The following is a 60,948-nucleotide window of genomic DNA, read 5'->3' as shown; positions in this document are numbered from 1 at the left end:
TTTAATTCCATTGCTTAATGTCCAAGTCTAAGGGATCCCTAAACTTTTTTTTCACAGGAATAAAGCAATTTTTATTTCTTCAAAATTGCATGATCACTGATGAATATATTTGGACTGGAGAGTTAGCCCTGGGGTTTTTCTGAGAGGACAACTTGCTGATGCAGAATGACGCAGCTGCCTTGCTGATGCGGAATGACGCAGCTGCCATCACAAAAACCTTTAGGGAATTCTTTCCAGTTGTGTGGAACCCAATTCAACAACACACTTTTACTATGTGCCTACTGCATGCCAGACACCAGGTCAGGTTCTGGTGGTATGAAGAAGGTAAGCCATGTGCAGCTGTTCAGGTTGTATACTCTACAACCCTAAGGGGCATAGAATTGTGTATCCATTAAGTCTTGTTTCTGCAGATGGCAGGAGGGTGACTTGAACAAGATGGGCTGTATAGGCTAGCTGTGATGTCAGTTAGACACAATTTCTACCCTCAAGGAGCTCACTGTCCAGCAGACAGCAGGGCTCTAAGACACTAGGTGATCATAGGCTAGAAGCTGGAAGAGCTTTTCTCTCTTCCCCTTTTAACACATTATTGACCGGGGGATTTTTGCAGAAACTAATGCCTGTGGCCAGCAATTTGTTATGTAAGTGAATATTGAAACACTCCGGTCAACAACGTTTGGGTAACAAAAGACGTATTAATATGTCTCTGGTCAGTAAGTTGTTAAGAACAGGCTACATATAGTTAGATAATGATGGAAAACAAATTTGGTGCACTCTGGTCTTTTTGTTATTGTTGCTAGTTAAGGACAGAAAGTCCATTCCTTTACCATTACCACCTCCCACCCACTCCCAGGACCCGTGTCTTCCCCCTTCAAGAGCACATCTTCTCTAACCTAAATAGGAAAAGAATTTGAAGAAGAATAGATACATGTGTATGTATAACTGAATCACTTTGCTGTACACCTGGAACTAACACAACATTGTTAATCAACTATGCTCCAATATAAAATAAAAATTAAAAACAAAAGAGCATCTACTCTTGCCCTTATACTCCATTACCCCCAGTCAGGACAAGGCTGTTAGTACTCATTATTCTTAGGAGGAAAAGAGCAAAAAACAAACAAACAAACAAAAAACCAAGCTGGCTCTGAAAGACAATGTTTCTTCCCAATCTCTCCAGGGGCTACCCTGAGGCAAAGCTAGCTGTGCCCAGCTTAGACATGGGGTATCTAACTATGGGATTTATTGTTTCAGGACCCCAGCCCCAGCCCCCATTCCTAACCCCCCATACCTTTCCTCCCACATCTGAGATAACTGCCCTGCTGCACAATAATTCACCCCATGCTCCAAGCAGTGCCAATATCACATATATTACTTTATTATTTGGTCATTGGCTTTCCAATGCAAGTGAAAAAATAATTTAAACTAATTATATGTACAGAGGCTTGGTTAGTTTTCCCAAGAACTTCCAGAAAGATCCCCAGCCCCTTAGATAGCAAAGAAGGGTTACCGTTAACATCTATACAAAACTCCACCTATAAAAGTCGCATGTGTAGAAAGGTTTCTTTATTATAAGCATCACGTTTGGGGAACAGGAAGGGTTGGGGGTGGGGGGTGGAGGAACGTGTGCAGGGGGGTGGTCCACACACACCTGCCCTGACTAGTCCTGTGTAGGAGACTGTGGCTGGTGAGGCTCAGGTGATCTGCAGTGGGGTCTCCAACATCTCCATTAGGAAGGTGTCAATGGGTGTGTCCCCGATGAGCTTGAAGAAGAAGAGGTGCTCCAGGCATTTCAAGCCGATGGAGCGCAAGGCTGGGAGGCGCAGCAGCAGCTTGGCAAACCTGTGGAGAAGCAAGGAGACATTAAGAACTGGGGAACCAGCATGCACGGGGCAGCTGCTGGCATGAGGCAGCTCATTTGGTCTTCTTGACCAATCTGTGATTAGAAGAAAGAGCCTGGTTGGGGAGACTAAGGCAGTTGGAGAATCTGTAATCCTGGAGAGCTTCAGAAATAGGCTAGAGGTCTTGTTATGCTTCTTAGAGGTGGAAGTTGGATCCTGTGACCTCTTGAGAATCTCTTGAATTATGTGGCCACATCCCAGAATTGCCCTCAGCACCCCCATTCGTGGTGGGCGAGAGGAAGAGCTAGCCTACTGATGCTGACTCACATGTCCAACCCTAACCAGCTGGTGTTCCTTACATTCTCTGTGCCTGGGGATTCCTGGGAAGATTGGCCAAAGCATTTAGAACAGCACAGCACAGCAGATGTGCAGAATCCACAGGGGCTCTCACCACTGGCTGAACGTGTTTGTGTACAAACCACGCACCAGGCAGTGAGATAGGTTCTGGTATCCAGGAAGAGCCCCCCACTCTCCGGACCAGCAGTTCTCATCTCCTCGCCAGACTATGCTTTTCCTCATACCACACTTACTTTAAGCAATGCAACCTCAATGTGCCTCAGTTACCACATTTCTGTTACCCATTTATAACCACTATGTACATCAGCTTCGTAGTCTGTGCTCACTTTTATTTTGTTTTGTTTATTTTTTTTAATTTTTTTGTCTAAGTGACTTTCTTTTCTAAATTTTTTGAAACTTTTTATTGAAATATAGTTGATTTACAATGTTGTGTTAGTTTCAGGTGTACAGCAAAGTGACTCCATTATATATATATATATATACATATATATATATATATATACATATATATATTCTTTTTTAGATTCTTTTCCATTATAGGTTATTACAAGATATTGAATATAGTTCCCTGTGCTATATAGTGGTCCTTGTTGGTTGTCTATTTTATATATAGTAGTGTGTATATTTGAATCCCAAACTCCTAATTTATCCCTCCGCCCCCTTTCACCTTTGGTAACCATAATTTCTTTTCTATGTCTGTGAGTCTATTTCTGTTTTGTAAATAAGTTCATTTATATCAATTTTTTAGATCCCACATATAATCAGTGTCATATATTTGTCTTTCTCTGTCTGCTTTACTTCACTTAGTATGATGATCTCTAGCCACTACAGAGAATAGTATGCAGGTTCCTTAAAAAACTAAAAATAGAGCTACCATACGATCCAGCAATCCCACTCCTGGGCATATATCCGGAGAAAATTCTAATTCAAAAAGATTCATGCACCCCAATGTTCACTGCAGCACTGTTTACAATAGCCAGGTCATGGAAGCAACCTAAATGTCCATCAGCAGACGAATGGATAAAAAAGATGCAGGGTGTGTGTGTGTATACACACACACACACACACACACACAATGGAATATTACCCAACCATAAAAAATAATGAAATAATGCCATTTGCAGCAACATGGATGTGCTTACCTTTCAGTTAGGAAGAGAGAGAGACAGAAAATAGTAGCCTTCACCCCTGAGGGGCCCACAGTCTGGAGAGATAATACCCACACCCATGCATACACACACACTCACATATGCCTCCCACACATGTGCACACACACACCCTCACCACTCTCACACATACACACAAGTGTGCACACACATTCACTCGCACTCTTATACACCCTCACACACATGAGCTTGCACATATTCACATGTGTAAAAGTATACACACACATTCTCCTCCATTCTCACCTGCCCTCACACACTGGTACACCCACACACACAAATGCATGTGTACACACACACACACACACACACTCTTCTATAATTAAGGACCTTAGTTGTAAGGCTTACCAAAGGGAAAGAGACTAGTGTGTGAAGGAATTAGCCTCACACATACAGAGTCCTTTTCAGGCTCCTCAATCTCCCACATTTCCAACATGCTTCTGTGGTCCTTCTTCATCTCTCAAAATCCTTTTTGCCAGTGAAGCTTATTTTTAATGTTATTACTGATAATGACTGGAAATCAAATCACTCTAATCACAATTTCCAATAAAAAGTACAGGAATCGAAATCTTGTTAGTCATGGTGGCCTTAAATCAGCAACTTCCGGTTGGGCCGGATCTTCACTGGCCGTCACAACATTATTTCACAAGAAGTTTTCAAATTGGAGTTTTAATACTCCTCGAAAATGCATATAGGTCTATATTCATGCCAAAAGAAGTTTTAAGGAAATGTGACAATATAAGAAGAACAGAGTGGCACCATCTAAAAAGGTAAGAATTACCTCCCTACATGGAAAAATTAAAGGTCTATACCAAGGCCAACACACACCTTCAAAACGTTTGATTAGAAAGCCTCTAAGTGGGACTTCCCTGGCTGTCCAGTGGTTAGGGTTGTGTATTTCCACTGCAGGGAGCACAGGTTTGATCCCTGGTCAGGGAACTAAGATACCACAGGCCTCTCGATGTGGAAAAAAAAAAAGGAAGCCTCTGAGTGCATCTGAATGGTATCACCATTAGATAAGAACAAGGAAGCTGAGCTCCTGGTCAAGGCTCTGCCACGAAAGAGGTTTCTGTAATTAGGCAAAGAAAACGGCTTCTTTATAAAATGTGAAGTTAGGCTGACATTAGCTCTGAAAATGTATTTTTTTACTCTAAAAATGCCAAAGTTTTACAATGTGTAAAATGCTAACCATTCTAGATGCAAACTATTATATATAGAATGGATAAACAGCAAGGGCCTACTGTATAGCACAGGGAACTATATTCAACACCCTGTGATAAACTATAATAAAAAGAATATGAAAAAGAATGTATATATATATGTATATATATATATATATATATAACAATCACTGTGCTACACAGCAGAAATTAACACATTGTAGATCAACTATACTTCAATAAAATAATTTGTAAAAATGCTAACCACAAGACTGCTGTCTTTGCTGTCTGTCCCAGGTTTGGGAGCTAATATCAGGATGTAGAAATAAACACACCCGCTAATAGCCATAGCCACAGGGCGGCCGTCGCCTTCCTCGCTCACATGTTTGGCAACAAGGGGGACTCACAGCCTCTGAAGGCACCTGCTGTGTGAGAGAGAGAAGGTTCCTGCAAGCTCTGCCCCCTCCTGAGTTTTGATCTCTGCTTCTGGCTAGAGGAAGCAGAACTAGCCCCTGTGAGGTGTACTTCTGAAAAATCTCCACGGAGTGGCAGCCCTCCACCACCAAGAAAACGGCCTTGACAGGGCTGTGTGCCACCAGGAACCCCCTCAACCACTTTCTGCAAACCAGAGGTGACCAGCCTTCGGCACACTTGCCCACCTGGTTGAGCCAAGTGACATCCCTGATGGACCTGCTCAGCTTCAGGGTGGTCACCCGCTGTCCAGGCTGTACTGGATGCACCCAAGGGACATGCAGGGGCCCAGTCCCTGCACTCCCTCCCTGAACTCCCAGGCCCTGCCCTGGGCCAGGCAACAAGTGTTGGCATCTCTGCCTAGTGCCTGGGGGCTGCCCAGGCCCCTGGCAGTCCCCTTCTTGGGAAAACAGGCAAGTTCCAAAGTTTTTAAAGTGTTATTCATTAGAAACAATCTAAATGTCAACCACAGAGTGATGACTAGATACATTAGGCTACAGCCATCCTGTGAAATATTACAAAATCATTGAAAATAAGAATTTTGTACTTTTCAATATCTGATAAAATGCCTAAAATAGCTAATGAAGCAAAATAATACACCAAACCATATGATTTCAGATCTGTAAATATACATTTCTACGTATGCATACATTGATACACAAAGCTGCTAGAAAGAAATATACCTCCCGAATTTACAATCAGTTTATATTACCCTATTTATTTAAAAACATTTTCCTTATTTCCTACCAAAGCATGCTTGGCTTTTATAATAAGATAAAAAAGAGTTCTGTAACGAAACTGAGTTATTTTTAATGAGGTGGATAGACCTAGAGTCTGTCATACAGAGTGAAGTCAGTCAGAAAGAGAAAGACAAATACCGTATGCTAACACATATATATGGAATTTAAGAAAAAAAAAAGATGTCATGAAGAACCTAGGGATAAAACAGGAATAAAGACACAGACCTACTAGAGAATGGACTTGAGGATATGGGGAGGGGGAAGGGTAAGCTGTGACAAAGCGAGAGAGAGGCATGGACATATATACACTACCAAACATAAGGTAGATAGCTAGTGGGAAGCAGCTGCATAGCACAGGGAGATCAGCTTGGTGCTTTGCGACCGCCTGGAGGGGTGGGATAGGGAGGGTGGGAGGGAGGGAGACACAAGAGGGAAGGGATATGGGAACATATGTATATGTATAACTGATTCACTTTGTTATACAGCAGAAACTAACACACCATTGTGAAGCAATTATACTCCAGTAAAGCTGTAAAAAAAAAAAATGAGTTCTATGTTTTTTGTTTGTTTGTTTGTTTGTTTGTTTTGTGATACGCGGGCCTCTCACTGTTGTGGCCTCTCCCACTGTGGAGCACAGTGTCCGGACGCGCAGGCTCAGCGTCCATGGCTCACGGGCCCAGCTGCTTTGCGGCATGTGGGATCTTCCCGGACCGGGGTATGAACCTGTGTCCCCTGCATCAGCAGGCGGACTCTCAACCACTGCACCACCAGGGAAGCCCAAGAGTTCTGTTTTTTAAAGAGGTAAACAGCACTACCTAGAGCCAAGTCCAGGAAAAGGATGAATATGAGCCTTCCTAGTTCTAATGCCCTGCACACAATATGTGCACACAGACACACACACACAAACACACACACACACACACAAACATGAGTAATGCTGCCTTACAGCTGGGAGATTCGGTGGATGTCATCCAGCACAGGGCTTTCAGTCAGCTCTCATTGGCCAGAAGCTGAGCTGATGCTGGCAGCCAGGCCTTGCTTGTTGGGTAGGGCTCTTTCAATCTCACCCATTTCAGATGTAGGAGAGACTGCCAGGTGCCTATCAAAATCCATTCTCCCCTTCTTCCTTGGCATCCAGCTGCACACATTCTCCAATCTCCTTGGCTAGCTGGTCCATGTGACCAAGTTTTAGCCAATGGAAGTGAGTAAAGGGAGGGGGTACCCTTTCCACGTCAATGTGTTGCCCATATAGCCTCACCTGTGTGCTCCCTCTCCTCTTTCCCTTCCACCATCAGCATACAAAACACAATGAGAGGGCTTCCCTGGTGACGCAGTGGTTGAGAGTCCACCTGCTGATGCAGGGGACATGGGTACGTGCCCTGGTCTGGGAGGATCCCACATGCCGCGGAGCGGCTAGGCCCATGAGCCATGGACGCTGAGCCTGCGCATCCGGAGCCTGTGCTCTGCAATGGGAGAGGCCGCAATAGTGAGAGGCCCGCGTACCGCAAAAAAAACCAAAAAACAAAAAACAATGAGACTCGGCAACATGGTGTAACCCCAGGAAGGAAGGAGCCTGGGTCCCTAAGCGATGGTGTGGAAGAAAGTCACCGCACTAGACTGATTACCCATCCAGGACTGATTTGTGAGGAAGAAGTAAACTTGTGTTCAACTATTGATATTTGGGAAGTCTGTTGTCACAGCTTAGTCTCCATAACACACAAGGCCTACACACATTGTATCAACTGGCTGGACCCCACTCACACAGATGCATTCATTGCCTGTGATGAAAAATGAGCTCAGCCTCTTCTGGACAACTGAGAGATAGTGGCTCATGATCCAGGAAAAATGGGCTAATGGAAATTAGACTCCACAGAGGAATAAAAGTCATCAGTGAGAATTGGGAGCATAGGTAATTAATCCTAAAAACAAACTCATGCCTTTAAAGAAGTTTTTTTTCAAGTTTCATTTTCCATTTTCTGTGAGGTTTGAGGATCATATTCTCTCTTTTTAACTAGAGTTAGTGGAGGAGGAAAACTTTTATTCAGCTGTATTTGGGGGAAACATTTGGCAAAAGGATTTTTTAACCACTCAGGAATACTGGTAGATGGCCTCAGAGATCCTCTGACCCATGTCTTCCTTTTCAAACAAGAAGCCCAGACCCAGGACCTTGCCAGGGGCTACAGATGGCACCCTCGGGGCCAGTGGTCACCTCTCTTGGGTACCAAAGCCTGTACCTTTTACTGCAGGGGGGCTTCCATGAGGGCAAAGCAGAAAGCAATGCAGTCACACTGAAAAGCACAAGCTCTTCGAAATCAGACAAACTTGGGTTCACAACCTGCCCCACCATGCACCAGCTCTGTGACCCTGGGCAAGGTTCCTTTCTCAGCCTTGGGGCCTCTTTAGAAATTGGAGCTAAGGATTCCCAACATCGTTCGTTCACTGGGGTGTTCATTCAACATTTAAAGATGAATACTAATTGTTAAGCTCTGATGCCAAAGTGGTGAACAGTGGGTGAACAAGACGGACAAGACCTCCAGTTTCATGGAGCCAGTGTCTGAGTAGCTTTGAGACGGTTGTGACAAAATCTAGACAGTGCCTGCTGCATGTCGCCATTCATTAATGGCAGATCAGAAGAGTTGCTGCGGTTGTTACCGTTCTTCCAGGACTCCCTCACCTGCCTGGTTGTTCCGGGTACTTCTGCTTGGTGTAGGCCTCGAGGGTGGCATAAACCTTCTCTCGCAGAGTCTCCACCTCAGAGGGGTTGGATAGACCCTTGGCATCTGAAAAAGACAGCTGATTCAACCTCTCCTTACACATCTCTGCGGGACACCCTTCTACAGAGTCTGTCCCCATTCACACAGGCCACCTCCCGCAGAGTTACGAGAGACACGCTGGATGGGGGACATTGTGAAATACACAAAGCCAGCCCTTTGTGCCCTCACACCTCCTTCCTGTGCCCAATCTACCCAATAAACTCTTGGAGCAAAGGTACGCACGGCTGACTCCAAGGAGGAGAGTTTTCTTTTATCCGGGCCATTCTAGAAATACTACCTTCACACATTTATTGAGTGCTTACTATGTGCTAAGCATGGACTGAATAAAGAGATGGGGTACAAAAACCCGACAGATCCACATCCTGCATCAATTAACAGACCACCTAATTCAGGAGATGAAGCATATGCCTCAATTACTATGTAATTCTGAATACTCATCTTTCTTGACCCACAGCAGCATCTGAAGAAGCTGATCACTTCCTCCTTCTTGAAACGCTTTTCCTCCCTGGGCCCCCCAGGACACTACTCTTTGGTTCGTCCCTGTCTGACTCACTGCCCCCTCTCAGGCTTCTTTGCTGGCTCTTCCTTTTCTCTGCAACCTCTAAATATCACCATGCCCCAGGGCTTAGCCCTCAGCCCTCTGCTCTGCAATGCCGCTACTTTACTCCTGGCCTCAGAGCCTTGCATGCCAGGTCTAGGCTGATAGCTCTCAAATGCACATCTCTGGTTCTGCCTCTTCTCTGAAATCCAGACTCACATAAACAATTGCTTCCGGGAGAGCCACTCTTGGACGCTTACTATCCATCTCAGATTCTCATGTCCAAAGTCCTGATTCCTAGCCACCCACCCTTTGAACTGCCATTTCAGTAAATGAAATCTCTGTTTTTCCGAGTGTTCAAGAAAACAAAATGAAAAATTCTAAGAATTATATTTAATACCTCTCTTTCTTTCACACCCTATCAACAAATCCCATTGGCTCTGCCTAAAAATATATGTAGAACCTGACCACTTTTTACCGCCTTCTTTGCTACTACTCTAGCCCTCTGGCATCTCTCGTCCCCCCCACTTACCCCCAAACATGCACACTCCACGCCCATTTGAGACCCTTTTCAAGATGGCTCGAGGAGCAGAGGCCATGAAGAGTTGACTCTTTGTCCTCCCGAGGATAGGTCTCCTGGTCCTCCCTTATCTGCCTCTGCTGAGCTAGAGGACTAGAGAACATCAGAGCACTGGGGGCCGACCATGGAGGAGAGCTAAGCACGACATACTCACCTGGGTTAAATAGCACGATGGCTCGTAGGCACCCCAGCTCCGACTTATCCATCTGCATGTCTTTCATTTTGGAGACCAGCTCAGTCAGAACTCTGTTCACAGCAAACAATGGCAGGTGATGAGAAAATCATGAATACCAGGCCAAGGGCTGATAAAATGAATGCAACAAATATTTATTGTGTACCCACCCCATTTTCCAGTAGATGCGCCAGGTACTAGGGGCACAGAGATGAATAAGATACAGTCCCTGATCTCAAAGAGCTCACAGTTTAATTAAAGAAACAGACACAGAAGCAATACGTAGCAGCAACACAAAGCCAATAACTGCCATGATCAAAGTCCCAGGGAGCACCAAGGATGAGGCAGTGAACACAGAGAGGGAGCTGGAAAGGCAGCCTAGAGGATTTGGGAATTGGCAGAAATGCAACGGGCAAAGCAGGGTGAGGGCATCACATGTCTGGAAGAACACCGCAAAGGACGGCGTTCCGTGACAGGGCAGAAATTTCTAGACACCATCAAGAGGTGTCAACTGAAGACCATGATGGTCTCCATGTGGAACATGTTGTGGGAAAAGGCAGGGAAGGAGTAGGGACATCTTAGATGGACATGCACATGGCCCTGGAAGACCATTTATGATGGGGTTGGGAAGGGACCACAGGGCCCTGGCATTGGACAGAGAGACTATTTTCAATCTTACTCTTCCTTTCCCAGTTCTCTATCCTTTCACCCACCCATTCGTCTCTCATCTCTTTAAATCACCTGGCTTAATTTTCCTTTAGAACCATTTAAGGCACAGAATCCCAGACTGAGGCTATCGCTCTTATAGCAGGATTCCTCCAGAGACCCTGGTGCAGAGACCAGCAAAAACCTCAGCTCATCTTTCCCAGGTTCCTAAAGTCAGATCCTAAACCCTCATTCCCATCCAGGCCCCCTTGGATAAGCAGTTCAAACTCCCCACTCCCACCTTACTAGGTAATGTCAATAATACAGTCTCTTCCCTGGAAACCTTTAGGGACAATAGGGTCTTTCATCTGCCAGCAACTCTGTTGGCCTCTGACTGACTCCATCTCCTTGGATTATCATTTCTTTTAATCCCTTTCTCATTCCCCAGGTTTATGTTTTCATGTGCTGAAGGGTCTCTGCTTCCAGCCAGTACAGCTGATTGGGCTGTCCATACTACATCCCAGCACTACCCACAAGTACACACACACATGCACACATGTATACACAAACACATACAAGCGCCGGAAGCAGAATAGAGCCACCTGTCAAAGATGGAGCCAACCCCAGCACTGTGGGCACTGCTCCGGTGGACGTGTAAACCCGTGGCCAGAAGGATGCCATCCTGCACAGAAACCGAGCGGTGGGAAAAGGAGGCGATCAGCAATTCATTCCACCCTGCAAGAATAAGAAGGAGGCCTTGAGGGAAACCTGACCACACTCTTGCTTCATTGATAATCATCCAAGACATGTATTATTATCCTTTGGAATAAAAGCAGAACCAGAAATCCAGGGAGGTCAAAAACTAGTTCCAGACGACATCACTAATTAGTGAGGGAACAAAGGGTAAGACTGGGGTCCCCTGACTCATGGGTATGCTCCTCCCCCACAGTCTCCCCAATGCAGCCCAGGATGGCAGCTTGAGGACAAGAACTCTTTTTTTCCCTCCAGTCCATCAACAAATATGGATTGAACACTTAATGGGTAATGGTCACTATGTTATCTGCCATGGTAGATAAAGCCAGTATACCCCGCAGTGTCTGCCCCCAGGACCTCACAACCTAGTTTTACTTCTTAGGCGTTGTTTAGTAGCACCCAGCACGGCATGTAGCTTTCCATTGACACTCAGGGATCGCCTATTATCTAATAGGGATGAAATAAGTGGACTGGCTCCCCAGGCTCAGCGAATCTTCATGAAATTTCCCTGCTGGCTCCATGACAAAGAGGAGATTTGGCATATGTCAACTGCATAGTGTCCCAGAAATGGGAGGCTAGAGAGATTACAGCATGTAGAATCTTAAAATAGGAAGGGACCCTGGAATCCATCTAGTAAAAGCCTGAGCAAAAATCTTTGGCTTCCCCTATTTCACCTGTGAAATGGGAATATCTCTATTTTCCAATTTCATAACAGTAATGAGGCACAGCTTCAGATTGTCTCGAATAACAATTGTTTAACTGTCTTTGAAAATTAAATGCAAATTATAATGGCTGCATAAAATTTGCATGGAAAAAGAGCCTTTCTTGGTCACTAAAAGGATTCTAGGAAGCAGTTTAAGAGACCAATGGACAGAAAAATCTCATTAAATAGAAAATTCTCACCTTCTTGTAAACATGCCTTGTTTTTTAAATTATGTGCGCGTTTAAAAACTTATTTTTCTCTGATAATAAAATGCCTGTAGAAACTAATAAAAATTTTGTTAAGTATAAAAGAGAACATTTAAATATTAAAAAAAAGAAAAAGAGTCTTACTCCTCCATTAACAGTGTTTCATTTGGAAATGAAAGTTTTGGGGGAGGGCCATCCAAATTTCAGAGCTTACCAATAATATAAAAAAGAACAACCTCGCATAGGGTTATCCTGTCTCAACAAGGTGCACAGCTTGGATGGGTTACAGCTCCATCAGGTCACTTGTTTTAGGATCCCAAGGGTAATTTCAAAATGGCAACCCAAGAAGAAAGGAGCCCTGGTATCCCTTACCTGCCCGGAGCAGAATGACCTGGTCCTCCAAGGTGAGATCAGAGAAGTGGGGAATACGCTTGGCCCATTCAACGAGAGTAAAGAGCTGCTTGTCAGCAGCATGGCATATGTTGGTGACAGGGTCATTTGTCTAAAAAAGGAACAAAGTACTCTGAACGGACAGGTTCTAGGACTCAAACATACTCCTTCCCCATCTCCAGCCCCCTCCAAGAAATGGGAGATGGATGGAGATCTAAGACCACCTACCGAATTCTCCATGTTCATGTCACCGTAGGATTCTGTCTTTGGTTCAACAGCAAGTTCAGCCTCCAGAATCCTCTCCACGGGCATATCTTCATGGCCACTACTGGCACATTCTGCCTCACTCTCAGCCCGCTCCCGGCTTCTCTGCCTTTCTTCTTGCACAGCTGGCAGGGACAAGGACGTGCAGACGTTACCATATGCCCAGGACAACTGTGGGAAAGTTAATTACATCCCTAAGCCTCATTTTCCTCCTCTGTAAAATGGGCATCATGGTGGTAATGAATCAGAGATGCTGTCATGTTAACAGATGAAACCAAGAAAGCAGAGCTGAGCTGTTTTCTTATGCCTGTGCCAAACTATGGGTTTTTTCAGTCCATAGTTTTTCCAGTTCATTATGGTGACCACTCTAAGAAATGTGCCTTTTAAGCTTTGATAACCTCCAATTCTGCCCTTTCTTTTAATGAACCACTGTCTCCTTGCATGCTCTCTCCCCTATCCTTCCTCCACCTGCTACCTCTAATAAACCGTGAGCATGCAATAGTTAAGTAACAAGCACATTACTCTAAAAACTCCCTCTCATCCTTGGCATTCACGTCCCATTAGGTCTGCCCCTAGTGCACCGGCCTGAACACAGCATCACCTGATCTGACTTGTCAGGGAAGATCTTCAGGGAGCCATGTGGGTATTTAGTAAGCGAAAGGGTGGAATAATGTCACCTAGATGACATTTCAGAATCAGCAGCTGAGTTGGGGGGTGGGGAAGGGCACACAGGCAAAGGTGGAGGCTGGAATTTTCTCAGGGTCCCCAAGTTTAGGGTTTTCATCAAAGAACCCTCTGGGTCTGTACATTAGAATGTCAGGCAGACCCCTTTCCCAATTCTGTGCTCTTCACTGGGAGAACAGTCTCTATGGGGTTAGTTTCCATCCTCTGAAAGCTTCAGTTTCCATCTTTTTATTCCCAGTAGCAATAAGCAGAATTCAGTATTGGCACACATTTTCTAAATCCCAAGAATCAAGAAAATTATACTCTAAGCAGTGGCCAAGAGGGACCTCAGTGACAGCTATTCCATGAGCAACCTCTACGTCTCATCTCCTCTCCTTTCCTCCCCTTTGTCCACTTTCCAAGGCACCTCCTACTCTCTGAGCCACAAGGCTGCGGAATGAACTGGGACTGAATGCTGGACATCTAGTTTGTCACGCAAGTGATATGATCGATCTCTCAAAGTAGCTCAGAGAAGGGCCTGACAGCCCAAATGCAGCTGATACATCACCGTCTTTAATAGAGACACCAAGAAACTTCAAGATGAGAATGATATTCAGGGGTTGAGAGGGAGGGAGGGTAGGAAGGAAGGAGTAAAGGAAGAAAGGAAAGAGAGATTAAAGCGGGAGAGTAGGAAAAAGAAGAAATGGGTGAGAAAGAGGGCAGAGAGGACAAAATAGGAGGAGAGCAAAAATCATGCACCTTGGAGTCAAAGAAATCTTTTTTTTTTTTTTTTTTTTTTTTTTTTTGCCGTATGCGGGCCTCTCACTGTTGTGGCCTCTCCCGTTGCAGAGCACAGGCTCTGGACGCGCAGGCTCAGCGGCCATGGCTCACGGGCCCAGCCGCTCCACAGCATGTGGGATCTTCCCGGACCGGGGCACGAACCCGCGTCCCCTGCATTGGCAGGCGGACTCTCAACCACTGCGCCACCAGGGAAGCCCCCAAAGAAATCTTTTTCAAAATGGGCCGGACCACTTCCTAGCTGGTAACGTCGGACATGGTACTCAGTTTACAAAGCCTCAGTTTCCTTATATGTACAGTGGGGATTATAGTACTTACCTGAGATTGTTTTATGAAGATTAAACGAAACAATTATTTAAAAGTTTTTTGAAAAGTAGCATTTCCCCTCCCCTTGGCCTCTCTTTACACTCTTGGGCTCTTCTCTGGTTTTCTCTCTCTATCCCCGCTCTTGACCTCTTCCTCCCTCTCCCTGTTTCTCTTTTCCCCTCATCCTTTCTTTCTGTCCATTCTGTTAGCCTTCATTCACTGACAACATACAGAAACTCTCATATGTGTTTTTATCATCAGTTGGATTTGCTGGTTAAAGTTGAATGCTTCTTGTATTCATTTTTTTTAAAGGTAGGTTAATGGGCTTCTATTTGTCTTGATTTGAAAAGATAGGGGAAAGCAAACCAAGTTCCTCTTGTGGCCCTCAACTGATTTCTTCTACAGATTTGTAACACTCAAGGAAAATAACCTTTAAGCTCCAAAGAAAATAACCTTGGCTTCAGGCAATTAGACTCTAATTCCAATTTTGCAATTAACTGAGTGATCCTTTGCTATTCAGATCTCCTTTTTGTGACGTAAATCTTACTGTCATCAATGAGGAGTCACGTATCTGTTGTTGAAGGAAATCTTCTATGGCGCATTTTGAGCTACTGCTACTCAGTACATCAGGGTACATTGAGGGGCCAGTGGGACCTAAAACAGGATTTTCCATTAGTCCAACATACATTTATTGAGATGTATTAAAATAGCCAAAATTTATGGAGCCCTTTGTCTGTGTCAGAATTATGCTCAACACTTTTCATAATTATATTTCATTTAACCCCCACGAGAACGCTCTGAAATGCTATGGGCCACAGAGAAGTTAGGTAACCTGCCTGAGGTCACAGAGCTAGAAAGTGGTGAAGCCAGCATGTAGACCCAGGCTGGCTGCCTCCTGAGCTTACCCCTGACTCCAAGGCTCTGGGCTGGGTGGATTAATAGACCCACAGGAATGTCAAGTGCTGACCACAAATTGCCTCAAAAATAATCCATTCTCTTACTACCCAAACCACATTATATGACCCAAAATTATGGAAATAGACTCCCCCAGAACCCCTGAGGATCGTTTGGTGGCCTGGAAGTCAGAGGGTCCCAGTCCTACACCCACTCTGCCATTAGCTTGCCATGTAAGCTTAGGCAAGACCCCTAGCCTCTCAGAACCTCTGCTTGTTCTTTCAGGAAATGAATGTGTTACCTCAGACAATAGCAAATGTCCACTCCAGCTTCACCATTATGTACCCTGGCTTTAGGCAGGTGAGTTCTGAGCCCACCCCAATTTCATCTCTTTCTGTCTGTCCAACTCTCCAGGAATGTAAATTCCATAGTATCACTCACTTATCTGTTCCAGGATTTTATTAGTCTTGTCCTCAAGAAAGTGTCTGAACTGAGCCCCAAATTCTGTAAATGAAGGCCAGAAATGATAGTGGTGAAGGAAAGGCTGTCCAGTAACTTTTTAAAATTGACCCTCCATATAGTGAGATGAGGAACTGATTCACTTCTTTGTAAAGCTGAATAGTATCAATTCCTTTAGCAATTTCTCAGAGAGCCCCTTTCCCCCTCCTAATCTTTATTACTCAGCTTTTCATCACTCCTGTTGCTCCACATTATTATTTTTTTTAATACAGGAACCAAAACTGGACCCTATTTGCTATGAAAGAATCATAATACTAGGTTTAAAAGAAGGACTGCCCAGGCCCTTACAATCCACATGTCCCTGTTTGACTTAAAATAAAGAACCATGCTTCCCATTATTTACTCTGTGAACCACTCTGACCCTAATTGAGCCAGAAATATTCAGGTTGAGATTTTGTGTGTGTGTGTGTGTGTGTGTGGTACTCGGGCCTCTCACTGCTGTGGCCTCTCCTGTTGCGGAGCACAAGCTCCGGACGCGCAGGCTCAGCGGCCATGGGTCATGGGCCCAGCCGTTCCGCGGCATGTGGGATCTTCCCGGACCGGGGCACGAACCCGTGTCCCCTGCATCGGCAGGTGGACTCTCAACCACTGCGCCACCAGGGAAGCCCTCAGGTTGAGTTTTGAGAGTCAGAATTAGACTGTGAGGCAGGAGAATCGAGTATAGGTGATTTGCAATCTGTAGCAATCCTGCTCTATGCTGATGAGAGACACACTTCGGGGGCATTAATCTTATGCTTTGACTATCACAGTGGTGGAAGCTACAAAGAGTATCGATTCTCTCTCCACCAGCTGATTTTTCACATCACATGCTCCAGTCTAGAAAATTGTTGACCCCTCTACAGCAAGTATGACACAAGCATGAAGTAGTCACTCAAGTCGTACTTGATAAATGAATGACTGAGTGAATGAATAATTTTTAGAAGCTCCTGCATTACTAAAACTTATGATTCCTATATTTAGTTTAAATCACTCATCCATTCTCTCAACAATTTTTTCTTAAATGTCTACTATGTGCTAGTCACTGGTGATATAGCAGTGGGGGGAAAAAAGGCAGGAAAAATATCCCTGCGTTCTTGGAGACAGACAGCAGATAAAATTTTAAAGTACGTTAGCTAGTGGTAAGTGCTGTGGGAAAGAGACTGGGAAGTATCAGGGTGTTTGGGGCAATCTGACACAGTGTAGTCAGGCAAAGCTTTATCAAGAAGTTGACAATCAAGTAAAGGTATGAAGGAGGAGAAGTGAGTCATGCAGGTACCTGGGAAGAGGACAGTCCAAGCAGACAGAACAGTAAGTGCAAAGGCCCTAAAGTGAGAGCACCCCTGACGGCCCAGCAAAGAGACTAGGAAGGCTGGAGCAGAGAGACATGGGGCAGCCAAACTATGTATGACCTTGAAGTCATGACCAGAAGTTTGCCTTTTTTTTCTGAGTAAGAAGGGAAGGCATCAGAGGGTTTTGGTGAAGGAAAGGCTTCACCTGACCCACTTGTTCAAAGCCTTACTCAGGTTGCTTTGATAAGGAGAGACCGAAGGAAGATAAAGGTGGAAGCAGAGAAACTTCTTAGGAGGCTATTTGTATTATTACAAAAAAGAATGGTGGCTTGGTGATAACAGTAAAAATAGTGAGACATGGAAAGATTCTGAACATCTTTTGAGAAAGAGACAAGATTTCCTCACCCATTGAATGTGGTGTATGAAAGAAAAAGAGGTGTCCAATGGCTTTTGGTCTGAGCAACTGAAAAATGGCTATTTCCTATAATGGGGAGGACCGTGAGATGAACGGGTTAGGAGGGCAGATTTGCGGGTCTGTCAACTTGAGATTCTGACCTGGGAGTAAGAGGTCCTAGTCTCTGTTCATCACCTACCTTGGGGACCTTGGAAAACTTACTCCATCAGTCCAAGCCTGTTTCCTTGGCTGAAGAATGGTTAGGGTTATTAAGTTATTCTCAAGGGCCACCTCCATCTCAAACATGCTAGGAGTATCTTTTTTTTTCCTTCTTGGTAGCATTCTCTCTTAGAAGGGGCTCAAACTTTTTCTTCATTGGTCCTTTCAGTCAGCCTCCCCCCTCCTCACAGAAAAGAAGTTCTTCAAGAATAAGAAGCCACCTGGGAGTGACTAAACGCCTTGTTCCCATTTCCTAGAGAGAGAAGCAGGACCTCCTCACTCTGAAATCTATTAAGATTCACCATTTACACCCTGTACTTGCTTGAGTTCACTAGCTAATTAACTGCCCAATTCAGGTTATTTGTATTACTTAACAGAAAGACTTTTTGATCTGTACATAAACAGCACTTTCAGATTTTTTTTTCTCTACAACAACCCAGCTAACCCACACTGTAAGTTTGAAAGATGTAACATTTAAAAACACATGATGATGATCTCTCTGAATGAGAAGGTGAAGTCTGATTATTGGTAATGCCAATAATCCCCAAAGACTTTGGAATGCACCAATCTCAGAGGATTTGTAGCAGACCAAGGTTATAAAAGCCCAGAGAGATTAATCATACCAGCAGGCTTCCCCAGAGTGAGGATTAGAGGGGAGAAGTCAGCTCTGCCCAGAAGGTCAGTCTGATGTTCCATTACAGGGCAGCACACAACGACCCCGAGAGCTCAGTTCTGATGCTGCCTGACTATTGGAAGAGCAAGGGAGAGGGTCCAGTTTGGACCATCATCTGAGGTCCAGGAGAGGATAGGTGAACATGGAGGAGGAAGATGCTCTTGCTCTCTTTGCTCAGGGGTACACACTTACCAGGGCAGGAAGCATTCAACTGAAATACTCGAGAAATCATTGTACCCAAAGTCATTCCCCCCTCTGCTTCAAACTTCTTCCACATAGTCCAGCCTAGCAGGACTCTTTCCTATGTCCTGCACTTGTTTCCATTATTTATATGCAAACTGCTCTCCCCTGAGTGGAGGGAGGGGTAGTGGGGAACCTCACCTTCCCTCTTCATGCCCATGACAAGGCACTTCTGATAGCGACAGTACTGGCAGCGGTTGCGCTGACGCTTGTCAATGAGGCAGTCTTTATTATCCCGACACGTGTAGATGAGGTCTTTCCTTATGGTTCTCTTGAAGAACCCTTTGCAGCCTTCACAACTGTACACACCGTAGTGCTTTCCTGGTCACAAGAGAAGGACATTCCATAAGTTATTCTTGTGTTTATTTGGGTCTTTCATGCAAAGGAACGCCTTGGCTCTTGCCTAGGGAAACTGGCACATCACCTAGGCAATGGGACAGAAAGCAAAGCAGGGAATGCAGGCTTGATGACAGGAACCAAACCAAAGCAGAGTAAATATGTCCTTCCTCATGTCTACCCTCTGGAAGTGATTCTCTGGAATCACTAATTCCAGAGAACATTATTAGAAAAGTCCTGACCTAAGATTTTGCTTACATTTATTTAATAGGGCAACTCTTATGTTTAGTTAAGCAAAATGTTCTGCCTTCATTTAAGACATGAGTATACATAAGAAATAAAAATATTTATGCTGGTTACGTGTTATCTAGCAGGAAAAGAACCTCAGCTTCACATATATTTCCCCATAATTGAAGCCCAAGGACTTAGGAATCTCACTTAAAAGTATTATCCTCTATCATAAACTATGAACAAGAACCTGAGTTATAAATTTTTAAAATACTCCTGCCTATTGGAGGAATAAATTGGCATAGGATCTTTATGGCATAATATGACATATAATCTTGAGGTGTGACATAAAGATCTGATGGAAGGTAGTTTTGCTTGATCCAGAATAACCTGTTACATGTTTCATTGCCCTTATTACCTGTTCCACACATCCAGTTTTCCAGGACTCCAGCCAGAGATGGCTAATTTGGTCAGGAGAGCCACCATACCCATGCCCACATAGGCATCAAGAATCAATCACCATACTCTTTCTAAGTAGAAGTCTTCCCAATACTACACACCATGCAGCTATGCTCAATGGACTGGAATCGTGGGACTTGAAAAATATAATGAAAGAGATCATTCAAAACATAGTTATGTCTGATTCTTGAGTATGACGTGTGATACTGTTTAGTTATAGACCTGACATGACTTTCTAATTTGGTTGTATTTAGGCTGATATCAAAGTGAACTTGAAGTCCCTGAGAACTAGCCAATGTAAATATCTGCATCCCAGGAGCTTACATTTCAGAGGAAGCCGCTCTAAGATGCAATGGTGGCTAGAGATAGCCTGCTTGATGAAGTTAGCCTGTGCCTAATCAGTTGACTATACTAATTTCCTGAACTCATAGCAATAATAAATACGGGATTTTATCTTGAGCTCAGCTCTGAAGTATTTGTCTTTAAGAAACATGGGACCAGTTTGTCATTCCTGTGGTTCTTCCATATACAAAAGAACTGCCCGACTTTCAATTAAACGATAGCAGAAAAAACTCTCTATCAGGGTGGCTGGAATTCCGTTGCTATGGCAATGGTCAAGTCTGCATGGTTTGGAAACAACTTTTTGAGAACAAGCAAACATCAGCTGTGTAGCTAAGTTCCAGGCACCTGGAACTTTCAGTGGAGTCACATTTTGCAGTGACTTTGGTGACAATAAAAAGATGAGAAAATATTGTCAGCCATCATAGACAACTATAGAAAAGAATCTTCCTCATTCATCAAATCAGAGATTCAAATGTCATCAAAATTGTTGAGATGGGGAGTGGGGAGGCAGGAATGATGGAGAGGTAGGGAAACAAGTCAGGAAAGAAATAATTTGGGCAAAAATGGAAGAGGATCAAAGAAGGTAAAATCAGTGAAAACACACTTATTTCCACCTATGGAAACATGTTAAAAACCTAGAATGTTGTAGAAGGAAATTCGCTAAAATATCAAAGGGTTTATTTTGTTAAGAACACTATAGATAACTCTTTGTTTTCACTGGTACTTTTCTAGTTCTCCCACATTTCCTATGTTGGGATATTAATTTTAGAATTATAAAAAATATTTTTTAAAAAATTAAAGAGACTCTAGCTTGAGATACTTACTCATTACAACAGCTTCTCTATCCCAGATACACACGCAACACAGTAACTCCAGGGAAGGGCTTCTGAAATGTTTTCTATAAATCTAATCTCACCACATGAAATTATGCTTTAAATTCATTAAGGCTGTGGTGACAGAAATTTTCAGTCTGGGCCCCAAACTGGACCATCCTCAAAGACCCTTTTTCTCTCGTTGGGTACAAAGGAGTCAAGAGGGCAATGGAAGAGGTGTCTTCTCTGGTATCCCCATTGCATGGGGCACTTGGGAGGAGTGTCTGCTTCTGTACATACCTGAGGATCTGTCCCCACAGATGGCACAGATGTGTTTAACCAGAGATCCAGGGCTAGTGGATGGGTAGTTCATGTTTCCAATGCCAGGAAGCCCTGGTAAGGGTTTGATGTCCTCTGAAATGCTGACACTGTTGACCACATTTAGCTGCAAGAGAAAAAAAATACAATAAAACACAGAGCCAGGGTAAACCCAGTCCCTGAGGCAGAAAGCAATAAGTCCATCCTTGAGGGAAAAAAAGTGGGTTCTATTTCGAGAAGTAGTTTCCAAGTACAGAGTATCTAAAATTGCCTATGAGGGATGTGAATTTAAGGGAGAAAAAGAGTAGCATAGAGGAGCTAAGTCATTTCCAAATGCCAAAACCTAAACCGAAAATCACAACACATCTACATCAGGGCTCTGAACTTTTACTCATTTTACTCATGTTTTATTTGAGCTAGAAATCCACGCTGAACAGCACACTTAGGGCAAGTCCTCTGTGTATTTTTTAATTTTTTATTAACTACATCCTGCCTATTCAGCAGTATTCCAAGGGGAGCTATGGCCCTCAGGCAAAAGACTTAGACTAGGAGAGAACCAAGCAAAATATGCAAATCTATCCGTTTAGTGAATCAACAGTCATTCACAAGCACTCACCATGTCAGGCACTGTGCCAGGCTCTGGGATACAAAGGTAAATAAAATGCACACTCTTAAGACGTTCACAGTAAAATGGAAGAGACGATACGTGTAGTGGTCATCTCAACAAGTCTACTGAGGATGGTAAGCCAAATGCCCAAATCATTGCAATAGCACCAAAAATTAGGTTAAAAGTCCCAGATCATGTTTTTGAACTTGTCTCTAAGGAACAAATATCTTCCCATGAAAATATAAAATCTTTAGAGCCAGAGACCATCTGCCTTGTCTTCTGGGTGCCTGACGTGAACCCAGCATGTGGTAGGGAGTTGGTAGAACTGAATGGCTGAATAAACGAACGTGTGTGTATCCCTTTCTTCACCCCTTATCACAAGTTAACATTAACTCCTCACCGCCACCCCCTCCTTGTCTCCCGGTGCTCTTAGGGAGATGACTGAGAAGCTGCCTCTACGTGTTTTGTATTCATCAAAGAAAAGTTAAATAAATACAAGCCAGTCATCCAATCATCAATGTTTCTGTACCCATGGGTATAGGTCAACATTCTAGGCACTGTGAAGGGAGATATGAAACGGAGGTCTGTGTTTCATTCCTCAAAAATGATGGGCTTCCCTGGTGGCGCAGTGGTTGAGAGTCCGCCTGCCGATGCAGGGGACACGGGTTCGTGCCCCGGTCCGGGAAAAATCCCACATGCCGCGGAACGGCTGGGCCCGTGAGCCGTGGCCACTGAGCCTGTGCTCCGCAACGGGAGAGGCCACAAAAGTGAGAGGCCCGCGTACCGCAAAAAAAACAAAATAAAATAACATGATGACAATCTCCCTGAGGAGTCAGAACGTGCCCCAAAACAAAGAACGCTTCCAAGTAAGTTCAAACAAAGGTGGTGCTGAGTAAGTGTGAGTTAAGTGCCCGGTAGAGGCACCTGGTGAATATCTGGGGGTTTAAGGGAAGGTCCACTGACTTCTGCATGGTCTATGTGACTTTTGCCTAACTGAAGTGACTGTAATTCCCAAACTGAACCAAAGGTAGGGTTTTCTTCTCTATTCAAGGCCTTTGGGACAGAAGGAATGATCAATAAAACCTAAAATACAACAGAGCCTGAGTTAGGTTCCTTCTAAATTTACTAGCTTTTCAATTCACTAAGCAAATATTTATTGAGCATAGGAGGTGGGCAAAGGCTCTGGGTTAAATGCTGCAGGGGATGCAAAAAAAGAAGAGACAGCTTTCAGGGCCTTACTTTGAAATCAAAGTCACCAGGAATTTTAAAAAATTCATTCATATGAGGGATGAAAACACATCCATGGTGGGAGAATTCTCCCTCCTCTTCCTCTTTCTCCTCCCCCCTCCCCCTGCTCCCTCCTTTTCATACAAGGCTAAAGCAAGACATCTAGGTCTTATATTCAGTATTTTGTTTTGTTTTGGTGTAATACGGTGGTACTCAACCCTAGATGTACACTGGGAGTTTTGGAAAAAATTAATTCCAGAGCCCCACATCCCAAAGTGGCCTGAGGGCCACTATGGGCTAGGAATTCCGAGCGCCTCGAGGAAATAGTTATTAGCACTTAGTTCCACCCCATGAAAGAGATGACCCCCCAAAAAAGAGCCCTCTAGCTAACCATGACTTTGTCTGCAAATCCTCAGATGGATAAGAAACGTCATGGGAATAAGGAGGAGGACACCATCACCTCGGTCTCAGGAGGCCCTCACTCACCTTCCTCTCTCACTCCCATCTCCAACAGGACCAGATCCACCACCTCCAGCCCACAACAATCACAGAACAGTAATGATTGTTCTTGCTACTGTTAGTGCTACCGTCCAAGGAAAGTTTGCTCAGCGCTAATTAACTATTTTAATCCTGACGACAACCTTAGGAGGTTTTCCTATTTTTCAGATGAGGAAATTGAGCTGTAAAGTGGTTTATTCTTAAGTTCATTCAGAAATCCTGGGATACAAAAAGGAAGAAGACACAGGCACTAACCCAAGAAACTGACCATCTGTGAGATTAAAAGCCGGTTGGGATAATTTAAGAAAGCAAGTGAGACTAGGGAAGATGTCCTGGAGGAAGGAGCATTTGATCTGGGACTTGACAGCTTCAAAAAACGGGGAGCACAGGGAGATCAGCTCGGTGCTTTGTGACCACCTAGCAGGGTGGGACGGGGAGGGAGGGAGGGAGAGGCAAGAGGGAGGGGATGAGGGGATATGGGGATATGTATAACTGATTCACTTTGTTATACAGCAGAAACTAACACACCCTTGTAAAGCAATTATACTCCAATAAAGATGTTAAAAAAGTTAAAAAACGGGTAAGATTTGGATGGGCCGGTGATGGACAAAAGGTTTTGACAACAAAGGCCTGAAGGGAAGCCCAGGTATTTGTGTCCAGTGGATGGATGGGAGACAAGGCTGGAAGGTGGGCTGTGACAGAGCCCGAAACTTGATTTCCTGGCTAAAGAGAGTGGGTTTAATCTGAGAGGCAATGAGGAGCCATGACGTTTCCAGCAGAGAAAAAAGGTCCTCAAAGTATGAGGCCGCAGCATGGGGAAAGACTGAAGGAGAGAGACACCAAGACTATTACACCTGCCCAAGTACCATGTTAAGTGCCTTCCCAGATCTAACAGGTGGGAGCTGGAACCCCGGGCTCCTGGATCTCAGGTCATCATTCCTCCTTCTACACATTGTCTGTCTTGTGTGGCAGGAGCTCCCCAGACCGCCCCTGCCCTGACTGCTTCCTGCCCCACCTCATTGGCAATGAGCACCCAGAGAAACCAACTTGTTTCTGGCCACTCTCTCCTGGAAGCCTCTCTCCAACACCCCTCCTCTTCCTGAGTTGGGCTGGCATTAGGGGGCAGTGGTTGGGACAGGTGGGTTGATGCCCTCGTCTCCATCAGCCTCTTTGCTGGCTTGGGGTTTGTGTGGGATCAGAGCAATGGTAGATGAGATCGAAGGTGGCCACCAGACCTCAAACCCATTAGCTGCATGGTCCCCAGTGCCACGGCCCCAGCTGTCTTGTTCCATTAGAAGCAGCTCTGCTGAAGTGAGCACTTTAGAGCCTGGATTTACCAGGTGTCCGGCTGCTCCTGAGAGAAACACACTTGGCTGGCCTGTCTTCCATTTTCAGTCCTCTCAGCCAAGGCCTGAATGCATCCTAGATGCCCTGGAGCCATCACAGAACATTGGGAGCCACATTTCTGAGTGGCTTTCAGCCCAAATTATTCCACTCAAGGCAGATACGTGGCCAGCCAGGCAGGCTGCAGGCAGGCGCGCCTCTTCCAATGAATGGTCTCCTTAGAGTGGCATTTCTTTAATCGAGTGAGGGTCTTTGCCAAAAAAAGTACAAAGCCTGGACCTGCCACTTCCTTGCTGTGTGATCTTGACTGGATGACTTCATTTAGAGAAGCTGTTTCCTCATCCACAGACTAGAGCAGTGGTTTTTGAGCTCAGAGAGTGTGTATGGCAGGGGGTGGCGAGGTTGAGTAAGAAAGCTTCACATCTCCCACCTCTAGTTCACCAGACCTGTTTTTATTTGACATGTAATGGCTTCCAAACATACTTTCACTTGAAGGAAAGACTTTATGGCTTTTTTTTTTTTTTTTTTTTTTTTTTTTTTTGCGGTACGCAGGCCTCTCACTGCTGTGGCCTCTCCCATTGCGGAGCACAGGCTCCGGATGCGCAGGCTCAGCCGCCATGGCTCATGGGCCCAGCCGCTCCATGGCATGTGGGATCTTCCCAGACCGGGACACGAACCCGTGTCCCCTGCATCGGCAGGCGGACTCTCAACCACTGCGCCACCAGGGAAGCCCGACTTTATGGCTTTCTAAAAAATCATTAAACAAGATGATCTTTAAGGTCTGTTCTAGCTCTAACATTTGCAATTTTTATTATCAAAGTATTCTCTGTAAAAATGCAAGCATCTGAAAGGTTAATAATTTGGTTATCAAGCACTACCTGGGCAGGAATTATCAGGGACAGAACCCAGGTCAGGCAGCTGGGTCAGGAGAGGAGAAAGAGGCAGGAGCCTTCCAAAGGTAGGGCCTTCGGGGTCGAGCCAACAGATATCATACTTAACAAAAATGCAGCATTAAACACACACACACACACACTCAGAAAAACGTGATCTAGATCATTCTGTCTGAAAGCTGCATAAATATCTTCTCAATTATATATTTGGTGTTTTGGGAAATTGTTCACTCCACTTAGATACTCCCCAGGGAAGGGACTGAGCCTTAAACATTTTTTAAATCTCCAGTGCTTAGTGCAATGAATGATTGTTGAAATGAACTTCTCTAGAACCTTTCAACAACAAAGTACACACACCTGAACCAATGATCACATAGTTGCATAATATACATCACCTAGGTGTATGATATAGCACCTAGGTATAATAATAATAATATTAATAATACCACCTTATCGCCATAGAGTATCATAAGTGCTTAAGCAGTGATTTTTCAAATCCACATCTCCTTTGATATTCATGAAAAATCCCTGTAGGGTAATCAGGGCAAAATGTGTTACCCCACAATAGAGGAAAGGGAACTGAGATAAATATAAGTTAAAGTGGTTTGCAAAAGTTTACCCAGTCCCTGCCTCCAGAGTATCAGTTCATTTCTCTTTATTCCTCAAGACTGAAAATCCAACAAGAGTAAAAAAAAAAAAGAAGCTCAAACACCGGGAAGACAGAGCACAGAACGGGACACCCCCCCTGCTGCTCCCACACTGAGCACTTCCCTTCACCCTCAAATTACACTTACCCTAGACCCAGGTCACACAAGGCGCATGTTTCCCGGACAAGTCCCACTCAGCCTCAATCCTGGACAAGAAAGGCAGGGTGCATAGGAATCGTCTATCCAGAGTGTTCAGAGTCCAGCTCACTGTGGCTAACACTAAGAGCACTAGATATCATGTGTTATCTAGTTAATTGGGCAAAGTGTCACTGCCGTGTGCCTCCAGAACCCAAGCCCCAAACGCTGCTCAGCTTCACCAGTGCTGGCAAGCTTAATATAGCTCCCAAAGCCAAACTTGGCCTTGGCCTCTGCACACAGCCCAGTTGGCCAGGACCAAAGCTTTCAGCTGACCTTTCAACCCCAATCCCTCTGTACAGACATATGGTCCAGGAATAGCGGCCCTGCCACTCACATGGCTGTGAAGCTGAATTTATTGGCCAGGTTTGGCTCAATTAGACTGGAGTGTGGTGGCTAAAAGCAGGCTTGGAGGGCCAGTGCCCTGCCCCTTCCCCACCCACAAGCCCTGTCACTGGTCATTACCTCATCCTGTCTTATTTCTTCCTGATACAATGATTGCCATTTGAAACTACCTGGTTTAGTCATTTCATTTTTGTCTGTCTTGCCTACTACAGTGTAATTGCCGTGAAAGTACAGGCTTATTTAGTGCTTGTCCCCAGAACCTAGGACAGTATCAAATAGTGCCTGGTACAGAGTAGATCCTGCTAAATAGTTATTTGAATGAATGTGAATGTCCTTTGCAAAATTTCACTTTTGTCCCAGAACTTCCACCTCTCTTTCTGTCTCTAACCTATTGACTTTGACCTGCCTTCCTGGCATCTGTTCACATGAATGAAAATGAATAAACCAATCTCTTCAAGTCCCACATTCTAAAGGGTATGGTATCACCAGCTCTGCCGATGACAGTGGGTGAGGGTGGCATAAACCCATGTCCCTCCCCACCACTGTCTGCTCCCCACTGATCCGAGTGGTTGACATCTGGAACACACCACCGGAAGTTCACAGGACCCTTTTCTAGGCTCCCTTCGGTTCTGCCACTACACCTTCGACAGCACGTACAACATTGCAACTTATCTGCATGATGTGGCACATCCCCCACAAGACTCCTTGGGAGCACCAATTATTCATCTTTTAATCCTTGGCAGCCAACAGGAAGATCCTGGGGTCACTGGTTAAGTCAGAATACACCACAGCAGTGGGTAAACGCAGCATCATAAAGATTGAGTGGGGATGTGGAGACTTGGGGTCTAACCCTGGCTCTGCTGTGACTGGTTGTGTGAGGTTGGACACATCACCTGAGCCCACTGAGCCTATGTGGGCTGAAGGACTTAGACAGAACTAGTGGTTCTCAGCTGGGCAGGGGTGGGGCATTTAGAGTCCTCTGCGGGATTTTTACAACCCACACAAGGGCCAAAATATGGGATAAGGGAGAAATGTGTACGCTGAAAAATATCCTACAGGTGAGAGCCATTAGATTATAAATTGGGTTTCAAAGGGCTGGCCAAATGGGACCCACAGAAGTACTCTGCTTGGCCCGTGGAGTACTTAAAGTCTTTGAATTTGAACGGCTTCAGGGGACGAGGGTAGCTTTGTACAGACCGCACCAGGCTCATTCACCTACCTGTGTTAACTGCATGGCCCCTGGCTCCTGCAATCCCTACACTAGATGATGGCTAAGGTCTTCTCCAGATTCTCTAATCCACAGATGAAAAAATTACTGAAGTCCTCACCGGCTATAAAATTCTGTGACTCCACATGGCTTTGCTTTCAGACTCTGAGCACATGAAATGTCTTGGAAGGGACTCTAGGGATAGTCTCTGAAGTTCTCTTTGTAGCAGTAAGAAATGTTAACACAATGGGAGTCCTGCCTCTTCTTAAAACTATAAATTCAAAGGAGGCTACAGGACCTACTAATTCTGATGCTAGATGTCTTGAGGGACCCTGGCCCAATAGTGAGATACCAGAACAGTAAGAGAGGAGAGTCTGGTAGATGGGATCATTGTTCCTAATTCTTCATATCCTTTGCATTGTGTCTTTGTAGTTCCTCCCAATGAACCAGGCACAAACTATTCCCCTGTCCCACCAGTGTTGGGGTTGGTCACACAATTTTCTTAGGCCAATGGGATATTAACGGACATGATGTGAGCAGAGACTTCACCGTATTTTCCTGATTTGGTTTAGACTTTCGCATTCCTGGGAGATACCTTGAGAAAAGCATGCCCCAAGAAGCTGACGCTTCTTTAGTCTGGGACATGAGGAGCTGACCTGCACCCAGGCTGCAGCCTAGCCCAGCTCTCCCACCATCTGAAACAGAACCTTCCTAGCCAACACATAAACTTGTGAGTGAGAAAAAAAAAATGTGTGTTTTGTAAACCATGGCAATATGGGAATTGTTTTTCATGCAGCATCATTACAGCAATAGCTGACCAGTACAAGAAGGGAAGGTTGATAATCTCAGTGTGACATTGCTAGAAGGAAGTACACAGCATCTGGCCACCCTGTAGCTTCCTCAGAGCAACAATGTAGTATCTATCATGGATATACATCCTCGGCTCTGTTGTAGCAAAAGGCACTAGGAATTAAAGTGAGGGTTGTTTTTTTTTCCCCGAGTCTCCATAATCTTTACCTCTATCTCAGAGATAGCATGTAGGTAACACAGTCTGCCTTGCTCTAGATTTATCCGTGTGCCACACCTGCCTATTTCCCCTCTCAACTGTAAGCTCCTGGAGAGCAAAGACCACATCCTGATCGTTTCGGTATCCCCTATAGCAGGGGTCCTCAACCGGTGGGGTCCCAGACTGTTATAGGTCCACTGCCTGTTAGGAACCTGGTCGCACAGCAGGAGGTGAGCGGCGGGCGAGTGAGTGAAGCTTCATCTGCCGCTCCCCACTGCTCGCATTACCGCTGAACCATCCCCCCGATCCCCAGCCCTCCCACCCCCCCCATCCGTGTAAAAATTGTCTTCCACGAAACCTGTCCCTAGTGCCAAAAAGGTTGGGGACTGCTGCCCTATAGCATTTCATAGAGCACTGGGCACTTCACTGACTCGAAAAATACCCAGTATTGAGAAGAATCAAGGGGGCCCACCCCTTGGAAGACAAACAGGCCTGAGAGACTGAAATCACAGCCAGGGCTGAACCGTTGAAACCACAGGGGTGGCTCCCTTTCAGCCACGGTTTCCTGGACCATGAGGCATCATCAGTTCTCTGGGGCTGCTCTGCCTGAGGGCACACTCAATGAAGGCCCTGCAGGAGAGAAGTCTGCAGAGACAACCCAATCCCTTTGCAAGCATGCATTAAGCACCTGCTGCGTGCTGCCTCTGTGCCAGGATGAAACTATTTAGGATGTCTGGAAAGACGTTGGAGAGGACAGACAGACACCTACCTGAGAGCTGGGCGGGGCAACCAAATTGATTCCTGGAGGGGCTGCAAGAGCTCCTGAGGGTGGGCCCATGGCAGAAGTGATGACTCGATATGGAGAGCCCAGGGCATTGAGGGGGGTCCCCACTGCACTCAGAGTCCGTGGGGCACTCACTGGGGTGTCAGTGTAGCTGGGGTGGCTGTCCATGGGCTTCCCTGTGGACAAGGCTGCCGACGGGCTCATGGACGTGGAGCCAGAGTGGCCAGGGGAACCTGTAAGGAGAAGATCAAAGGCGATGAGAGGCTAGGGGAACACAGGGATGGCACGCTAGGACAGAGCCCCCTCCTTTTGTTTCCTATATCCTTCCATCCACATCTGCATACCTGTGAACTCCCGCAGCTGGTGGAATAAAGGCAAGCAAAGACCAGAGAGGGGAAGGGGCTGCTGACATACTCATTGATGTGCCGCCAGTTCTCTGGTGCACCACACGACATTCACCTTGAATTGTGTCAGATCGACAGCCAGGGCCACAGGGGCATAGCCCACATGTCCCCAGGCCTGGGTGACTGTGACCTGAGCCAGCCAGACAGGGAAGGTGAGTCAATACCAAGCCCCCATTTGGGGGATGGAGTGAGCAGGTGTCCAGGCTGCTCCAGAAATCCCTGCCTCAAATTCATATTTCTCTGAGAACTGGGGCAGGGATGAAACTATAAAGTGAGGAGAAATTCATTCGTTCATATGTAACGAACATCTATTAAGGTGCAGGAACTACATCAGGTGCTAGAGATTCAGAACCGAAGGGAACACAGGTCCTGCTATCAGGAACACATTCCATAATGACCATGGGGAAGGCAGAGGCTGTTATCATGCCCTTGACTGCCAGTAGCTTTTGAAGCTTTATGCCCATAACATTCTTGTCCTGCCAATCTCTTGGAAGGTTAATCAGCGCTCAGGGAAGAAGACTCAGGATGGTTGGCCATGGCTCAATGGCCACAGAGGCCCAGGAAGGCAAGCACAGCCAGGCCTGCCCAGAGTGTTTCTGCCTCCGGGGATAGGGAGCTGCGGCCACAGGTGTCTGTGAAATGGGCTCTGGGCAGATGGCACCTGGTACCATTTTCCCCAGATAAATTGAGCCCAAGTTTAGCTGCAACTCAAGATGAAAGAAAAGAAGGGTGCCCCACTGCCATCTCAGGAGCTTGGCATGGAACATTCTCTCCAGAAGAGAGGAGCTGTGAGCCTGAGCATCTGCAACAACAGAGGAGAGACTGGGAAAATAACAGAGAAGCCCACCCTAAATCACAGTGCCACTGCCCTGTGTGGCTGGCATGCAAGAAGAGATTCAAAGAAACCATGTGTTAGGCTCCACCATGGCACCCATGCTGTCCTCGTGGGTGAGACATGAGAGGATTAAGGGGAGAGGTGGTCAGTAAGCATGGTTTGCTGGAGAAACCATCCAATTCTCTCCACTTCCTACTGGAGCCCAACACCACGCCACGCAGATAGGATGCTGAGGGGAGTAAGTCACGTGCCTGACCATAGGTGGTTCACTGTTGGTTCAAGGAATATCTCTTGAGTGCCTTCTACATGCACTTCATGTCTTAAGCCTTTCGGAGACCTCAGTAGCACTGAGCATAGTATTAGGAACAGAATTTAGGGAGGGAGGTGCTCTCTTCACATTCTGGAGGGGAGCGTGGAGCATCAGAGGTATAACTGTGCAGCTATTCTTAAACATAAACGTCCCACTAGAAAAATGTCAACCTGGAGTTACCCTTGGAGCATCTACTAACTTAGTTAAGGTCTACTTATGGAGAGAACAGTCACGCCCATGTCTGAGGAGTCTGTGCCCTTCTAGTGATTCTATCTAGGAGTTTCAGTCTATCAGGTGTCTTGTCTCATAAACAGATGAATCCCAATCATGATCTTTTAAGTACCACAAGTGAGGTGAACCAAATGCTCTGGGTCCACAGAGGAGTGGTAAAGGGGTTTAAATGAACAAGTGAGACACTTCTTATGTGTCCTGAATAGGCAATTTCCATACATTAACTCATTTTATACTGATAATAGGCCTGTGAGGATCATCTCAGCCTTTTACAGATGAGACCACTTAGGCTCAGTCTCACCCCCATGCTGCTCCCAGTTCCGGGATGACTTACCCCCACCTCCTTTGTCTAGCAAGTTCCGATTCATCTTTCAAGGTCTAACTCAAGTATCACCTCCTCCAGGAAGTCTTCCCTGGTATTCCTACTCTGGTTTAATGCCCTTGTCTGTTTTGTAAGTAACAGCTTGTGTATTTCCTTGCATTTTTCACTAAATTGAGAGGGGAAAAAAGTGTCTGTTTATGTATCCTCACCACTAGCACTGTACCGGCTTTAGCTGGGAAGTAAGCAGCAGAGCCTAGATTCAAACTGTCAATCTGAAGCCCATGCTCTCTCCTGTGTGCTCTGTCAAGGATAGCAGAGATGATTCGGAGAGCCATCACACCACAAAGTACAAGATAACTCAATTATGAAATGATCTCATGCTGAAAGTTCATCTGAAGAAGAGAGAAGAGGGCACCTTCCAAGAACTCAAGACAGAAAAAACAAAAATCTTCCCAGATGGTCACTGATTAGAAAGAACAATTTTAGACTCTTCGGAGGCGCTGGAAGTCTGTGACATTTAAAGAGGCCAATGTACACCTTGAGCCTGTTACTAAGATAACATGTGACAGGTGAGTTAGGAGCCAGCCCGACTTGATGGGCAAGGAGCTGTGAACTCGGCTGGGATGACAGCTGTCCTTCCCCGCAGCCAAGCCATCTGAGGGAAACCAACTTTCCCTTCCAGCGTCGGCTTTCCAAAAATGGACCAAAGGGCCCTGCATATTCTGTTTTAATTGGATCTCAGAGACTATGCCTTTCATTTCTATATTCCCAAGGTAAAGCCCAGTGCCTGACACCAGGCTCAGAGCTATGGGACAGACAGGAACAAGATTTTCCTTCACACATTCATCAACCTGAGAGTTCCCAAGGTATGGAAACTGCAACAACAGTGGTAAGGGACATTTTAGGTGGTATTTTAAGTGGTATGTAGTCAAACTTTTTGAAAATATTAATAGTTTTATATTCATTTTCACTGTCTCCTATTTACAGCAAGTGACTCTGCTTCCATTTTTTATATAAAATGATGTTCCTGAAAATTGTTATTTAAGTTTTCAAAAGAAAAGTAAATTGACCTCAGAACACTTCTAAGTACAAGAGCACATGTTCAATATCATGAAAATAGTATGCAAAGGTATGATGTTTAAGAAACATGAACTGTGCAAAATATAAAAATATGGACTTGGGGAAATTCACAAATTGTTTCCAGAATAAAATGGTATGTGAGAGAGATTTGAAATTTAAAAGTACATCATTTTTATTATATTTAATAATAATATAAATTAAGACAATCAGAATATGCCTTGACTACTCAGTGATGACAATGGTACATTGCTGAGATAGAATTAAACACAGTTAAAGTTTGATTTACAATGGCCTTTAAAATGTGGTTTGTTTCTGTTGAGTCAATGACCCAGAAGAGATGGGCTACTTTATAACCGTATTTTTTTAAGTAAAATTCCAAAAGACAAATACATCTTACACAAATGCATTTTGGTTCTTTGCCTCTCACAATGACCCAGCATTTCTTAGAAATAAACAGCCTTGCTTTTAGAAAAGGTGGAAAACAATGCCTATAATGACAAAAGTGTTTCTCAATGGAAAATTAATCCATTCTCCCAAATAGACTCTAAAGCATACATGCCCATGACATTTTTATCAGCCTCTTTCGCTCTCACTCCTTTTTTTTTCATAGCCATGTGGGAACTACAGCTAGCACAAGTTTTCCAGAAACCTGGGTTCCAAATCCGAAGTCAAGTTTTTCTCTAATGCTTCTCCCTGGCTCCTCTGCAGAGGCTGGGAGCCCAATTCTCCAGCCTCTGTAGTCCATCAGCCTTGCTCGCTCCCTGACCACACACCCTCTTGACCCCCGTCAGCCCCTCACACCGTGCCCACTGTCAGATGCCTGGGAAATACACAAAACCCGTACTCTGCAGAGTTCATTCTTTTAGCATAGCCATGATTTTTATAGAAATTAACTTATCTGATGGGAGAGGACATTCTCAGGAGCTTCTCTTCTCTCCTGGCGACATACGTATTCCCGGGCCTTATTCTCCCCAGTAAGGAGCCAGCACCCAATGGCTTCTAAGATCCCTTCCAATGCCGTTCCATGAACATTGAGGTAGGTAGCATATGGCTCACTGGCATCTAAAAGAAGTGCAGGTGGTGGTCTGGAATGGTCTGAGTCTGGACCACTTGCTGAGGGGCCCCTGTCATCATCAGCTGGACCATGTTAGCCCTTCAGCCTGTTTTGGATTCCAGATTGCACTTTGAAATGCTTGCTGATAGTGTCACCAGGAAGCAAAGCTCTTTGGAAATCTGCAGGGTGCATACACTTTATTGATTTCTGAAGCCTTTGTGTGCATTGTATGGGCATTAGGGGTGCAGTTTATGTGGAATACAAGCCTCTGAAGCCTAAATGTCCTAGGTTGGATTGAGGTTGTACCACTTTCCAGTCACATAAACTTGAGCCAGGAACTGGACCTCTCTCATCCACTTTCCTCAGCCATAAATGGAGATATGCATACCTATCTCAGGGGTGCTAAGAGCATCTGAGATGACTGGCCCAGTGGTAGCAGCTGCAATTACTTACCATACTGTAAAAGTGGTGAGGGAGACCTGAGTCTGGCTTGAATACCATTGTAGAAGATTATGTAAGTAAAGGGTTTAACCCAAGCCATGCCAATAGTAAGTGCTCTGTTAAGGACTGTCACTACTATACACTAGTACATACATACCAGTTGTTTATAATATTAGTCACTCCTCTGAGCCCAGAGTGCCCCTCCATTATCCCAGCCACCCCAACCCTTCCCCTAGGACCCCCCAGATCTCCCCAGAATCCATCCCAGCACAAAGATATCCTCCATGCTAACTTCCATTCTGAGTACCTGGTGACCTACTGGCTGTCACATATTTTAAATTTCACCACGATTATCATTGTGGTATTTAGCACTGTGCCTAGAACATGCTAGATGCTCAAAAAATATTTGTTGCCTAATCAATGAATGGAATAGTATTTTTGGTTAATTAATGTATACAACTATATATAGAGTTCATCAATAGAAATTATTTGCGTAAGAAATCTATGTCCCTGGTGTCTACCAAATCCAAAATCTCTGCAATCTCTAGACAACAAATTGCATGTGTGTGTTGAGCGGGTACTTATTGAGAAAGAGAAGCCCAGGTACTTAGAACTACAGAATTCTTACCAAGGCAAGGAAGTTGCTTAGCAACCTTATCCTCGGCCAATAAACGTAAAATGTTAAGCATGAGTCTTTCTAATTGGCTAGACAAGGGAACAAATGGCTTGGTGTTTCCACCCCTTTACTGCTGTACCTGGGTAGAGAATTCACTGTCCCAGCTTCAGGATGGAATGGAAACTTATGATGAATCATTGAGAACGGTTAATACCCACCCACAGGGAAGAGGACAGAGGCAAAAACTTGCTATTTCTAAGAGTCAGAACTCTCCATTTGAAGTCAAGGGAACATCACAGGGCCCTACCCCACTCTACTCTCTGTCACGGCGGGCACAATCTCACACCCAATCTGCCTCCTTTTCTCCAATGGAGGGATGTAGTACATAAGCCTAAGAATCATAGAATATTCAGAAACCTGGCCTGTTCTTCCTAGTTGAAGGGAAACTTGCTCACACACCCTTTCCCAGCTTGGCTTGTAATACACAGACAGGCAGCAAGAGAGGTAGGCCAGGGTCTGCCGTATGAAGACACTTAACTGACACTTAAATTTTATCTCCTCTACTAAGCAACAACAACAGATAATATTTATTAAGCAATTGTCATGAGCCAGACATGGTTCTAAACACTTTACAGATATTGACTCATTTCATCCCTACAAATCCCTTTGAGGTTACCAACTCTCTATTGTACAAATGCAAAAACCGGGGGACAGAGAAATTAAATAACTCGCGCAAGAGAACATGGCTAGTAAATTATACAAGTGGCATTTGATTCTAGGGGAAAAGCAGCAGACCTGGATTTTAATCCCAGCCCCACCATATACTATACTAGCTGTGCATCTACTTATAGCAGTTACTCAGGACCACTCTTCCAACAAGCCTCTCTGGGCCCAATTTCTGTCCCCAAATCTGCCCTTCCTAACCCGATTCATGACGTCTCTCAGGACTTTGACCTGGCACTTTCTTTTTTTTTTTAATTTTTATTGGAGTATAGTTGACTTACAATGTTGTGTTAGTTTCAGGTGTATAGCAAAGTGAATCAGTTGTTACATATACATGTATCCCCTCTTTTTTAGATTCTTTTCCCATATAGGTCATTACAGAGTATTGACTAGAGTTCCCTGTGCTATACAGTAGGTCCTTATTAGTTATCTATTTTATATATAGTAGTGTGTATATGACCTGGCACTTTCTGACTAGAACACTTCCCATCTGCCTCCAGCCTCTCACATCAAACACAAGCTCTGGTTTCCTTCATCAGGGGTCCCAGCTCAGCCCAGCCTTTTCCTCCCTCTTTCTTCCGCAGAAGGGGTACTCAGATGCCAGGGGCTGTCTAATATGCATTTCTTATATTTAAACTGCTGTGGCATTTTCAAAACCCTTTCACACACACATCAGAGCTGCACGGCCACCTTGAGACCAGATGGGAAGGTATTTTACAGGCACTGAGATCCACATTTTAATAGATGTGGACACTAAGATATTAGTTCTCAGGGAGTGAGAAGAAGTAGAGGCTGCATCTCTTAACAGGAAGCTTTCTCTGCTACCAGTGTCCTTTCTGGCTTTCTTGATGGGGAATATGAAGAAACGTGATGGAAGTGGCTAGTGAGCTGTGGGAGAAGAGACACTCCTTCTGCCCTGAGGCTCAGCCCCCTTGGCCTCTCAGCAGGAATAAGAGAACACAGCAGCTGATAGGCTGACACCGCTGTGTGCGGCCCTGGCCAACCGGCCAGCCTTTCTGGGCTCACACAGGGTAGCTCTGCCTGATTCCTGCAGTCCCCAAAGGAGAGCTGGCTGGCTGTTCAGGGTAGGGGCTGGAGGTTGCTTCTTCTAGTGCCTGGCGAAGGGGGAGGGGGAGATTGGCATCCTCCACTCCCCCCTCCATCCCTCCGTTCTCCCTCCACCTCCACCCCCTCCCCTAAAACCTGTAATGATGGAGGTAGTGAAAAGCAGGCAAAGATTGATAATCAGCCTCATTATTACCAGCATTATATATAATTAGAGCAAAACCTCACTCATTTGGATCAACTGAGAGAAAAATCAGTCTAAATTCATGACAAGTTGGCAGATTACTTTTAAATTACGATTTTATTACTTCTAAGTAACACACGTGAAGGGTTTGTGCTTCAAGTACCACAAGCTAATGGTTATTAAGTGGAATTTTATAAAATCTGCTTTAAAAGACTCTTGTAATTAACACTCCGTTAATATGCTAATGAGGTTCCTACTACGCTTGCTTTTTAAATTGCTCGAAAACGATGTAACTTAAAGAGGCTCAACACTTCTACAATCTTAGTTGCTTAAGAAACCTTTTTTGTTATTTTTTCATGAATGAGCAAATACAAACTAGCTCCTGCCATGATCAGTTTAATCACCATTCCAAATAGATTCTGTCATAAATTAATAAGGCCATGTTGTTTTGGGGTAGAAACCAGACTTTCAGGACTTGAAGAACCACTTTATTTTACAGAAGAGAAACTAATCCCAGAGAAGTTGCATGACTAGGTCGAGGCCACACAGGACAAAAACACTGGGTCTTCTGTTCCCAGGTCCAAGTTATTCCATCCACTACATACCGCCTTACATTCATAAAACTCTTTATAGTTATCTGCTGTGTATTTCCATATCAATTATTGGTTCTGTCAGTCAAAAATATTTGTTGAGTGCCTACTGTGTGCCAGGCTCCGTGCTAGGCACTACGGATATAGCAGTCCCTTGGAGGCCACTGTCTCTTCCATTCAAGCTTCAAACTGACTCAGAAGAGTTGGAAGGGCAGAAATTATCCCCATTAGGCAGATTAGAAAACTGAGGTTCAGAATGATAAAATGACATTTTCAAGTGCTTATTGTGAATCATTAGAGACCTAGAATCTGAGTCTAGCATTATTTCTGTCAACCTTCCTACATGTAATTAATGGCATTTGGCCTGCAAACCAGCTTTCCCACCCAGGACCAAATTTGAGCTTCTCTGGTACAGATGGATATTGTGCCATCCCTAACACATTCGAGGCACCAGGGGGTACTGGAGCAGGGTCTCCACCAACCAGGACAGGCTGTCTGTCCCTTTAAACACGTTCCATGCACTGATACACCATGTACCAGCCCATCCACCAAGACAAACGCCAGGAAGTGTTCCAAGCATTTGCTGAGGGTGCCCCCCCTCTCACCCCTTGCTCCTGAAGTCCTTGAACACCAATTCTGCCCACACCCAGCTCTTGAATCCATGACCTCAATCCCTTTCTCTGTCTATATAGGCTTCTTGTAAATATATGCTCTCCCTAGCCTCTCAATATGGACTGTCTTCTAAAGACTGCAGATGTCTTAAAATACAACAAACCATATCCCTAGTGCAATGTTACCATTGGGTAATGGACATGATATTATTTGTTCTCAGGTTCCAGGTACCTAAATTCCTTGAATCTATTCACTTAACTTCAGCCCCAAGAAACGTTTCCAGGAATAATTCATCTCTAACTGTTCTGCAGACTTCAGAGCTTGTAACTGGTTTATATACTCCTTCAGGGCAGAGGATGGTTCTCAGTGTCCCACACAACTCTTGCACAAGCCAGACGCTGAGCCAAGGTGTGCTAAATGAATGATTGACAGGCATTCCTGGAGCAGTCTGGATATACTTTCCCTCCTGAAGATCTCTAACCTTTGTTCTGCTCCCCATGTCACTGGGGCTGAGAAAACATAGGTAACGTGAGCCCCAAGCCTTCCAAGAGACTGCTTCCTCATGACACTAGTGACCAGCTGGAGGAGGGACAAAAGAGATGCTGAGTCACAGAAATGAAACCCAGGCAACCAGCCGAGAAGAAACAGCCCAACGTATTTATTAAGCACTTTCTTTGCCGCTCCTCTTTTTGTAAATGCTTTTTTAATCAAAGATCACAAGCTTTTCCATTTTTTAAGTTCAGGTGCTGAATTCTGAAATCCCATCAGGAATTTGAGTTTGGTCTTGAACCTAGAAACTCTTGCTCTCTCCCTCACCCCTTTCTCCGTTACAGTATCTGATAAAGGGAACCAAGGGCCCCAGGTTATGCAAATTGAAATTGAGGAAACTCAGGGGGACATGACTCATTAAGGACACTGGCCTGGGGCAAAGGTATCCTGAAGATTATAGGGATGGGAGGTCCCAGGTCACTGTTCTGTTTCTGCCCGATCTCATGAGTGTCTGCCCTGGAATAACTCGTTAAAATACAATTTTCTGTAACTGGCACAGAGTCGATGTCTTCTTTACTTCATTTTATCAGCCTCTCCTACTGCACAGTCTGACACTTTAAGAACAGGCATACCTCCTCTAAGAAAAACCTACATACAAAATTTTAGCTGAACTTACTACCGTAGTCTCCAACTTTTCTGAAGTAGGAAAGAGAAACAAACTTTTATCGTGTGTTTACAATTATCCAGGCTTTATTTTATTGAATCTCTATACTGTGGAAAGTTAACCCTGACCCTGTGTAGTTGGTAATACTGTTATTTTACCAACGTGTTGGGGGAGGGCTCTCTGTGGCTTAGCCTCCCTCTACTCTTCTTTCTGCCACCGTCTGTAACTGAGGGGTCAAAACGGATGAGTAGCAAGTCCTTTTTCTAGCTTTAAAGATTCAGCTCTTGCAGGGAAGGGAAGGGGTGCAGGGGAGTTATTTAGAGGTAGTGCTGTTAATCACGCTGACTGGGGGACAATCAGAAACAGTAATAAAACGTCTCTGGAATGATCCCCTAGGGGTTGGCAAACATACTCAACAGGGCACATCCCTGTGCATTAGCTTATGCATTTGACCACAGCTGCTTCCCCAACACAACAGAAGATCTGAGCAGTTGTGGAAGAGATTATAGCCAGCCAAGACTAAAATGTTTACTATCTGGCCCTGTAGAGGAGAAGTTTGCCAACCTCCACCCTAGAATACAAAATCAAGTTCCATGTATTAAAATCAAGTGAGGCGGGCCTCCCTGGTGGCGCAGTGGTTGAGAGTCCGCCTGCCGATGCAGGGGATACGGGTTCGTGCCCCGGTCTGGGAGGATCCCATATGCCGCGGAGCGGCTGGGCCCGTGAGCCATGGCCGCTGGGCCTGCGCATCCGGAGCCTGTGCTCCGCAACGGGAGAGGCCACAACAGTGAGAGGCCCGCATACCGCAAAAAGAAAAAAAAAAAAAAAAAAATCAAGTGAGGCTCTCTTGGAAATTTTTTTGACCTTTGTCTTATTAGCACCTTTGAGGGCTCAGTCCCCTGCCCCCCACCCCTGTCATTTTATTCATTTGTTGCAAGTATGCATATTCAAGGAAAAGCATTATGATCCCTAAATAAGTTGTGAAGAGCACAGAGTAAGAACTGAATATGTTAATTGTTGTTCTTATACATAATTCACCCATTTGGGGTGGATCTGGGACTCCACACACCCACCCCCCTCCACCTCCTCTCCACCCTTCCCACCCCCTCTGCCTTCCCCAGCAAGCTGCAAGAGGTATGCACAGTGTAGGATTAAGCACACCACTCCTGACATCTGCCTGAATTTGGATCCTGGGTCCACTCCTTACCAGCTGGGTGATCTTGGGCAGGTTACCCAACTTCCTTGTGGCTCAGACATTTCTGTCAGTAAAAATGGGGACAGGGATAACAATGGTACCTTACCTCCTAGGGTCCTTGAGAATATTAAATGAGATGGTGCATATAACGCCCTTGGAAGAGGGCTTGGCACATGGAAGATGTCTAATAAACGTCAGCTATTATTTTCACTCTTTTGAGAAAATCACCGAACCAAGACCTGGGTAAATCTCATGAAAGCCACCCAAACCCAGGCATTCTAGAACATTCACTTCTTAGATTCCCTGGGCCTCTGTGTTTTCTACTTTCAAATAAGAGGAGAAAATAGCAGTTTCTTCTGGGAGCCCTGGCTTCCCAGCCACCCAACTCTGGTGGCTAAATTCTCTGCAGATACAGAATCTACATAATGAAGGGAAGGAAGAGGTGGAGAAGTTTGATTACCCTTTGCATAATTTCTTCCCCCAGTTGCTATTCAGCTCTCTATCTCTTGGTAAGATTGTAAATGTTTCAGAAAATAGTTTATACTGAATATGTTCCTTCTTAAATCTCGTAAACAGTTATTCCTTCCTACATAAACCCTAACCACTTACATCCATGGTAGGTCCCTATTAACCACCCACACATTTGTTGGAGGGGAAAAATATGTTCTGGCACTCGCACACACACACCCCCTCCTCCCACATCCTCATGTTGCCCTCCACACACACACACACACACACGCACACACACGCACGCACACACACACGCACCTCCAACTCAACCCCTCCTCTATGGCTATTCTTAGGTGAGAAGGGTAGTATTCTACACAAATGGTCAGAGTCTGTAGGGCAGGACTCTTGCAAATCAGTAGGCGCCCAGAAGAAGCCAGCAGTTAATTGTCCAGAGGCCACCATTGCTCCTGAGTGACTGCTATCCTATCCTGCGCTTTATTCCTCAATGCCAGGCTACTGTGTCTGCAACCATTGGGCAGTGCCGTGGCTGGCTTAGGGCTCTTCACCCCCTCAAGGCGGGTGTTGCTCCTTTACCTTCCTGCAGCAAGTCTGTGGTCCACAGAAGCCGTGAGAGGCAACTCAGCATGTCCTGGACTCTGCAGCCAGACTCCCTGGGTTCAAAGCCTTGGCTGTGCCATTTTCCAGCTATGGGACCTTAAAAGAAGTTACTGCACCCTGCAATGCCTCAGTTTCCTCGCTGATAAAAGGAATGTGATAATATTGGTAATAGTACCTACTCACTGAGTTGTCATGAGGATTAAATAAGATAATACTACTGAAGTGTTTACAATGGTAGCTGGCACTTAGTAAGCGCTACTGCGTGCTTGTTAAATGAAACAAGAGAAGTCCCCTCTCCCCTGATCTCCTTCTCACCCTGAGGATTACCGCACAATTGGACGGGGGGATTACAGGCTTTGTTTGCCATCTTCTTAGAGGCAGCAACTGTCTCATCCAGGCAAACAAATCTCTTACTGGGCAGCTGGCAAAGCCAGGACTTGGCAGAAAAGGAGAAGAAAAGGGCTCTCACCTCATCACACTGCAGGGCCCAGAGTTGGGAGAGTGGGCACGCTGGTGGGGCTGCTGCAACCCAACTAGTCTCCACTCTGTGGCCACTTTGACCAGTGTCTTGTTCACGGATGGAGGGGAAGTCCTGATATCTGGTAAGCACAGCCCAGATGCAAATCTCAGGTGTTGTTTCCCAAGGGTGGCATTGCTTCCCTAGAGATCCTCACAAATCCCAGGAGCCATCTGTGGTTCCATTTGCTAATATGTAAAAGGGCAGGGGTTATACACTAAATCATTTAATATATGTGGTACAACTTGCTGCATTTGGGCAAAGGTGGTGAGAGGCTGCAGGTAATGTCTGCTCCCATCCTCAGGTTTCCCCAGTGCCTATGGGTGGGTCCTCCTCCTCCCTTCCCTCCCTCCCTCACCGCTGCAAATTCTCATGAAGACCGCCGTTTTCAAGGGGTCCCTGTCCTTTGCTCGGTGTTTCTGCCTCTTAGCTGGAGAAAGCAAACAAAATGGAAAACATCAGCAGAACTATACATAATAATTGTTCTCCTCCCTCAGGAATGGGGAGGAAAAGAAGCATTAGGGAGAGATGTTTCAACAGCCTAGATTATCCTTTCTCCTCCCACCCTTCATGTTATATCAGCTTACTTCTTCCATGGTCCAGCCAATTGTGTTTCCTTTTATCTAAAACCTAATTACACTAAATACCAGAGCTCTCACAATTATGAAAATTTAAACCAGCAACGTATGTGGGTCTTCATGGATTTAATTTTATTTCCCCAGATTCCTAATTCATTATTCTACAGTAATGTTTGATTTTTAGATTAATTTGCATTTTAGTACTTGAACAAAATGGAGGGGATGAAAAATATTAACTTTTACTAAATACCACATATACAGACAACACTCTATAGCTGCTTTTTCAAGCATTTGCACGTTTAATGCTCACAACCATGATCTGAGGATGGCATGTTAAACTCCATTTTAGAGACGAGGCTTAGAGAGGTTCAATAACTTGCCTAAGGTCACGCAGCTAGTAAGTGAAAACCTAGAAACCAAACTCAGTTCTCTCTCTCTCTCTCTCTCTCTCTCTCTCTCTCTTTGTGTGTGTGTGTGTGTGTGTGTGTCTTTCATGCTCTTTTCACTCCATCAGATTGAAGGAACACTATTAGAAGTTCGGCTCAGGGACTTTTCCAGAAGGGCTCTCCCCCTCAACTCCACATAACCTTAAACTATTCCTGCCTTTATTGACGCCTCAGTTTACATATCTATAATATAAGAGGGCTAAGATGTTCTTTGAGGTGCCTTAGGAGGCTACCGTCCCAAGATTCCAGCCAGCAGCCCCCAGCGAATTCTCGACTAGATCTTCTTTCTCCAGACTTTCTCTCCCTACGTCTGTCCACCTTCAATCCTTTTATTCACCCCAACTGTTGCAGAGGGTCTCCTAGGCAGTCATGAAGCCATAACCTCACAGACCTCAGGGGTCCCAAGAATCTCATGGATAAGTGTGTTCTTCAGACAACTGAACTCAGAGGGAAAAGGAAAAAGTACTTCTCGGCTGTGAATGGGACCAAGATGGGAGCTGAAAAGGCTTTTCACACCCAGGACCCAACTGTAAACTGGAGATCAGATGTCCAAGTCACAGCCTTGGCCACCACTCTCACCGGGTCATGTCACAAGACTGGGCCCAAGAACTTCAGCATTACCACCTCCAGGATGTGTGTTCATGGCCCCCCACCTGCTGTGTCCAAGTGGCAACCTCCTCCTGCAACAGATAGGGCACATGCCATGCAGTATTACAATGTGTCTGGGTAATAACAAGCTTGCCCGGTCCAAATAGTAGAGACTACATCTCATGCACATCTATATTACCAGTGCCTAACTCCATGCTTGGCCCACAAAACCACCCAATGTATCCCAAATGAATCAGCAAACCCCCTGGCTTAATGACTCCAGGACAGGGACCCCATCCACTGGCCATGTCCCACCACACCTTATAGAGGGGACTGCCCAGAGGGGTAGGCAAGCTTTGCCCCCAAGCCTTCAGATGAATGGCCTATCTGTCCCCACAGGAGGTGGGGAGAGCAGGGACTTTTCAGTTCTCAAGACCTGACAAGAGTTTCTGCTTTGTCTTGCCTGCCAGCATCCGCGGGGCAAAAGCTCTCCCCTTTGGCTCCCAAGAACCTGAACTATACGCCACCAGATGCCAAGTGAGAGGCCAGTTGGTCAGCTGTTGGTTCCATGTATCCAAAGCTGGGTGACAGTGCTGCTTCTGTCACTGAATGGACGGAGCCTTGGGACCAAAGTGCCTGGGTGTGAAGGCAGCCCCTGGGAAGTGCCGCCCAGCTGCGCTGCCTGGCTTGGCAACTTGGAGCTCCAGCTCGCCTGTTTTCTGCTATGAGAACCTGGACCACCCAGCCCCTCCACCAACTCCCAGATTCCAACCAGATGGCAGCGACCCTGGAAATGGAATTGGGGGCAGCAGCAGTGGAGGGAACAAGAGGCTATTAGCAAATCAAAAGGGGAGAAAACAGAGGAAGGAAAACAGGGTGGCAAATTAAAGTGCTATGTTTTCTTTAAAAAAAAATCCAATTCTAAGGAAATCTGCTTTTAAATAAAGCAATCAGTCCCTTGTTATGAAGTATCCCAGGGACCCTTAATATAGGCAAAACCTTTTTAGTCACATTTTTTTTTCTGCGTGGCAAGTTGGATAATAGGTACCTCCTAGTAATTTCCCCTACCTTTTCCACCCTTCACACCCACGCAAACACACCGGGTTATAACAATGCACTTAGTCTACCTTTGCCTCAGGCATATTCCCAAGCATGTGGGTTGAGGCTCTCCTTAGAATATCCCCATATCCTCCCATCTGTTCACTCATTCTGATGTACAAACAGATCCTCACCTACGGACCATTCTCTCCCCCTCTCTCGCTCCCTCCCTCTCCCGGTCCCTGTCCCTCTCTCATGCACACACACACACACACACACACACACTCACACACTCACACGGAAACACACTATATGTGCCTATAAACATATATGCTCTCCTAATTCAATCCTAATCCAGTTATCCGGATCTCCCCGTCTCCGCTCCGTCTCTCCAGACGGTCCCCACGGTGAAGCCATGTGAAATACTCACCTCCGAAGCCTGTGGGAAACTTCATGAAGTGAGAATAATTTCCATACATGTTGACTCTTCAGTTCATAGTCCTCCCGGGCGCGTCTGCTCAGTCGCTCGGCCTCTCCCGGCTCCCGAGCGCAGCCGGGCTCCCTTCAACTTGGGCTAGCAAGAGTGGTCATTGCTTCCTACCAGCCCGGGCAGCTCGGGCTGGGCCAGCCCTCTGGGATTAGTCAGGAATCTGCCTCTCGATCTGAGAGTCCACATCGTGCGTTGAGCCGGCGGTGGCGGCAGCAGCTGGTGCCTGTCAGTAATCACGCATAATGCCGCCGCCGCTGCCGCCACTGCCACACTGCCACCGCCGCGCTGCCGCTGGAGATCCTGTTGCTAGTTTGATTAAGTCGGGGCTGGGCTGCTGCGTGCGACTCTTCCACCTTCCGGCTGGTCCCCAGAGGTCCCCACCGGTGGTGGCACAATCTATTATCTGGGAAGCCAATCGATGTGTGACCGCCCCAGAATAGGTCAGGACAGAGGAGGGGGAAGTGGCCGGGTGGGGGAGTGGGGGGGGTGGGACTCTTTAGGTGCCTTTTCTTTACTTGCAGCCCCCCAAATCAGTGGGGTTTTATTAAAATGCATTTTCTCACTGCGGCTTCTATCTGTCCAATGCACTTGGTATTTGATCTGGGAAAGGCGGTGGGGATAGGGGCCAAGAGAGAACAGAGCCCTTTCATAAACACAAGATTGGCCAAGTGTGAGAGGTCATCCCCAGCTTTGGAAAACTAAGCCAGAGTGGCCCTTAGATCTGGGGTGGGCCCCTCCTGTTCTGGTGGCCGGAAGCATTTGTCTGTGCTCTAAAGGTAGAAGCTTGACAAGGGCAGTTAGAAGCCAGAGCTCGCTGACACAGAAAACATACAGGTAGGGAAGACAAATGGGGTGGTCCTTCTCTGATATTTCACTAGAGGGATGCATTTACCTTACATACCACTGTCATCAGGCCACCTGTTCAAAAAGCACCACTGAGTCCTCAGTGGCACAGAGACACTTGGGTGCAACCAACCCACAGATGAAAAAGCCTAAGCATCGCTTTGATGTTTGGATCTACTATACAGCTTTCCTGACAAGCCACTGCTCCACCTATACTTGATTACCTCCAATAATGGTGAGCTCACTACCATTTCATTCTATTCCATTTCTGGACAGCTCTTACCATGAGAAAGTTTTTTGTTAAGCTGAAATCTGTCTCCTCCCTGCCGCTTCTGCCCACAGGTTCTAGGCTACTCCCTGGAGCCACGCAGAGAAACCTGTGGGGTCTTTCACAGTAGGATCTTCTGCAAAGTTGGAGATAAATCTCCCAAGCCCATAGTCTACCTTCTCTGGGCATTCTGGCCTCTTTTATTCATTCCACATATCACCAACTGTTCAAGACTATTCACAGCCTATCCTTTTTCTATGAATATACTTCAATTTACAGAGATTCCCTTATGGTAGGGAAGCGGGTAGGCCAGATTTGGATACAATACTCCAGATATGGTTCAACTCTTGTTGTGCTGCATGTATTGGCAGGGCAATGGGAGTGCTATCAGCACACCCTCCAGGGGTCAGAGTCATGGACTGGGCTCTGAGAGGCTGAAACAAAGATGAGAGGTTTTCTCCTGATGCAGCATGGCTGATAGTCAGAGAGGCAGTCAAATCAGGGCCCCATGGGGAAAAAAAACCCAAGGTTCACACGCTAGGAGGACCCAGAACAAAAACTGAGAATAAAGGGCAAGAGGCAGGAACAAAGTCAGGAGGACAATGGGGGAAGAGGCCAAGATGGACGTCAGAGCAAAAGCGGGTCAGGAAGGAGGAAGAAAGATCAGGTCATCACCGTGAAAAGTCTTGGTGACTGGAGCTCCCCTGGCTAGTCACTGGTCTCATAGCATCAGCTGAGATCCAGCGTGGACGTGACCAGTGCAAAATACACACAGAATGTCATTTGCTTCCTTGCATTAGCTTCTGATCAGCCCCACATGCTTATTCATGTTGAAATTGATAAATCCCACACCCCAAGTTGTATTCCCTTTATGCATATTCTCCACCCCATTCTTGGGCAATTGGTTTGGGAGTCAACACACAATATCTTCCTATATTCCTCTGAAATGAAAACGTTTCGATTCATTCATCAGCCCAGATTTTTTGAGATCCTGCTTCTTTTGTCCAGTGTATTTTTTATTCCTCTCCCCATATCATGACTTCTGCAGATCTGATGAACTGCTTTCCATATTTTATCCAACTTGTGGGTAAAAATGTTGAAAAGGACATAGCAAGGACGTCTTATAGCGTACCACCAGAAAGTCCATTCATTAGTACCAGTGACACTTTGTTCTCCCACTTTCTAGTTTTATGTCCTGGAGAGGGTGTACCTAAAGAGAAAGTCCCAACTCAGAAGCCAGCCTTGCTGGCAAATCCCAGGCCCCGTTGCTTATAACCTCGTGATATTGGCAAGTTACTGAATCTCCCTGGGCCTCTGTTACCACATAGGTCTGTTGTGAGGATTAAAGAAGCCAATACATATTAATCACTTAGAATGTGCCAGATACATAGTAAGTGTTCAATATGTGTAAGCTATTTTGATGATGACGATGATGATGATGATATAACTTAAAGCGAGTCAATTTACCCCTTGTTTCCTTTTTCTCATTTTTAAAAGGACGGAGTAGGTTAGATGAGTTCTAAAATCCCCTTCACCTTTAAAATTCACTGCAAATTACAACATATACACGCTACTATACATAAAATAGATAACCAAAAAGGACCTACTGTATAGCACAGGGAACTATACTCCATATCTTGTAATAACCTATAATAGAAAAGAATCTAAAAAAGAATAAATGTATATATGTATATTTATATGTATACAAATATACACATATATATACATATATATATAACTGACTTACTTTACTGTACACCTGAACCTAACACAAAATTGTAGATCAACTATACTCCAATAAAAGAATAATAAATCAAAAAAATTAAAAGAAATAAAGTGGAAAAAAATTCAATGTAAATTAATCCACCACCCATCCTGTAATTGCCCATCTTCTCCAGAGTGGTATCTGAAACAAGTGTCTTACTGAAGTACAAACTAAATTTTCTATGGTACTCCTGTCAGAGGAGAAAATAAGTTGCTCCAACATAATTGGCTTTTCGGTGAACCAGTGCTGGCAAGGGTTCTTCCAAGCACTCAAAAACCATCCTTTAGAGAGCTCTCTGTAGAGCCTTGTCCAAGGTCCATGTCAAGATGACCTGCTGGTGGTTTGTGGTGAACTCTGCTTTCTTCCCCTTGTACTAAATTAGGTGTACTGTCTACTTATTTTCCTCACAGAATAAAGACCAAATTCCTTAGCCTGGCGTGGAAAGGCTTCACCATCACATCTCATCCTATCTTTTGAGCCCTACAGAGGAAAGTGCTCTGGGAGAGTAATGCGAGGCGTCTCCTCCCCACCACCCCACCCCCATCCCCCACCCCCACTGTCCAGCTGTGTGCCCTTGGGCAAGCTCATTTACTCTCTGGGGCAAACACCCATATCCCCGACCTCACTGAGGTTTCTGAATTTGGTTTTTGTTTTGTGGATCAAATGTGATGAGAATTGTGCATACGTTTTGGTTTGGTTTGGGGTTATGTCTGTTTGTTTGTTTTATATTATAAAGTTCTATACAATCAAGGAAGTAATATTTTCTTGCTTTTCTTTCTTCCCTTTCTCCAATGGTCCCTTCTGCTCTTGCTAATTTGCTCATTCACTGTGGGAGCACAGTATGTTCATTCCAACTTCTGGTTTGTTGTTCATGCCTGTTTACCTTCTCCCAACTGTTTCCCCACATAAAATTTTCTCACATAAACGTTAGAACACACAGTAGATGCTCAATAAATAGCTTTGCATTAAAAAATGCTTGATATGATTAGACCCAAAATATCCCAGCCTGCTGTCCTTGTGAGATACCTTCCATATGGTTTAACATTCCATAACAAGCCATAAAGTACTAAGCCTAAAGTACAAAAAACACGAATGTGGCTTTTCTTTCTAATCCACATTTTTTGCTTGGCACCACTGTGCCTTGTTTAAGACCACTGTTGATATAACAACTTTATCCTAACTTAAGCCCTTCCCAGACAACCCTGTGTCTCAGTCCCTCCAGTGTCTCCAGCTGGTCCTCAGTTTTCATTAGGATGTAAAATTAAAAACCAAATACTCAGTATCCATAGTGGGAATTGGTTAATTCATTCATGAGAATCCTGAGCTTACTTCTTGTCAAGGCTAATTATTTATTCCCCTTAAATGATACATTCTGCTTTTATGAAAGCCATTAGTGTCTTTGAGTAAATGTAAAGGGCATGTGTTTTCACTAGTATGTTCAACACAGACTCAACATAATATCTCATAGTCACTCTGGTAATGAAAGGATATAGCTTTACCACTGGTCTTATTTTTTTTTTTTTTTTTTTTTTTACTTTTGACCAATGGTGATAGAAAATAATTTTTGCAGCAAACATGAATGAAAAACTGAAGTCACTTATTTGTGAATTGCCAATAGACATTAGATATACAATTTAGACGCAAATATCTCCACACTGATGCTATGGATTAATATTTTTATATTTGTGTGGTACTTTACTTACATGACAGTATATTAAGTTCAAGTGTTTTTTCCAATACTGAAGATAAATAGGGCAGGCTGTATTATCACAATTTTATAAATGAGGAATTTGAGACCAAGGCTGTGACCGCAGAGAAGGAAAAATAGCTACTCTAACAAATTGCATTTTGGATGTGGTCTCACAGTTAGGTAGTGGCAGAAATGAGTATAAACACCAGGCCCCCAACTCTGACTCCTAGCCAATGTATCTTGCACCAGACCATGATCCTTCTCTTATTAATGACATGTTTCTGTTTTATGTATGTGTGTATGTAAGAGGGGGTTTCTATTTATATTGTTTTTTCTCTTTGCTGTCACTCATTCATTCACTTATCATTTAGCCAACACTTCTCGAGACCTTTTTTCCTGTCAGTTACTGGGGATACACTAAGGGACAAGATAGATAAAGTCCCTGACCTCATGGAGCTTATGCAGTCGGATGGAAGAGATGGATATCAAACAAATGGTCACAGACATAAATAGATCATTATAACCCACGTTAAGTACAAGGAAGGAAAATAATTAGATGAGATGAAAGACTATAGCAGGGGAATCTAATTTCAATTGAAAGGCCAGGGCAGACTTCTCTGAGAAAATGACAGTTATACTCAGATCTGAAGGATGAGTAGGATTCAGCCGAGGGGAGAAAAGAGAAGGTGGGGGGAAGGTGTACCAGACAGAGGGAACAGAGAATCTAAGAGCCCTGAGGAGGAAGTGAGCTTAGTGCATTCAAGAAGATGAGGAATAAAAATGTTCAGGTCTCCCCTTTAGAAGAGTTCCGTCGTTCCACTTTCTCACCCACAATTCGATGTCAACTCTGTACTGCTGACAACCCTCCTTCCTGGCTTTGTCTCTCCTTCACATGCTGGTCAAATTCAGATGACTTGCCATTTTCGCATGGCACCACCCCAGTAATCCATCTTCGTTCTGCTCCTCTGCCCAGAATAGCCTTCCCCTCTTTCTGCTCTCTGTCCAAATAACACCCATTCCCCAAGGCTATTCTCATAAGGCCTTTTATGTGGCTCTCTGTTTGAACCACTCTCTCTCCTAGACTCCCATAGTCTATGGTTGGGACCACTCTTGTGTCACTCGACATTATTATTAACTCCTGTGTTATTATAATCATGAATGCAACTGAAACCCTGTCTTACTAGACAGCAGAGCTTAAATAACTGTCAACTTGGTCTGAGTCATTTCTGTAGCCCCAGCTGTCTTTACAACAGAGTCTAACACATAATAGAAATCTGGTAAATGTATGATTAGCAAATGACTAAGTTCATTGATTAGGCTGAGATCGCCTGATGTCAACTCCAGGGCACTGGACAAGAGGAGATGAGTGGTCCTAAGTCCCAACAGTCTTGACAGCCTAAATTTCATTTTCATGAGCTCTTTTTTTCTGGAATCACAGACTCACATGTGGACAGGCTCCATGCTGGCATTAGTGCAGTACATCAGTCTTGGTGACTGAGATCCTCTGAGGACAGAAATGAAGTACCTAATTCAGAAAGAGTGCTGATTAGCTTTAAATTAGAACCGTCTCAGTTATCATAAAAAATTGGGACATTTCCATAATGTGTCCAAAAGCATGTGCTATATCTACAAGGTGTCATCCATGGCTTTGCAACCAGTCATGTTTGTATTGTAGCTAACTGCCCCAGTCACTGGCAAAACCAGATGACTGAGTTAAGTGTGCCTTAAGGAAGGGATTTCCAAACTTTTCTGTGCATTAGAATCAGCCAGGAAGCTTAAAAAAATTAAATATACTTTTGTCTACCTCCAGGATTATTCACTTGGTCTGGGGCTGTGGTCTGTGTTTTGGAACCGTTCAAAGAGTCCCAGGAGATTCTAACACGCAGATGAGTTTGGGAACTATTGACCTAAGGAAAGAGAAGCTTTCTACAACAAGAGGCTAAGAAGGACCCATCAGCAGAAAATGAGAAAGCACTTCCCAAGATAGTTCCAAGGAACCAATAAGATCCACTTTGCCCATCTGCTAGTATATCCAACTGGGGCTTATGAACCCAAGAAGCTCTTGCTTAGCAGGAGATGTGGTGGCTGAGGCCATCTGCTGCATAGACTTGCATATACTGACTTGAGGTTTGCTGGCACTGCGTTCTCAGCATGACATGCTCACACCCCACCCCGTCTGCTGTCAAAATCGTACTCGTTAAAGACACTATCTAAAGGCCGTTTCCTCTGTCAATCTTCCTTTACAGATAGTACTTCCATTGCTTTCCCAAAAAAACTTGCTTAAATATTTATTACAGCACTAGTTGAATTTCTCTTTGTATCACAACTAGTTGTTAAACTGGAATCTTCTTCCTCAGTATAGGGAGACCCTCTTATTCATCTTTATATTATCAAAGAATCTAGCATTTTGCTTTGTACACATTAAGGGCTCAATAAATGCTCATTGAATGGATGTTGAGATTGCAGCTATGAACAGAACAGGCTTTGTCTCTGCTCTCATGGAGCTATGAGCCGAGAGTTTAAGGGTAATTTATAACGACCCTTAACTCCAAACTAAATAACATTGTCATAAAAATTTCAAGGTAGAAGGAACATTTATAGAGATGCCTCCATCTCTTGGTTCCCAGTCAAATGACGATCATAAAACCCTCCCTGTCATAAACAACTCAACCACAGCTGCAAAGCACATGGGAGCTCTCAGGATACAGAACAACTGTGATCATGCTGAGAGAAGAATAGGGCTGAGACCAGAGGGAAACATCTGGTCCCTTCCAGAGAGAGGCCAGCCGTGCGAATATGGGACACTCTAATCCAGACTGGGTCCAGATCCAAGGAGTCCCAGCCAAAGAGGTGGATGTCAGCCCTAGACCTCAGAAAGGCCTGTTCAAGTCCCTGCGAGGGAGGAAAAGTACAGAGGCAGAGCCCAGCCCCCAAGGCCACTGTCACTTGAATTCTATTGAACCTATGTGGATTGAGCTGGCTATGGCCTACATGTATTCAGGTGTAGAGCTGGAGGCTGCAACCCAATCACACACAGGCCAAGCAGTCTATTTTCAGATCCCACTTACTCTTGGGGAAGAGGCTCTAAATATACCATCCAGTGACTGCTTGAGGCAGACGATCATTGCTGGCAGCTGAGCAGGGCGGGGCAGCCAGGGATGTTAGGAAGCTCACCATTAACCTCAGCACAGCTCAAAGGCCCCACCACTTGTAGAGCTATATTTACAGAAGGGCAAGTGTCTGTTATATTTGACTGGGTTTTCAGTTAGGAGTGCTTGGGCATATGCTTTATATGGCAGTAAAAACCACTATTTTGCCCTCTCCAAAGATCCACTGAGCAAAGCATGTAGACGCAGCAAAGGAGGATTTAGGCAAAACTGACCTTGTTCTGATCTCAGGCATTTGTATCATAGCAAGATCTTGCAATTATATAAGCAATAGTACTGAAATTTCCCTTGTGTATAACACCTGAGAGTCTACAACATGCTTTTATAGCTTATTTATAAACAGGCACGAAATACCGTTAAAAGCAAACCCCAGGAGGGTTGCAGTTAGAAAGAATGTTGGATATTAAGACATGAGAATGTATCTTGCTGTAATGATTTTCTCCATAATGGGGAAGGCCTTTTGAGTTAGTGTCCAGCCGAGACATAGTCCTCTAACTGCCAAAAGCCAAACACTGTATAACCACCTCCATTTCCAGGCAGCTGTTCCCAAAAATCCAAAAGGAATTTAGTTTCAGAAGGAATTGTGTGAGAGCTGCATTAACCACCAGCATTCAGGTAACTGTGTCCAGTAGCAAGAGTGAATAGAAATAGCTGAAGACAGAGAGATAGTTGATTGGGGGTGGGAGGCAGGGGGGATACTGGGGTGTGGCACAAGGAAGGTCTTGAAAGTCAGAATGTTTAGCAATATCAGACAGAGTTTGAGTAATTGGTGTATTCAGTGTATCATATTAGCCTTAGAGGAGATAGTAGTGCCAAGTTTTGCTAGTATAAACCGTGGAACACCCAAGAAGCTGGGGTCTGAGACATTCCACCTGCAGCAGTGTTGCTCAGAGGGTCCAGGCGCATCTGCATCAGACTCATGTAGGGGGCCTGTTAAACACTGAGACTTCTGGGCCCTGGCTGGATCCTCTGAATCAGAATCTTTGTGGCCTGGACATGTGTCTCTTTAACAAGATCCACAGGTGAGTCCTATGAGCAGTGAAATTTGAGAATCACAGCCTTACAGAGTGGTGTCTAAAGAAGGCCAAAATTTAACTGGGTATGTATGCCACTTTTCAGTATTTGGGATTATTCATTGGCCCCTCCTGGTTATCCTGCAGGCCAGCATGGATGCCTTGTCACAACCTAACTGACTGCCTAAAGGCACAGTTATTAAGTAGTGGAATCAAGCTCTGAAACCAATTCTTTTGACTCTAAATTTTGTGCTTTTTCCACTACATCTCACTTCACCTTGGAGATGCAATCCTTGAACTGTCCAAACTTCTATCCCTGGCAAACAGCAAGCCCAGCCTCTCGTCAGGTGAAGGTTCTGAAAAACGGGTTGAGTATGGGGGTCAGGTGGGAATGAGGTGGTGCTGGCCTGCAGCCACAAGTTTTTTTGTTCTTTGTTTATTTTTATTTATTTATTTTGCGGTACGCAGGCCCCCCACTGCCGCGGCCCCTCCCGCCGCGGAGCACAGGCTCCGGATGCGCAGGCCCAGCGGCCACGGCCCACGGGCCCAGCCGCTCCGCGGCATGTGGGATCCTCCCGGACCGGGGCACGAACCCGCGTCCCCCGCATCAGCAGGCGGACTCCCAACCACTGCGCCACCAGGCAAGCCCCAGCCACAAGTTTTGAAAAGACTTAGTTGGGAGAAATAAGCCTGAGAGACAAGAAATAGCTCGAAGCGTTTAGTATACAGAGGGCCAAGTAAAGAGGCACCGCCTGGCAAGAACGATCCCGGAAGATCTGTTAGACAGACTGACCTAGAGGAAATGAAGGGTTGGCAGGGATTGGGGGCAGATCTAGAAGCAGTTTGCCGATGCAGAGCCATGCCGAGAGGAAGGCTTTGCTGGCCCCCTATGACTTCACCCATGAGCAGCTGTTAAGGATGCAACGCTATTTCTGAAATCGCCCAAACATCAGTGACTCTTAAGGTGGAATTTCAGACACACCAGCAGGCTGGGGCACAGATATTTAGGGACTGGAGCCTTTCTGACGCCGAGTCAAGAACCATGTGTGAGCTGCTATCAACCCCCTCCCCCCTTGGCCTGTGGTGATGCACTGGGCCTAGCCCTTTGCTGGCCTCAGCCAGCCAAGATTGGGAAGATTGTGAAATCAGAGATGGAGAAGGCAGCGGCAGCAGAGAGGACTTCCCCTTAACATCCTGGCAGGTAAAAATAGCTCCCGAGGACTTCAGGCCACCACAAGTGAAATCAAAAAGGGAGGAAATTCAATAAATCCAACAAGTAGTTCTTGAACATCCATTATTTTCCCAGCTGTTTGAAAGGCAGGGATATACCCTTTCAGTGCTTCAGGGAGGGATCCATCATGACTGGTAATTAAGAAAAGAAATCACGATGAGTGCTAAAAATGAATCACCCTCTTTCCATTGGAGGGCGGGCAGAGGACTGTTTTAAAACTTTCATTTATTGATCAGTTTGCCAGTGGTAGACCAGGAAGACGCCATGAGTGAGGTGGAGGGGTAGCTGCCACCTTCCTCCCTCCCTGTCCATCCATCCTGTGCACGCCTGACAGATTAATCCTCCTAATGCACAATGCTGATGCGACTCCTCAAACCAAATACTCTTAATGGCTCCCCTTTGCCCACAGAGGTATCTGCACTGGGTCCCCTCCCACTTCCCCAGGCCCTCAGATTCCCCTTGACTGAGCACATTCCAGGCTCTGGAAAAGTGTGCAACTTACTCTTTCCCCAAACACGCCTTGCACGTTCCTTTGTTCCCCCTGCTGCTCTGGTTGCTTCACCCTCTGCAACGTCATCGTCTCTACTGCTTATCCCCTTTAGCTGAATCCTACTTTATCCTAAATGCCACCTCTTTCTGATCCTCCCCAGCTCGTAGTCTCCCCCTCTCTTCTCTCTGTGTGTCTCTCTGCATCTCTTTCTCTCTCTCCCTGCCCTTGAAACTCCCACCCTTACCTCCCATCACTAAGAACCTCCTGGTTCTGATCCACAACCAGCTCGGTCCCTTTGGATTTTCTCAATGTGAAGCATTTCCCACCGACTGATACCACTGAACGTGCTGCTACTGAAAACCCATCCCTCAGGCCCTTTACTTTCACCTTCTTAATCCATGCTGTCTCCTTGGCCTCTACCACAGACTGGGCCTAGTTGTGATGAGGCCAGGACCTCAGTTTCCTTCTGGGGTGGAAGGGGGACAGGGGGCAAGGCATGTCACCCCACCTCTTTGGATCAAATTCTTTTCTTTAGGAAGCTTTCTGTGTTTCAGCCCCCAATCCTTCCACCCAACCAAGGTCAGAGCCTCGCTTCTATGCTCTTGTTGTGCACCCATTCTTCCTCCCCAGCACATATCACACTTATTATTAAATAATTGTGTACTGGGGGCTTCCCTGGTGGCGCAGTGGTTGAGAGTCCGGTTGAGAGTCCGCCTGCCAATGCAGGGGACACGGGTTCATGCCCCGGTCCGGGAAGATCCCACATGCCACCGAGCGGCTGGGCCCGTGAGCCATGGCCGCTGAGCCTGCACGTCCAGAGCCTGTGCTCCGCAACGGGAGAGGCCACAACAGTGAGAGGCCCGCGTACCGCAAAAAAAAGAAAAAAAAAGAAAAAAAAATTGTGTACTGTTTGTTTAACACCCGTCTCCCTCCATGGACAGAAGCTCCATGAGGGCAAGGCCCACATCTCTTTTATTCATCAGTGAATCCTGGGCCATAGTTGGTAGGCAATAAATAGTTGGCGAATGGACGAATGGCGTTTATAACACGCCACACTGGATGACAGCTTGTGTGTATAACATGTCTCATCCCCCCTTCACTGGCTAAGAATATAGACGATGAAGGAGACTCTTTGTCCTCCCCCAACACTTTCAACGGTATTTTTTCATAGTATGTGCCAAGAAAGAAAGAGGGAAAGAAAGAGGAAGGAAAGGGGATAAAGAAGGGAAGGGAAAGGAAAGGAAGGGAAAGGAAAGGAAGGGAAGCAAGTGATGGTGGGTCAGTAACATCACATTTGATTCAAAAGCAGACACAGTAGTCCAAAATATCAACAAATAATTATTGAGCATCCATTCTGCAGAGCCATAGAATTATTTGTCTGTCTATCTGTCTGTTTGTCCACTGTAAGTGAAATAGTTGTAGGGACAGCAGAGGGTCAGGTTTTGAGTTCTTGCTTTGCCCCTGAGTGTCTGTACGACCTAGAACAGTCAGACCACTCTGAATGTCAGTTTCCAGTACCCTCAGCTTTTAAAAATGAACACAAAATTCTTAGTTCACAGGGATATTGTGAGGATTGAAAGAAGGGATGTGTTTGAAAGCCTTTTGTAAAATGTGACATGTGATAACATGTATAATTATTAGGGGTGCATGATGAAAAGGAAAAGGCAACAAAATGAGACATGGCTGGGAGCGTCTCTAGGCAGCGAGGTACAACAACCCAGGAGTGGGGCGTGAGGTCCGAGCTCTCTGAGCCTCTCTGTCCTGCCCCCTGACATATCCCTAAGCCTCCCAAGACACAGGTTCATCATCTTGTCAAATGGGCTCCGAGGCGCCTGGCTTCCTGGGAGGAGCGGGCTTACTAATAAAGAGATTGTTTTAATAATGTGAAGTACTGGGTGCTATGGTAACGGGCATTACATGATCTGGAGAAGAAGAGCACCTTTTGATAAGAATAGGGAGCCTGCAGTTGCAAAAGGGGAGTGGGGATGCACACAGGATGGGGGTGGAGGAAAATGCAAACACGGATAGACACAGAGTAGGCACCAAAGGGAACGAACAAACAGTACTGGTGGTTCCTGCCTCTCAGGCAGCCTCTCTTGTTTGGGTCCTGCTAGCTGAAGGGTATCTTGAGCATCTCCAGATTTCCTGCTGCTATTGCAATTTAGGATCCCCCTGTGTGCTTAAGCTGGTAGCCCTGACATTTTTTTTCAAAAGATACAAGCATGTGCAAAAATCTAGATAAAACCAGATTTGGGGTGATTTTACCAAAAAATTAGAAATGTAATGGGTTTTTTTTGTATTCTCCAATGGATGGTTTTAAGAAGTTCTCTTATAACTCCATTTGGCATGACCTCTTGGTTGTTGATGTTCTCCATGAGTCCTGCCAATGTGGAGAACCAGAAAGTTTGTACACTGTGAATAGTAGTTCAATGCCAATGCTGAAGTCCATACCATCAAACTTGATTACCCTGTCCACCTGAGGACACACTGCACAGCATGGAAGGCTGCCAATGCAATGGAAAGCATATTAGATGGGCAAAGAAGGGGATTCATGCCTAATGAGTTGTCTAATTCATGCCTAATGAGATGTTGCACTGGGTACTTTACCCACACTAGCTTCTGCCAGGGAGTCCAATATCTTGGGTTCTGGGCCAAGCTTGCCACTAGCCAGCTGTGAGATCTTTGGGTTTTCTCAAAGAGAAGAACATCTGTTCACAGACACTTTTTATGATTCTGTTATTAAAAGAGTTTCCCCTTCTGGTGGTCCCTAAATGTCTCCTATTTAACCTTTGCTTTCTTTTTACCTCCTGCTAGTGCCTCTGTTACGGGGGAGGTCCTAAGAGAGTTATGATGATAAAAAGAGCTTAGTCCCCTCTTGGTTTTATCTCATCTTATGGCTTGGGCTCCTTCAGTGAAATATTAGTTGCCTCAATGGCAAACTGAGTGTTCCTATTTTTGTGTTTATTGAATATATAGATGTTTGTATTGTTGCCAGGACTAAAGGAGATGGGTATGAAAAAGAGGAGGGATTTAGATTAGGAAACTGAAAGAGCTCCCTGGCTAGTAGGATGTGGGGTCCACTGGAATGTAGTACCATGGCTGGCTAAGAACATTCCCTTTCTATGGATTTTTAAGAAAAACTAGACTTTTCCCTTCTTCCATTAGTGTAAGATCAAATGTGCCTGTGGGAAAAAGAAGGAACTGCTTACGATTCCTTTAAATGTTTTATGTGAATTTAAAGGAGCTTTGGATTTTTACAAAAATATTCTTTAGCCTGGAATAGAGCAGAATTTGAACAATGAGTAACTCCAGGGCATAGAATTTTAAGACAATTTCTATTTTCTTCTGCATACCTCTTGATATTTTATAAGTTCTCTATTACCTTTACCTATTACCTATTACATTTACAATGAGAAAAATAATATAAATATTTAAAAATTTTGAACAACAATATTCTTTAGTCTTCAGAATTATTTGTTTTTGCCGTTGGTATGTCACAAATCACAGCCCCTTTCCTCCATACATTTTATTTTATAAGGCAAATAGCTAAGGAATGACAGAACAAACAAACAAAAGAAGGCTGGAATCCTTACCTCCCTAAAAAACCCACAAGGGTTGAGCCCAAACCCAACATTTTATGAGCATCCCTTTGGCATAGCCTCTCAGGGGTCCCCTCACCTGAATTACATTGGACTGTCTCATCCCATTAATGAATCAATCTCTTCAGCGGCCCCTCCCCCTCCTCGCTCTTCGACCCCCACCCCAAGCTGTGATCATTTAATTATCATCTGCTTTTCATGTCCCTTGAAAGTCACTGAAAAGACACATCATCAAGATTCTTGGACCATTAAAACCCATCTTGTTCCTCTTGTATCCTGCTGATTTTCCATATGCCTTTATAAAGTGTGTGTCTTGTGAAATCAGAAGACCTGGGTTCAAATCCTAACTCTGCTATTTACAACACATATATGACCTTAGGAGATATACTTACTCTCTCTGAGCCTTCATGCTCTCATCTATGAAATGTAAACAATAGCTGTGAAAATGAGAGAGTTGTGAAAAGGTGAGAGAACACGTAAAAACACATGGCACAGTGATCATTGCATAGTAGGTACTCAGTAAAAATAAGGAGGGTCTACGGCTGTTCTTATCTTGAGAGGACAGTTCAACTCTAAAACCGGTACCTGGGGTTACTCAGAAGTCCCACTGGATCCTTTTAATCTTTCCCAAGTAGAACCTTCAGCAGCTTAACCCCCAAGAGGCCAGGGTGATAAAGACAATTTACACAAGTCATAGCTGTCAACAGTCTGCCGTTATATGGACCTCTGATCAGTCTCAGCAACAGCACGGAGGGCTGAGTGTTGAGCCAGCTCTGCCTGCCATGGAACATTAGAATGGTTCTCCTTTTTTAAAATTGTTTTTTATACAGTTTTTAAAAGTTACTTTCCATTTCCACATATTACAAAATATTAGCTATATTCCCCGTGTTGTACAATACACCCTTGAGCCTATCTTACACCCAATAGTTTGTACATCTCATTCCTCTACCCCTAAGTTGCCTCTCCTCCACACTGGTGACCACTAGTTTGTTCTCTATATCTGCGTCTGCTTCTTTTATATTATATTCACTAGTCTGTTGTATTTTTTATTTTATTATTATTATTATTATTATTATTTTTTGCAGTACGCGGGCCTCTCACTGTTGTGGCCTCTCCCGTTGCGGAGCACAGGCTCTGGACACGCAGGCTCAGTGGCCATGGCTCACGGCCCCAGCCGCTCTGCGGCATGTGGGATCTTCCCAGACCGGAGCACAAACCCGTGTCCCCTGCATTGGCAGGCGGACTCTCAACCACTGCGCCACCAGGGAAGCCCTGTTGTATTTTTTAGGCTCCACATATAAGTGCTATCATACAGTATTTATCTTTCTCTGTCTGACTTACCTCACTTAACATAATGCCTCCAAGTCCA

The 60,948-nt window shown here is 45.1% G+C and overlaps 1 protein-coding gene across 1 annotated transcript; it reads right to left on the bottom strand.

Annotated features, from left to right (window-relative positions):
- Positions 1 to 1,691: 1,691 nt before the first annotated feature.
- Positions 1,692 to 45,502, bottom strand: RXRG (retinoid X receptor gamma; the record flags this gene model as incomplete). Its single annotated transcript, XM_081225408.1, has 10 exons — positions 1,692 to 1,839; positions 8,404 to 8,509; positions 9,776 to 9,867; positions 11,041 to 11,173; positions 12,473 to 12,602; positions 12,719 to 12,879; positions 18,870 to 19,049; positions 21,206 to 21,350; positions 29,959 to 30,206; positions 45,454 to 45,502. The coding sequence occupies 10 exons, from the start codon at positions 45,500 to 45,502 to the stop codon at positions 1,692 to 1,694; spliced, it is 1,392 nt and encodes a 463-aa protein (XP_081081534.1).
- Between the last annotated feature and the right edge of the window lie 15,446 nt (positions 45,503 to 60,948).

Source organism: Mesoplodon bidens (genome assembly GCF_964165515.1).
Source record: "Mesoplodon bidens genome assembly, chromosome: 2".
NCBI classification, from domain to species: domain Eukaryota; kingdom Metazoa; phylum Chordata; class Mammalia; order Artiodactyla; family Ziphiidae; genus Mesoplodon; species Mesoplodon bidens.
The sequence above is the reverse complement of the archived record's forward strand: the minus strand, read 5'-3'. Positions and strand labels throughout refer to the sequence as shown.